Source organism: Argentina silus (assembly GCF_951799395.1).
Source record: "Argentina silus genome assembly, chromosome: 1".
NCBI lineage: Eukaryota > Metazoa > Chordata > Actinopteri > Argentiniformes > Argentinidae > Argentina > Argentina silus.
In genome coordinates this window covers 15714011-15785016 of record NC_139655.1, presented here as the reverse complement: position 1 = coordinate 15785016, position 71006 = coordinate 15714011, and the positions used below count along the sequence as shown (strand labels likewise).

At 40.9% G+C, this 71006-nt stretch overlaps 6 protein-coding genes across 8 annotated transcripts; 5 read left to right on the top strand and 1 right to left on the bottom strand.

The window, feature by feature from the left end:
* Positions 1-19411: 19411 nt before the first annotated feature.
* rgs18 (regulator of G protein signaling 18) lies at positions 19412-23624 on the top strand. Its single transcript, XM_083667943.1, has 5 exons — positions 19412-19645; positions 20810-20899; positions 21240-21301; positions 22218-22384; positions 23037-23624. The coding sequence occupies exons 1-5, from the start codon at positions 19524-19526 to the stop codon at positions 23292-23294; spliced, it is 699 nt and encodes a 232-aa protein (XP_083524069.1). The 5' UTR covers positions 19412-19523; the 3' UTR covers positions 23295-23624.
* A 3126-nt stretch (positions 23625-26750) lies between these two features.
* On the top strand, positions 26751-28171 carry rgs1 (regulator of G protein signaling 1). 2 transcript variants are annotated; one of them, XM_083676108.1, is made up of 4 exons: positions 26751-26806; positions 27102-27181; positions 27373-27539; positions 27862-28171. In XM_083676108.1, exons 1-4 carry the CDS (start codon positions 26796-26798, stop codon positions 28036-28038), a joined length of 435 nt encoding a protein of 144 aa, XP_083532234.1. In that variant the 5' UTR covers positions 26751-26795; the 3' UTR covers positions 28039-28171. The 2 variants fall into 2 exon arrangements, with proteins under 2 accessions (XP_083532234.1, XP_083532233.1); XM_083676107.1 differs by lacking the exon at positions 26751-26806 and adding an exon at positions 26807-26873.
* A 3393-nt stretch (positions 28172-31564) lies between these two features.
* On the top strand, positions 31565-34966 carry rgs13a (regulator of G protein signaling 13a). The gene is made up of 5 exons (XM_083677118.1): positions 31565-31757; positions 31860-31919; positions 32043-32104; positions 32236-32402; positions 33633-34966. The coding sequence occupies exons 1-5, from the start codon at positions 31675-31677 to the stop codon at positions 33819-33821; spliced, it is 561 nt and encodes a 186-aa protein (XP_083533244.1). The 5' UTR covers positions 31565-31674; the 3' UTR covers positions 33822-34966.
* A 2271-nt stretch (positions 34967-37237) lies between these two features.
* Positions 37238-44588, top strand: ro60 (Ro60, Y RNA binding protein). Its single transcript, XM_083665405.1, has 9 exons — positions 37238-37348; positions 38093-38707; positions 38979-39199; positions 39473-39619; positions 39742-39879; positions 39981-40097; positions 40795-40911; positions 41839-41985; positions 42427-44588. The coding sequence occupies exons 2-9, from the start codon at positions 38113-38115 to the stop codon at positions 42577-42579; spliced, it is 1635 nt and encodes a 544-aa protein (XP_083521531.1). The 5' UTR covers positions 37238-37348; positions 38093-38112; the 3' UTR covers positions 42580-44588.
* A 1493-nt stretch (positions 44589-46081) lies between these two features.
* Positions 46082-66084, top strand: cdc73 (cell division cycle 73, Paf1/RNA polymerase II complex component, homolog). Of its 2 annotated transcripts, none has more exons than XM_083676571.1 (17): positions 46082-46480; positions 47262-47367; positions 47567-47636; positions 47769-47831; positions 48086-48138; positions 48287-48375; positions 48713-48926; positions 50375-50470; positions 50872-50950; positions 51475-51539; positions 60160-60217; positions 63056-63091; positions 63180-63267; positions 64343-64504; positions 64814-64914; positions 65152-65293; positions 65502-66084. In XM_083676571.1, the coding sequence occupies exons 1-17, from the start codon at positions 46350-46352 to the stop codon at positions 65536-65538; spliced, it is 1590 nt and encodes a 529-aa protein (XP_083532697.1). In that variant the 5' UTR covers positions 46082-46349; the 3' UTR covers positions 65539-66084. The 2 variants fall into 2 exon arrangements, with proteins under 2 accessions (XP_083532697.1, XP_083532696.1); XM_083676570.1 differs by having other exon boundaries at positions 46084-46480; positions 50375-50473.
* On the bottom strand, positions 51651-55846 carry LOC310809377 (beta-1,3-galactosyltransferase 2-like). Its single transcript, XM_083676595.1, has 2 exons — positions 55740-55846; positions 51651-53831 (listed from the first exon to the last, which is right to left on the bottom strand). The coding sequence occupies exon 2, from the start codon at positions 53564-53566 to the stop codon at positions 52289-52291; it is 1278 nt and encodes a 425-aa protein (XP_083532721.1). The 5' UTR covers positions 53567-53831; positions 55740-55846; the 3' UTR covers positions 51651-52288.
* Positions 66085-71006: the final 4922 nt, after the last annotated feature.

The window sequence follows — 71006 nt, the reverse complement described above, 5'->3', positions numbered from 1 at the left end:
TCACTGTAATTTCCATCACACTGTATAACATGGATTTAGATCAGATAAATTGTGACGATTAAGGGGTGATTATCAAAGCATTACTTCACACTTCAACCACCTAAAGAACACCAATAAACAACATTTGTTTCACACTGAAAGTCGACACGTTGAAAACAGTTATGTTCCTCCACCACAGTGAAGTGTTGATTTATTCCCCCATAAAGTTTGGGGTGACTGTCTAGTGCCCCGGCTTATGGGTCTGTTAAAACTACCATCTGTCAGAGTGAGGACTCACCCCTTGGCATGGTGAGATCTGGCTCAGCCTGGCAGGCAGACCTCACAGGGGTCACTGTGTGTGTGTGTGTGTGTGTGTGTGTGTGTGTGTGTGTGTGTGTGTGTGTGTGTGTGTGTGTGTGTGTGTCTGGGGTCACTGAGATGTCTACCTTGTCTCTGCTGCCTGGCACAGCTGTCAACTTACTGATACTGTGGTAGCATTCCTTGATAAAGCCTTATACAATGCTGTCATAACATTGTTTAGACAGTCATTATGGCAGCTGATGTCAGCTATGGTTGGTCACAGATATAAGCTAAAGCCAAATATCACCAGCCACCTACAATGAGAGACACAGGAGACACAGGCTGTTGTTGAGAGATAATTGGCCAGTTTGCCAGCATGCAACTGCTGCATGTTGTTATTTACATTGTTTGTGTCTAAGGATGGTCTGTCTGGGACAATTTGACAATGGAAAAGCTACATGTCACTAAAAAGTGTCTCTCCAGGGAAAATTATTTCCACCCTCGACCCCCCACCAAAAAAGTGATTGGAGTGAATAAAATCCAAATAATAGACAAGGGTTCTATTCAAAAGTGTGGCATGTGTAGGAGCTGCAAACACATACCCTAACAAACTGACAAGTGGTATTTATCATTGAAGTGTGTGCGTGTGCGTATGCGTGTGCGTGTGCGTGTGCGTGTGCGTGTGTGTGTGTGTCTGATTTCCCACCTCCTGTCAGTCATAGTGTGTAGGATGCTCACCTTGGGTCTGTCTGTGGATTCCTCTGCCTGAGAGTATACAGTATGTCCATGTAAGCTGTCCTCTCTCCTAACACAGGTCACACCAAGGTCACCCCTGCCTGTCATACTCATCTCAGGACCCACCAGCACCAGATGGTCCCCTGACTCACCTCAAATGTATTTCTCATCCCTCTCCAGTACATTTTGTACACCACTTATTATGTTCCCTCATGCTTTGCTTTGAGAGTGTGCACACTGTGCTAAATGGAAAGTCTACTTTCAGTGTGTTCTCCTCCTGAGCAACATTTATTTTTAAGCATTTGATGTCATTTCACTGCAAACCAAAATCCTGTACCCCAGTATGGTGCATACAGTCCTGTAGCATTTGCCCCCAGCACAGCTCTTACTTAAACAGATACAGAAAAGTGTACAATATAGAAAAGCCTACAGGATGTTCAAACAGTGCTTTTAACAACTCCCTACAGTATATAATCAATGGAATTACAATACTTCATATATTAATAATTTAAATCTTTGACATCTAAATGTACCTGCTCATGTAACTGATGTACCATATCAACTGAATGGCAGACATGCAATATACTGTACAACATCAAACCTGCTCGAAGAAACAGAGGCTAACCATTATAAAACAATCATGATTTATACCCAGTCGAAGTGCTGTGTCTCTAAATCAGGTTTTATGCTGTCACTTTTTCACAGTCCCTTTCTTTCCTTTAGGAGGTATTGTGGGGCGCCCAAGCTGAGCTCTGTGATAATGACTGCATTGGTGAGTCTTAAAGCTGCGCAGCAGGAAACCACAGGCTTCTGTCCGCTGATAGGGATTCTGAATTCATCTATTTAAGTACTAAACAATGTATCGGTAATGAGCGGAGATATAGGGAGAGAAGAAAAACAGTTAGAAGATGATAGTAAGACGTCACAACAATCACTTGAGATGATGCAATCAGTCTGTCTGAGTTGCTAATGGCATGTGTTATTTGTCACAGTTATTTGTCACAGGCTTCTATACTGTGCAGAGATCATACTAGATGTCGTGTGCTACAGGCAAGGAAACCCTACTGTATGTTCAAGTAGTGACACAGTGATAGACAGGTTCTGCGAGTACCCCACATTTATTTAAGACACTGCCCCTTTAAGACAAACTCAGTTACAGTAGTTGTGGGCTATATGTTATGTCTACACTGGTCTTGACAAGCAGTTTCAATGGCAAGAACTGCTGTGTGAGAAATTAATATGTATTGTTAAATGCTTTCGTCCCCTATCCCTGAAGTGTGACGGCGTCATAGAATAAATATCTGCCTTATTTTGACAGGATGTTCCTTTTCAAGTTGGCAGTGATGTCGTCTTCTTCACTGGGGGATTGTGGGGGACGGTGGAGGAGGATGTGGTAATATGGCTATGTATCCTTGTCTTCCACCATCTGGAGAGATGCCACATCACACTGTCAAACTGAGTCTGAGTACAAAGACAAGAGTAAGAGTTGCAGCCAAATAACCCTGTTCTGGTTTCTAGAGTGGTGGCGGACATGATGTCAGCACAGCTGTTAGGCCTTTATGTAGAGGAGGATCCTTAGCCCAAGCTGCCAGTCCAATTGTCCCCTATGCGCTTCTGCGTTCACCTTTGCTACCCTGCGTGTGTCCTGGGTGCAATATAGTGGAGCAAGCTTACAACATGTAAAACATTAAAGAGCTTCCGCCTCGGGAACCACTGCAGTGCAAATATCTGAAATGTTCATAGTTATCTTTTTGTTTCATGTTTATTTGACACCTGCTCCCTGTGACAGAAACATTGTTGAGAGAGCTGAAGGTAAAGAATAGCTGCTGAGTGTACGTGTATGAAAGTCTACAGGAGCCAGGATAGTGTTAATGAAGACCAGAGAGAGGCCAAGAGAAACTGAATTGTGAAAAGCAGTCAGTCAATATGAAGAGGAGCTATCAAAAGAAAATGAGGGGTTATCTAACAATTCACTGGTGGTTAATTGGACTCAAGGACAAGGGTTTGTAGGATTTTCTTATCAGGTAAGGACAGTATCATGTACTCTGCCTACTCTACACTTGATTTTAGGTGGCCATGCGTGCAGAGCTAATTACTGGAAGTGCCTTCTTTCATTATCTTGCAGTATAACGACGTCTATGCTAAATGACTCATCCTTTATTTAACACTGAATGTGTTTATGCTAGTGAAATAAAATATTGATGTCTGTTTCAAGTCCACAAGGTATGAAATCCAGATATCTATTTACCTTGCGGGGGAAAACATCATTAAGAATACTCAAGATTAATCAAGATGGCGCCTCATACGGCTGCCACGGTGTGTTGGTACGCACTTCTTTGTTTGTTTTTAGTCTTTAATTCCGTTAATTGTGATTCCACTAAATTTATTTTCAGAGGGACGAGATGCTTAACATCAGGGACTCACCATCATCTGATTTATGTCTCAACTTTGTCGCCTCATCTGTGGATTTACTGGACATTCTGGTCAAAGGTGCTCTGGCCCTTGGCCAAGCAGTGCGACGAAGGTGGCGGGGCTTTGGTGCGCTTCAGGGAGAGAGGATTACGCTCGCCTCTACCGGGAATACTCCTTTCAAATGTCTGCGCACTGTGCAACAAAATGGACAAATTGCGTCTTCTTATCAGGACAAATAGAGACTTTTCCCTCTCTTCTGTTTTGTGTTTCACGGAATCGTGGCTGATGGAATCGTGCCCGGCTTTCAGCTGTTACGGGCAGATCGCGACCCGATTTCCACTCGCAAGGCGAAAGCACGTGGGATCTGTTTCTATACTGGACACCACTCAGACACCACCAGCTGGACCTCAGGTGGGCGGAGAACATCACCTCCACCATCAAGAAGGCCCAGCAGAGGATGTTCTTCCTGCGGCAGCTGAAGAAATTCAACATGCCGCAGAAAGTGATGGTTGAGTTCTACACGGCCATCATTGAGTCCATCCTCCGCTCATCAATCACCGTTTGGTTCGCTGCCTCCACTGCCAAGGACAAAGGCAGATTGCAGCAGATCATTCGGTCAGCCGAGAAGGTCATCGGCTGCAACCTGCCATCTCTCCTGGACCTGTTCCACTCCAGGACCAGTAAGAGAGCAGGAAAGATCATCACTGATCCTTCCCATCCTGGTCACAACCTCTTCCAGAGACTTCCATCCAGCAAAAGGTTCCGGTCAATCAAGACTAAAACCTTGCGCCACCTGAACAGTTTCCTACCCATGGCAGTGGGGCTCACAACCAAGCCCCCTGCCTCTCACTGACCCCCCGGCCCACCCTGTCACACAAACAATGTACTGACAGTGTAATTTATAATTATTTAAAATTATTCTAATTTATAGTGTACATGCCCCACAACCATTTCACAGCCTCTAGCCTCATTGCCATTTAGTCTCACACTGTTAGCAATGATGGTGCGGTGGACCCAATTGCGGAGAAATACTCAGACAAATAGCGTAAAGTCAGAAACAAAGAATGTTTTAATAAGATGAGTGGGGTACGGTATACAAACAAACACTGGGGCAAAAGGGTAAAATAAAAGTGGAGAAAACCAAGCTCCGTTAACAGAGGTACTCACTTAACAAGTGGCATAAAGTTGAACTCAAGTAATCATAATCACGATCTAGGGCAACAGGATAAACAATTGGATACACAAAACCGACTGGCAGACAGGGTACTCACAAACGGACAGGGAGAATCTCAGACAAAGACATGGGGAACACACGGGCTACATACAACAAACACAAGACAGAATACACAGGTGAAATGGATCCTGGTGATTGGGAGAGAACTGGCCCCGGAGTGCCAGAGGAGGGCACCAGAGTCACCAGACAGCAAGCTCAGGCGTGACACACACTATTGCTATTTTGTTAATACTTAGCTATTTTGTAAATTTCTTGTCAATATTTGCTATTTGTTTTTTATGTCCATGCTCCAACCTCACCAAGTCAATTTCCTGTATGTGCAAATATACTTGGCCAAATAAAAGAATTCTGATTCTGATCTGATTCTGTTATGATGTCTACAGGCAAACAAAGTCTACAGGCAAACACAATTATTTCCCAAGGTAGCATGTTCGAGCATGTGCAGTCCCTTTGAATAGCTCATAAAGCCCAACATAAAACATCAAATTGCTAATAAATGGAATGGGTTTTATTTTACACACAACACACCTGCCACATGCATAAACAATAAACTGGTACTGCTATGACATTATATAAACATTTAGCCAAAAAAGCCTTAGATATCTCTGCAGTAGAAATCATTAGGTATCCTCTCTCATCACAAATTCCTTTCAGATCCATTTGAAAGAGAACAATTCTGAATGGGAACATTGAAAATGCTCTGTCTTTCCATTGTAGCATTATACAAAGTGTACACACAACCACATATCCAGAAATACATGTTCCTTTATTTCATGTTGCTATTTTGTCGTTTTTCATTTGAGGCACATCGAAAAAGCACTTCGAAAGAATTGGATAATAAGACATGTGTTTCTCTATGTTAATTTAGAGTTTCATACAGCTCTTTTTTGACTTGTGCTGTATGCAGTATATGAAAACACATCTGAAAATCAATGTCACCGAGCCATGATGACACATCACCCCTCTAGAGACTCTACACCCTGATCAAAATGCAAAACGTGTTCAAAAGCATCCCCAAACAGATGGGATATTTGTTCTTATAAACCCACAAGGAACCGCCACTGAAAACGAGGAGGGAAAATAATGGCATGTCATCTGATAATGGCCGTGTTCTTGACGAATTGGGCCTTCTAATGGATTTATAATTAATGCCTGTGTAGTTGCCTGATGTCACTGATGGCTGCAGAGGGAAAATGTTCTGGAACTCCAAAGTCATTTCAGATCAATGTGGATCAGTGGAGGCCACTCCAACCCATTGATAAGAGGTGCATTTATATTCCATCAGGGATGCACTGTGGCAGGCTCTGGCCCCCAGAGTCTCTCTCTCTCTCTCTCTTTCTCCCTCAGACTGTCCGAGCTTATCACGAAGAGCACAAGGCCATTGATGTCCATATGATGGCATTGACTCCAGCCTGCTGTTATGACAAAGACACTTAACTTGTCCAACCCGATTGGCTGAATACTGTATGTTCTCCACCAATCAAATGAAAAATCAGTTGATGTAGGTCCTACATAATTGAACATGTGTTCTCCGTTCAAGGCTGCCATATTCCTTGCTTTCCTTCGCCACCTTGAAAAGGTGAGAGAATAAAAAGACAGGTTTTTAATGAGGGGAGATAAAAGACACAAGGAAATGAAAGAAAAGCTTTCCGTGGATGTCTGGTGGTCGTTCTGTCAGTGTACGCGACTAGACTCAAGATGGCTTAGCCTTTGATATTCTTGTGACTTTTTTTTTCTATACAGAACATCTAACCCAAGGTGATTTAATCTATTGGAAGTGACAGGTGACTAGAAATAGCACTTTGGAATTGCATGGCATTGTCTATAGGGTATACATCCATTCTTGCACAACAACATACTGTACCGTACCGTACCTGCCAGGATGCCTTCTCGATGTAATACTGTTGCTTCTTGAAAGTCATTTCATTTAAAGACAATCCATCTCATTTTGATAGACTGTCATTGGGAAGTCCTGCAGAGATACGTAAAAGTCATTCATTAACCGAGACCTCCTCCTCCTTACAGGATTGGTGGATCTTTTGCATGATGATGATAATTATTTTTGATTGATACTCTAAATTAGCATTAATGGCTTGCTATAGTGTCACATTTACTTGTGTTACATGGTATAAGGTTTAATCAAACCTTCATCTGCTAGATGTGTTTAAGTGAAGTGTACTCTCCCTCTCTCTTTTGCTTTGAACAGATAATAGTTTTTTGATGACTATATTGTTTATGATTTTTATGTATTTCTTTATAGTTATACTGTAGACACAAAAGGTGAATCTAATCTTCTTTTTGCCTTGTCAATGAGAAAGCTTAAAACTAGGCTACATTTGTGCAAGATCTCATTAAAATAAGAAAGTTGGGATTGTAGAAAAAAGAAAAGCACTATGATAAGAAACCTGAGCAAAAGAAAATCATATAAGCATCATTTAACACATGCAAGTTGGGTTTTTGTCTCCTCCTATGGTTCTTTATTGTTCATCTTGCTACTGAATCCTCGCTGCGGTTATCAAGTCTATCACATTTCTCCAGATAAGCTTATCATTGGAGCATTTGAAGATATGCTGTCCTTTGATGCAAAACGGCCAGCTCACCCTATTCCTGATTGAGGGAGCCTCTTAGAGATGCTGCAAATTGATTCCTCTTCTCCAACGTCTACTGGCATTTCAGAGTAATGGCATATAGGAATTAGGGCAGCCACTTTGTGAACACTACTTACCTTGAAGATGGGTTCATAGTCCTTGTTTCATGTTGAAACAATAAGAATGTAAGTTGAGACCCCATCTGTCTTCTCTATTTCTCCCTTCAAATCTGAGGGAATACTTCATGCCCACGACATGACACATTTCACCCAATGAGATGGAATGTTGCATCACTCTCTCACACAAAACACATCATCACTTGAATGTTTTAGAACACTTCACTGCCACAGAGCATGACAAATGGTACTGCCCAGCAATAAGGAATAGTTTTCTTCGTATTTAGAGGGACATCAAGTGCCTAATTTGATTAAGTTCTGCTGGTTACAATAATTGGTTCAAGGAAATACATTATTGATTGAACCATGTATACAGAGTAAACAGCTAGGGTTACATCACAGGATATGTTGCACATAAATGTGGTTCATTCTGTACCTCCACTGTAGAAAGATAAGATGGGGAGTAAATGTACAGTAAACCATCCTCAGCTTGAGGTACTATTTATATTTGCACAAGCAGCAGATGATCTGTCATTTACACTTCGCAATTTTGTACACAACCTTATCACTCTCTGGTGATGGCTGTAAAGTTTAAATAATAATTGAGCATAGCGTTAGTTCAGGCAGGGTACTCTAAGTCAACGTTGTAGCTGTCCGTCAGGTGACAGGACAACTGGTTCACACATGCAAAAACATCCATCACATGTTTAAAGGGACAAAGGCTTAAAAGCAGCCACGTTTACGCTTGTGTATAGCATTCAACAGTTGTGAATATTGCATTGGCTATGAGAGTACGTTGTATGGTCGTCCCACCCACCACCCCCAGCCTCCACCCCCAGCCTCCATCCCCAGCCTCCACCTGCTCGCTTGCTCTGTATGTAGCCTTCCTACAGGGGGGTTTATTAGCTCTGTATGTAGCCTTCCTACAGGGGGGTTTATTAGCTCTGTATGTAGCCCTCCTACAGGGGGTTTATTAGCTCTGTATGTAGCCCTCCTACAGGGGGGTTTATTAGCTCTGTATGTAGCCCTCCTACAGGGGGTTTATTAGCTCTGTATAGCTCCCTGCCATGTTGTATACTTGTATATTGTGGTCGTGGACCTGGATATCATTGCAGTCAATCAGACACTTACTTTCAGACAGTAAAATACCTGAATCACTCATATAGTACAATGTAGCACTTGGCACATCTGAGAGGAGAGAGCTAACCTTATAGTCTAGACAAGTGGTAAGTGCAATAAAGGATGCTTGGCTGTGTGAAACTGATTTATATGCTTTTGCCAAAAACTATTTGACACAATTTGACATTTTAGTTTGACAAATTGACATTGAGTGCCCCCACAAATCAAGTATTTGAATGGAAAAAGATGAAAACTCGAAGCTGAATGAAGAACCTGTTAATTACATCCTGTAATGGAAATGTGGGAGTGGTAGTGTGTTTCGTATCACACCGAGACTTACTCCCAAGGCCATTAGGAAAGAGCTACCTTGACAGACTCATCCATGGCTTACTTGAATGCCAAAACAGTCTATGGCCTTTTGAAGTGCTGAAGTAAGACTGTCCCTTTTCTAATTTCCCATCATTTGTGTAGGCAATTTCCCCTTTGAAAGACTTTCACAGAGAGCAGTTATGTTTCAAACAAAAAACACTGATCGGAAATGTACATTCCATTAGGTTTTTTGTTGCTAGAGTGTCAGTGGCAGTTAGATTTCAGCACTATTACAGCACTATAACTGAACATTTCATTGCCTGAAGTACAGTTCGCATGTTTTTCTTCCATATTCATTATCCTTGTGGTATTGTTGGTAAACCACCCAGATGTTTTTTTTTTCTACCTTGAATTAAAACAGAGACGACTATGTCCTAGAGACAAACAAGGCTGACTGCTGGCAGAGAATGAAAGGTATGATTTAATCTTGGCCCGTGATACAATCTAAGTGGGTTAATTAGTGCAAAACACCACCCCTAGTACCGGAGGAAAGAGTCTAGGTTGATACAGTACATCTCAAAAGTGCAGTTTGGAGTTGCATGGTTTAGGGGATGGCTTGCAGAAATGCTTTAAAGTTCCAGATTTCAAGCCTGGGATTACTGTATCAGCAAAAAAAGAGAGTTCACCACTTTCATTCTTATTCTCCCCCTTGATTTAAAGCCACTCATAACGAGACAAACCAAAGGACAAAATTCATCAAATATGTTTTGATATGTGGCATACACACACACACACACACACACACACACACAAAGACAAAAAAAAGATTGTGCTAATTTTTATGTAAATGAATTGGTCTCTTCAAGTGTCATCTCATTGAAACTTGCCGATGTAAACATATCACAGCTGACAATATCAATGCATGGTCAGTGACAGCCTAATTAGTCCCCTACAGTCCCCTAATTAGATTTGTGTATATGATTAATTGATTGTTAATAAGATGCTGACATACACACAATGACTTCATAATTGTCTACTTAGTACAGTGTCTACTTAGTATCTCTGAAATATAGGTCATTGCAGCTCACTGTAAACCACACACAAGTATGTGTATCTTTGGTGGGTAATAAAATGTGTGCTAACATCTTATTGGCTTTCCAGACTAGGGCTCGGATTACAGGAGAGATGGGCACTCCAATAACAAATTAGAACTCCCAAGACGGTTTTTATTCCATGGACAATGCTCACTATCACTATACTAGCAAAGTTGATGTTGATTTAAAGTTAGCATTAATTTAAGGTATAACTGTACATACTTTACTAACCCTACTAACCCTAACCCTACCGATCGTTTGTAGAATTTTATAGTTTTTACCAAATACAGAGTAAAGATAGCAACACAAGAGAGCTGTCAAACCCAGTTCCGCGTTTGGGATGTTTCAAAATAGTAGTTATTTTTCTCTTCAAAATAAGAGTATTGCCCTATAAACGGTTTAAATACTAGTTATGATGAATTGTAACCAGATAACCTGCTATAACAGACAGAGTGACCTGTATATTGTGTCCCAGTAGCAGCCATTAAATCCAAACCTACAGACCTCGACCATCATTGCTTCAGACTATGCTAAGCACAGTGTTTGAGAAGTGTGTTCTTCTTATTTTGCCCTTAATTAAACATAGTAGACAAAGCATGACTGTTTGCATACGCCATTGCATACGTTATTTGGCCAACATGGCTTTTTTCTTACGGTAAGCAGGAACAAAGGAATGATATTTTGTCAGCCAGTCGTGCAATCTGACCGATGGATGTATTTTGTGGTGACCTGGTTTCTTTGCATGCTAATCATGTTTCTAAGCGTGTGCTCCCAGGCAGAGGGATTTCAAAGATAACAGTCTGCTTATAGCACACAGATAATCACTGCAGTGTGTATCAAAGGCCACCCTGCAAACAGTTCACTCTAATTAGGCTTCAGCATTTACACACACTGAAGCAGGGGATCTCTTACGAACTTATGGGAAAGAAAGAAAGAAAGAAAGAAAGAAAGAAAGAAATAGAGAGAGAGTGAGAGAGAGTGTGCACGAGAAATAGATAGATAGATAGATAGAGAGAGAGTGAGAGAGAGAGAGAGAGAGAGAGAGCGAGCTGGAGAATACATCTTTGTGTACTATATGCCTCATATTAGAAAGTCACAATTTACCAGGATTCCACAGCCAGTTTTGCATAATGAGGTTCAATAGTAACTTTATAGACTACACTGAGTATTATAATTGGCACTTTTCCACTCACTATGAACTTACAACTTTTGAACATACATCTTTGAGAAGGGATGAGAAGTTTTTAAAAAAGCTTGTTCACTATTTAAATCATAGATGCAGTTTCTGTACTGTACTGGAGGTTCAATATGACTCACTTGGGGTCCTACACAGCACTGTACACAGCATCTAAAGCACCACCATGAACGCCCATGCCTTGATATAATTTCTCTGTATTGCCTCATTGGGGAACAATTATCTTCCGGAAACTAAGAAGTATGTCATAATAATAATGTAACTCTAGTCTCCTGTGTTTTAGCTACCACTGTTCATGTTCAATCGAGTCACTTCAATCATCACATCTAAATCATGAAAGGACACTACAGTAACATGGAAATGAAAGATGGTTTTAATGTTTCCCAAAACAAGTTTGTTTACACAAAGATATCTGGGTCTTTTGAAATGATGCCTCTCATTGACAGTGATACTGTATATTTCAAAAGCACAGAATAACCATTGAAATAGGATAAAAAAGGGAGAGGTAGTAATAAATGGAGCTGTTTACACACATTTCATAGCTTTTAGTCATGAACAGCCTTTTCTCCTCCAGTCCCTGAGGTGGAAAGATCTCAGACATGGGAATCACTCAGATGAAACTCATCTGCACATCATCTGCGATCTGCGGGGGTTGGCTCAACCGTCATCCACGACTATAACTCATCCATCCTCCCCAGATGTCTGGAGCAAGGCAGAGCGCTGTCACTATTCTAGCCTGACATTTACTTCTTCTCTACGGAGATGTGAAATATTGACAAAATACACTTCACTGATATGACCCCCCCCCCCCTCTCTCTCTCTCACACACACACAAACACCAGCTCATGTGGGACAGAAAAAAAGTTGTCTTAATCAATAGCACAGATATTGTTATGACAGCTAACAATAATAGCAAAACAACAACAATCATTTCAACAAAACATAAGTACAGTGTAAGCATAACACCAGCCTACTGTAGTTCTAATCTCTACTGCAGTTCTAATCTCTACTGTAGTTCTAATCTCTATTTTTCATCAATTGGTGAAGCAGGAGAAATGTGAAGGATAGCCACTTGGGGTACTGCAATGAATGGTTAAACTGATGTGAGTGTCCTGACTAAAACGCAATTACTAAGCCCTATTCCCACAGACATAACAGTAAAATGCCCTTTTTTTTTTTGTCTGACCCCCATTTACACGGGCCTTGATTTACCATGATTTACGGGGGTCACCCTGTTTACACACATCAGTGCAATGCAGGTAAAGTGGGAGGAGAGAGTTGGGGAAGGGGGAGGTAGGGCAAAGGACAGAGTGAAATTCAATGCAAATTCAATGCATTTCACCTCTGCCTCATTTACACAGACCCCTGATCAGCTTTTTACCAGGACCATGGCCATATAGATAGATATTCTTTATTCACAACAACAGCACGACTATTCTGAAAACCTTATATTTATGAGTTGATCCAGTCAAAAGCACAATTTATCAGAGAGTTTTATTCGATTTCAGGGAGGCAGGGAGAAGAGAGAAATCTCTCTCAAGGAGCCAATGTTTATTGATCAAGAGGACTTGGCATGTAAATCCTGATTTGTATTTGTATGTGTGTGCTGGCCAGCGGAGGGCATTGAGAGAGTGGAATCCATCACTATTGGCATGTGAACCTGATTACTAGACAGTCTCTGAAACTCTTGTAGCCCAATGATAAAGAACTCTGTCCTGGACTCTTTACAGCCACATCACTCAGCATGTCTGCATGATGGGATGGTGCATTGTAACAAAACACCCTGCTCTCCAGGCCTGCTTCTGGCGCCGTCACCTCAACTTAGGCTGTCCCTTGTTGAGCCACACTGTAGCCTGTGTCCCTGAGCTAGAAAGGACTCCCTTGAAAACCCTTTTATCCCTGATTGAAATTAGGGGATTAAAGCCACAATGTGTTTTCAAAAAGTAAAGTTTTCTCAAAGGTACGTAAGGGTTGGGGATGTTGAGGTGAAGGAATTGAACTGTTTGTAATCAGCAGGTTGTAGATTAAGTTTAGATATCAAATAACAGCTGGGAAAGAAGGTTGTGTGGAGTGGTTAGCCGACTATAATATACATTATGTACAGTGCATTCGGAAAGTATTCAGACCCTTTAACTTTTTCCATATTTTGTTATGCTACAGCCTTATTCTAAAATGGATTCAATTCATTTTTTTCCTCACCAATCTACACACAATACCCCCATAATGACAAAGCGAAAACAGGTTTTTAGAAATGTTTGCTAATTTATTAAAAATAAAAAACTGAAATATCACATTTACATAAGTATTCAGTATGCACTGTATATTGTATGTATAAAAGTGAATGGCCCTCATAAATCGAGGAGACGTACATATATACGCAGACATTTTGATGGTGTAGTGGCATGCTAGTGGTGTTAATTTGGAAGAAAATCTTTTGATTTCACAAAATAAGATACAACTGCAACATAGCAGTGGTGCAGCATTTTGTAATGGCATTCCCATCCTGATTGAAAAGCAGTATTCAATAAAGGCAATTAAACCTAATAATAGGGAATAAGATGTGTGGTCCATTTCTGCCTTTATTTAACACATCTCACTGCCCGACCCAGTTAATATAGGTTTGCAATGCTGCCAGATCCTGGTGCACTAAGGGTGTGTGTATATGATAATCACACGTCATTTTCAATAGTCACATGTCATTTGCAAGTCCACTAATCCTCTACCACTCTGAGCAATGTCATCTCTACTATTATGATTACGGCTATCATCACTAAACCCACAGCACATTGGGCTGTATACAGACTTCAAAGAGTCCCCTACTGAATAAATATTCTTTATTTTTGTCTCATTCCCCGACTTGCATATGAGAAATGCAATTCCTTCTTCTAGCATTGTGACTGCCAATGCCCCTGGTCTGAGCATTGATTACTTTTTCTTATGATGACTTATGGATAGATGATTCACTTACTTAAACAAATGTATTTGTTGTAAGTCGCTTTGGATAAAGGCGTCTGCTAAATGCCGTAAATGTAAAAAGATTTTAAGAAATCTGGATCCCCCAGAAGTGGTGATAAAGTTGATATTTAATCAAATGTATATGTTTTGTTTGTCATGCATCCTGATGCATGCTTGAGCCTCCTTGATGTGTTGATTGGACACATTTTCACTTGAGGGTAGAAGGGCAGGTTCCTGACACCAGTAGAGTACAGTAGGTGGCAGCATCGGGTCTGTGTGCTCCTATCACTTGTGTGCAGGGGGGCAACTCCAAGACAAAGGCCAGTAGTAGAGTCTGTGAGGCTTTTTCTGCTGACCATTTAAACTGGGCATAGGATGCCATGACTTGGTTGACTGAATTTGGTGCCCTGAAATGTCCTCATAAGGAACACAGTACAGTAGCTTATGGTAAATTCAATAATAGACAGGACTTGATAAATATACTGTGTAAGTCCTGGCAAACCTTTAATCATATCACTTTTCACCAGGGTTGGCATCAATTCGATTTCACTTCCGTCAATTCAGGTAGTGATTTGAAAAACTTTTTAATGTAATGCTTCTCATTTTTATTGAATTAAAAATAAATTCCCCTGCAATCATTGAATTGTAATTTGAATTTTCTTACTGTAATTTAAATTCAACCGACCCAAACCTTTTTTTTGGCTTTTCACAGCCATTTCTCATAATACCAAACTTACGTCATGTACATCCCCCATTTGCACCTCAGACTCCTAAGTAAGCACACACTCGCTGCTGTGCTTGCTTCGAGACATACAGTATGTGAAATGCCCTCGAGCTGTGGTTAGCTCTCTGCGTTCAGAGCTGTTACTCGCTTAGTTGCTCAGAGGAAATGATGTCACTGGAGATCAGCCATGTTGCTATCCAGGTGTCGTCTGCCTCTCAGACTCAGACAGCTGAAAGCTGAGCTCTCTTCCAGGAAACTTCAGGTTTCTGGTAACATCGAATGAGGGGGATCCCTGGCCTGAGAGACTATGTATACAATACGCTGAGCCAGCCTCCCTCATGTCAATTCCAATGTATTCTGTGTATGATCAGAAATTGAGTAAAAGTGCCTACGGTAAACACACAATATGTTTTCCTCTTTATAAGAACACATTATCTACACTGCAGCAGTGTAGATAATGTGCAGCATAACACAGTTATGAAGATATTATAGAAACGGATTAGCCCAATAAATATATCTTAATTTTCTTTGTGATATTTGTCGATTAATTCAAGAATTATAATCCAGTTTTAGGGAGTTCTCACTTTGGAATGATAAATAGCACAGCAGATATGGAAAGAGGATGATGAAAAGGAATAGGGAGAGTGTGTGCCAGCGGGGGGTCTTCGTCACTGTGCCCCCTTTGTGAACATAAAGGTCTTGTGGGTCTTGTGTTTTTGACAGGGGGCTCCTGTCATGGCCTAGCACCCTCACTACCCTCTTATAATCATCCTCTCAGCATGTCAACCCTGACATGAGTCAGAAGAAGCCAAAGAAGAAAGGGATTCTAATCAGCCATGTTGTGCCCTGACATCGCAAAACACAGGAACAAAGAACTTCCTCTAAATCATAACCTTTAATATAGAATGGGTATTGCATGGGTACTGTGGTAGTAGAGACTGCAAATCATTACATGTCCAAAGTAAAGCTGTTCTCAAAGTCTGCAGCATATCCCACTGAAGTTAGACCCCTTCTAACATTCACTTTGGGGATCTAGTGGTAGCATTGTGAGTGTACAGTCTTCGTTATAAGTCTATGTTGACTGCAGCATTATCTGATTCCAGTCCTGACCTATGTATACAGATCACAAACAGCAGATAGGAAGTAGCCCCCTTCCCCCACTTAATGTCAGCACTTTTCAGTTTCAAGTTCCCTTTTTTCTCACTCTTCCTCACTGTTGAGCAATATATTCATACCGTACAATATCATTTTTGGAGATATAGTTTAGTTATAGAGCCTGTAAAACAGGACACCAACTGTCATTTATTGTGTTCACAGCAGTCCAGTGCTATGGTGGTTTCTGACTAAATGTTTTATGATCTTATTAAATAATCCCTTCCAAATAATAATGATTCATTGCAAATGTCAAAATCCATATCTTAATTTATAATGCCAATAGCAAAGGCATTATGATACAAATTACTATATACTGTAGTTGTGATCTCTCCCTGTTTGCATTGCTGTCTTTTTACTGCATAGATGTTGCGTCTCAGTTGTATTTCACCCACAGTTTTAAGTATAGTGCACTAATTTCCCCTTAACTCTCAGTTGAATCTCCCATCCCCCTCTCCAATTACAGTACTGAATGTACAAGTCAATATTCTAAAGCATGTGGCTTTGAGGTCCTATTGCAGCCCATCATTGGATCTAATCGGGGTCCTCCCTTGGGCTCCCAACAATAGGAATTCACATGCATCACAGTTGTGATAGAGGTGTGAACACTTTTTGTATAGTTTTTCATTAATGTGTGGCCCTCCTGACATGTTCCCTTATAGATATGGCCTCCAGGCAAAATGATTTTCAGTCCATTGTTTAAAGCATCTTACTGGCCTTGAAGACAGCAACACTGGCCTGGCTCTCCAACAGCACTGAAGCTAATGATGTGTGGCTACATTGCTTTGGGAATGAATTACAGGACTTGGTGGTGGAATAATTAAACCGTAATGGTTCTCTGAATATTATTTCAAATGAATTAATGAAACATATCTAGTCATTTGTGACCAGCTAGAGGCATCATTTTGGTTCTGCAGACGTATTGATCTTCCACTTACTCTGATTGGAATGTTAAATGAGTGAACCACACCTTGACTAAAAGACTAATTTGACAGTCTTCAATCGTAATTGGTTGTAATGATTCACCTGGTTTGTTATTAACTCTCTACTAAAGTACAACGGCTCTTGTTGCCAGAGCAGACAAAGATACCCTCAGAGAGATACACTGTTCTATGTGGTTACCGTCATACCTCTAAATGCTAGAACTACAATACAGTCAGGAACACTCATGTCTTACTTGAACCATTTATTAAATACAAAATGGTAATTCAATTAGGCTTGGCCGTATTTGGATGGCTCCGCTCTGTTGAGAGCTCCAACAACACATACATGTATATTACATGGCAGGGAGCCCATACATTTATCACATACATGTATATTACATGGCAGGGAGCCCATACATCTATCACATACATGTATATTACATGGCAGGGAGCCCATACATCTATCACATACATGTATATTACATGGCAGGGAGCCCATACATCTATCACATACATGTATATTACATGGCAGGGAGCCCATACATTTATCACATACATGTATATTACATGGCAGGGAGCCCATACATCTATCACATACATGTATATTACATGGCAGGGAGCCCATACATCTATCACATACATGTATATTACATGGCAGGGAGCCCATACATCTACCAGCCCCCTGATAGATACAGACTGAGCAGAACTAAAGCAGGTGGAGCCTGGCAGTGGTGGTGAGAAAAAAACAGTACAACGCTCTCGTAACGACCAGCAGTACCAGCAAAAATATTGTAGGCTACAGAGAGGTGTGTAGACTGACCACTATATATAGGCCGCCAAAACCTGATTTTGTCGGGTGAATTGGTGTGGACAGACAGCCAGCACTGATTTATAGAACTAAGCTTGCTCCATGAATATAGTATATACTCTTTTCTATGAATTCAGTTAACCTAGTATCAATGAGAATTAGAAGAGCATTAAAGGTGCATTAGAATACCATAGTATACATACTGTATCCATCTTTAACAGTATTATAACAGTACTTTAGATTTGATCTGCACCACCCTAGTGCCACCCTCAATGTCCGTTTTTTCCTGCAGAAATAACTTTCTGTGTTTAACCTAGCTGGTTTTCGTTATCACTCAGGAGATGTACAGTAGCTACAGTAGCTTTAAATAGCTGTAGGCTACTTTAATTGATAACAGAAAATGGGGGACATTTATACACTTCCATAAAATAGTGGATAAGACATGTTTGTGTAAGGCTATACGCTCAATGTATAGTTTTACCCAGGCTGGAATAAGAGATCAGTGAAATATTGGCACAGTCCCCTATTTGCCATGGTTCAGGTTAAAGATATACATTGCCTTCAGAAAATATTCAGACACTTCACTTTTTCCACATTTTGTTATGTTATAGACTCAATTTAAAATGAATTAAATTAAAAGAATCTTAAGCTATACAGTGTGTAATTGATTCCTATGCAAATCAGAGACCCTATAAAAACAAAGATGTTAATTCCAAAATTACATGAACTATTATCCTTACATTAAGATGGACTCAATTCAACTTATTGAGTGATTTGTTGATGACAGTTTTGCGTTTTAGCTAATTTTAAGTGTCATACCAAAGGGTCTGAATACTTATGTACATGAGGTATCTCTGTACTTCAATTTTAATAATTTGACAGAAATTTCAAAAAAACTGTTTTCGCTTTTTCATTCTGGGGTATTATGTGTGGATTGATGGCAATTTTTTTTAATTGAATCCATTTTAAATTGAGTCTGTAACATAACAAAATGTGGAAAGTGAAGGGGTCTGAATACTTTCCAAAGGCACTGTACCTCTCTGTTCACTGTTGCTACTTCTCTTCTGTGTGATTTCGTTGTTATTCCTCCCTCTCTCCTTTAAACAAAGACATCAGTCTCTGTCTACCTCAGAATGCACCTATACCCTGTTGCTCTGCCACTGTGTCACAGTGAGTTTGTCCATCTCCATTAAGACACTGATACTCTGGAAAGAGAAGGGCCTAGCCTCTATGCATATGCATTCTACTACTCATTACATCTCATTCCCTCTATCTCTGTCGTGTCTGGCTGCTGATGGTGCAGGTGGAATCACATAATTTTTCTGCCTCAGAGAGTGGCAGAGCCATGCAGGTTGAGAGGACCTCTAGCTGATTTGCTGCAATGTCGTTACGCTTAATATTATTCAAACACTGGGGGTGTTGTGATGTTTCACCTGTGCTGTGTCAAAGACTTCGGCTTCATTCAGGGAGAATGGTAATTGTGAGTGGAATTTAGTGGTAATTTTGAGTGTTCATTTTGTGGCAATGTTATGATGTAACACTCTTTATTTATTACCTTTCATTGTAGAATATACGGCTACAGGTTCAGACTTCAATATACTTTAAAGACGTCTGAGAAAGGGAAGATATTGACAAGCTACTGTATGTTAGTAGCTAACAGTTTTTAGCAGGATGTTGAACATGGGGGATTTTCTGATGTGAAGTGATGATGCAGTAAACACAGAGTGGTTTCCCTCAGGTCAGGAAATAGAGTGGCAGGTAGGGGAAATAGCGTAAACAGAAAAGACTATAAAAGAGAAGTGGTTCAGTTGACGGGTTAAAAAAGTGTTGAGACCTACTTATGGTCTGGTTTCACATATGCTTAAATTAGAGGGAAGAGCATGGAGACATTTCTATTTCTATTTCCTCAATTCAACTTTTTGGCCCCAAAGGAGGAAGCATATTTCAAAATGCTCTGTCCAGAGGACTTGCAGACACCGAGAATGAAAGATAGTAACTCCAGGTAGGCATACAAACTTGAATCTGTTTCTAATGCAGTTTTAATTTGGAAGCAGTAATAGATTTTATTTGTATTTTAACAATTCTATTGCGCGCCTCAGTATTTCTTTTGTTACATTTGGCAAAAAACACACTTCCTTTATTTCTGTAGCACAATGAAGCATGGTAGACAGAGAGGCCACCAGCACAAATAATTCTCTGACTGTTTGTTTTTTTGGATATTGTAACTTAAGTAACTGGTGTTACAACACCAAGTGTTGCTATCAACACCTTAATGGGAGTGGTATGCCATGGCACCATGACCATGTTTTATCTAGAATGTGAACATGAGGGCGTAAGGAGTCTTGTCATTAGCATTAGTTATGTATAGCAGGAGAACTAATATTTCAATCTTTTCTTCATTTCTCTGCTGTGACAGTATTTTACACCATGTGTACTGCCTTGGTTCATGTATCTGTGTGTTTGAAAGTTTGACATGACACGTGTAGACACACATTTGGCTTTAAGTGTCATGATGTTGTTGGAGTGTGAGGAGGTAATTGAGGTGCAAGTGAAATGGAGTCTTCAATGATCAAATATATTTTGACATAGAAAAACATTTAACAATTAATCAATCAATGTATGGTACTGTACACAGAAACCTGAATTATTTAGCCTAGGCAGGAGGTAGGGGAAATAAGGTAGTGAATGATGCCCTTGTACCAAAGTCTCATTTCACACAAGTGTGAATTCCTGTCAATGCAAATTCACTCTTAAATGTGTTGCAGTTACTGTGGCTAGCTCAGTTTCACAGCAGAAGTACATTTCCCCCTAGTTTCCTTTCATGTTATGTTTCAGAGCCTGCGTTGTCGTTTGTAGTCTCAGGCTGATGGTTAGCTAGCAAACGGACACCATGTTGATTTGCTAGCATTCACAAACAAGGGTGATAAGGTTGGATGGGAAGAATAATTTATTTTTGAGTTGTCATGTTGTTGACTCCTTGTTAAAGGTTTTTGTTTACCCTATTGTTGGAATCTTGAATACCATTCCAAATGAATGGTATGAATCTACTGCAGTAGAATCGCCTAGAAACACCAATCCCTACTGTATGTATAAAAGGCCTACTGTATGTATAAAAGGCCTACTGTTTGTATGTGATATCTGATGTGTTTGTTCCATCTGCTTGTAGACTGAAAGACAAGGACAGAAAGAGCCGGTTAAGCCTCCTGCTGACCAAGTCAGGCTCACATGAAAACGTCAGTCCAGAAAAGACAAACAAGTAAGGCTTCCAGCAAGTTGTATATGGGCAATGAGAGAAGATTGCTTTGCAGTAAAAAATAACTGATAAAATGTTTAAAATGCTTCTACATATCCTTAGTTCTCCGCGTCTTTTTAGAGTGCACTGTCTATCTTATAATATATTCATGGGTGCATTAGTGCCTTTCTCTTTCAATCATATTATCAAATAACTACAGTATACAACAAGGTGAGTCTTAACACTACCTAGTGCCCACCATCAGATACAGTAGCCTATGCATTCAAAGAGCCTCTGCAGAAATAAACAAATAAATAGGCAACATCATTAGCAAAGAACTCAAATATATCTCTGACTCTTGCAGCATCTCACCAGAGGCAGCTTTGAAATGGAGCCACTCCTTTGAAGAACTGCTCGGGCATTCAGGTGAGATTAAAGCCTGCAACCTCTCATTTAGTCACAGATTTAAGTCTAAACTGTTCAAACCAACTTTTATCGAAAGCTACAGTGTCTATGGGGAAATGAAAGGTTAGAAGAAAGAATAGTGGAGTTTCACTACTGTACATGTTTTTAGGTTAAAGGGGCAATCTTGGATTCAAACAACAACAAAGCACCCCCCGCCACTTTTTTCTCGGTAAACAGCTGAGGGATGGGGCTGGAAAATTTCTCAAATTCATAAAGGGAGCTATGGATGCAAGGACTGACTGTTCATGATCAAAATTATAATTTTAACCATGTTTTGAAGCTTTACAGTACATTGTTTACAAACAATGGAGTAAAACAAGCTTACTGTATATTTGGGGTTCTGATGGGGTAAGACAGTTGAACTAAGCTGATGAGGAATTAGTAAGTGATATTCTTCAAGAATCAATGGCTATATATAATTAATTTAAAAGTCCAAATATGTATGATGGCTAGATTGCCCCTTTAAAGGACTTGTACTGTAGGTCCTTTCGAGGCATCAAAGTAGAGGATTAAATTGAGTTGAACAGTTTAGATGTAATTGATATTAATTCATTGTCATATATCACACGTCTTGAGAATATTGTACCCCAAAACTGAAAAACTCAATTTTGGAAATAGGTGTAAACAAAATGTACTGTACACTCATCAGAGCTAGTGAAATAGCTCTCCTGTTCTGTAAATAGTTCTGTAGTTCTCCATGACTTCAAATATTTATATTCATCATATACAGACACAATGCAGATCCATTTGTTGTTTGTTACTTAAGTAAAAGTGCATGCTGTTTCGATCAAGGCGCTATATCTCTAAGCACTATGATTTACTTGAACAATTAAACACAATTAATCAGTAATGGACTGTCCGTCCCTCCCTGATGTAGACGGAGTGGAGACGTTCTCCAAGTTCCTGAGGACTGAGTTCAGTGAGGAGAACATTGATTTCTGGCTGGCCTGTGAGGACTACAAGACCATTGACTCAGAGACAAAGCTTCTCTCCAAAGCCAAGCAGATGTATGCTGTCTTTATTGAAGCAGAGGCCCCAAAAGAGGTACAGTATGCAGCAAGAAATAGACCCAATGTAGACACTTCTCTAAAGCTTGGTTAGTCAATGTCATTGAACCTGTGAAAATATTTAACTATCATCCTCCAAAAGATAATAACTTAATCCTCTTATGATCTTGATGTATGAGTTCAAAAGGAGACAACTCATCATTATCAACCACTATACGTTGACCTTTATGAACTATGCATAGGAACTATGTTGTGGTTAGACTGAGCTGGAGAGGTATGAAATGACACGAGCCATGGCTGCATGAGAAACCTGTGGTTTACACTCAGGTCTGCCTTTAAGTGAGGAGGACATGACCATTGAAGAACCGTGTGATCTAGATGTGTTATACTCTTACTGTAGGCTGCATTAGATGTAGGAAGACATGACCGTTAGAAAAACATGTGGTTTTCTTCTCTAGGTGCATCTATAGCAGCTGAGCCTGTAGAATAGTCACCCACACACTTTCAGTTTGACAAATCTGTATATGCGAAAAGGGTCTTAGGGGTCTTAGTTAAAGAATAATCCAGAGAAACATGCCCATGCAGTTGATGTTTTGTAAGTTCAAGTACAGCTGATTGTGAGGTAACAGTGTTTTGGGTGTACACCCACTTTATGTACTCATAATTGTGCACTGTGATTTATCAATTAGGTCAATATTGATTACTCCACCAAAGTGGCCATCCAAAAGAACATCTCCCAGCCAACAAAGACCTGCTTTGATGTAGCACAGAGCAAAGTGTACAGCCTGATGAAAAAAGACTGCTACCCCAGGTTCCTCTCTTCTGACATCTACCTGCGGCTCACCAAGAGGAAAGTTCCTGGAGCTACTATGTACAGGAGAAGGTCGCGATCCTGTGTTTTCAACGATCGGGAGCAGGCCCCCTCCGACTCTTCTGCCTGGTTGTAGCATCATAGCTAAGAGTACCCAGCCCCCATCCCCCAACCCCCAACCCCCAACCTCTAATTTTCCTTGCAGTGTAATGCCTGTACTGTAGCTATGGTAACTGCACATTGCTGTACGTTTTTAATGAGAGACTTTCTGAATTAAAATGTTCCTTAACTAGATACAGAACATGCACATAATGTATTTGATTACTAATATGATATATACATATATATTCATCTCAATTAGTGTTAAATGTCTGCTACAGCTCATTAATTCAGTAATTTATGTGTGATGGTAATCTTCTGTGCTGGCTTATACTTGTAAATTGTACATATTATCATGTTGTGTATTGTGAGGAATAGTAAACAATATATTATATCTTACAAGCCTTTCAATGATTTAAATGCTCAAGCTTCAGCTCCCTCCCTCCTTCCTCGTGCACTTGGTGCCCCCTCTAAAATTTGGGGTGCATGATGCCCCTGGAAATGGCCCTAAAGTTTTCAATGTATAACACCAAGGGGAGTTACATTCCTATTTAGAAACCCTACTGAATCACTGAAAAATGTATAGATCTTACCAACCACGTATCGACTCCAAGAAATAATTATTCATGTCATTGGTATGCATACGGTATATCTTACAAAGACAAACATGTAATAATTCCATCCTGCCATGCAGTGATCCCACTGAGTTTATGCTTCCCTCTCAAATGTGTGTGTGTAGAGGAAGTAAATATTCTCATAATTCACACACACACTCCCTAGGCTGATTTAGATCTCACACATGTCAGGGTCTCCAGTAGCCTTTGGAGAAATAAAGCCTATGTCAGCCTGAGTAACTGTTACATTCCCAGCAAACCTGCCTGGAATACCGGCTCATAGCCAACATAAATGATGTATGCAAGTAGAAGGCGTTGGAATGTATAATGCCTGACTTTTGCTCATTTAAATTGTCTGAGGAAAAAAAACAAGGACAGAATAAGAAAGGTATGAGTCCACTGGGGTGCCAAAGTCATCATAGGCAGTGATTACGATTCTTCTCACTAAGAGTTAAACGACTGCCTGTGCCAGAATTGGCTCCCTTGGCATCAGTGGTTCAGTGGGTAGGTCTGTGTTGAAAACCTTCAGCATGACCAGAGGCACCAAACAAGGACTTGTATTGTCTGAATTCCTGGAGAGTTCAGAGCATGCCATGAAAAAGTAAGTACTCAACTGTATGTTGCTTGAGGACATACGGTTGTGGAAACAGAAAAAAACATATTTTAATAAACAAACAGCTTTGGCAAAACAAAAAATGATGAAGAATTTGCCATTGACATTATCATTAACATTGATCTAAAGAAGAAAAAAAAGTGTTTTAGCTTGAGTTTCCTCACCCCCTCTTCACTGACTTCCATACCATTGAGATTATAGGGATTTGTATGATTTACAGTGGAAGCAGGAGTGGAAGAGGATGGTTGGTTTGTTTGAAGACTAAAAGATACTGCAGGTTAGGAGATGGGGAGGACTGACAGCACCTCACTGTGGCTGAAAAGATGAGGGAAGTCCATCTGAGAAACCATGGTATCACAGTGTAGTGATGATGTTATGGGGTGAAAAGAAGAAGACACTAGAATACGTTAGTGTACTAAGGAATTTACATGCAACGTCAACATGCCAAAATGAAGGCAGAATCTACTGTATCAGCCATTTAGTCAAAGAGAGCATAGATTCTACTGACAACACATAGTCATAACAATTGTACCAGCAACATCATCTCAGAGAGAGAGACAGACAGAGAGAGAGACAGACAGACATAGACAAACAGAAAGAGGGTAGAGAGAGAGGGTAAGGAAGAGAGTGACAAGAGACAGAGAAACAGAGAGCGAGAGCTGGAGAGAAAGAGAAAGAGAGAAAGAGAAAGAGAGAAAGAGAAAGAGAGAGAGAGAGAGAGAGAGTCTGCAATCTAGCAATGACAACAGTGTGCAGACATGTCAGACAGGTCAGGCTCCTCTTTTGACAAACAAATTCCCAGTCTTGCTTGGTCCACAGTGATGCAAATGGGGAGGACCACAGTGTTTTGCATCACCTGATGAGATTTACATTCCTGGTTTGTTTGGGAGGCACATTATGTCCTGCCTTGTAATTGAGGTCAGGATACTGTAGGTGAATGAGCCAAGCAGGACTGCCCCCATATTCTGTAAAATGACCCACCATAACACATGTTCACTGACTACTTTAATGACTGCACTGTGGCTGCCAGCCATTGCATTCAGTCCGAGTCTGATTGCTCAAACATTACAGTTTGTCACTATTCCTAGTTTACAGTGTCAATACCCCTTACTACATTGTCAATACCCTCCATATCCCACAATGCATCACTTGGCTGACCATATGTGGGCTTTACAATAACTTGGCCTTGAATTCGTCATCTCTATGACTCACTGAATATTCTATAGACTGCACAATGGGCAGGCTTTGACACCTACTGTAGGGGGCAATATTAGCAATAATGGCCTTTTTATTACTTCATCATTCACATGGGGCAGTATTATGGTCACACATATTAACATAATTCAAACTTCCCTGAAGACCACACAAATCATCCAAATCACAAGTCAGAACACAGTCAAGAAAATCTTAACACACTCAGTGCTTTGCAGTTATTTGACAGTGGGCAACCAGTACAACCAAATGTTTGATGTGCGCAGCGCTCACAATTGTTTTTGTGTCAATTTGATAAATGAGGGCAGATATTTCACAATGGATATGCAAATCCACCTTAATGCCAGGATGCAGGGCGTTTTCCTCCATGCTCTATTTGTTATCTGTCAGGCTCTCATCCAGTGGTTTCATCATCTCTTTATCATCTGTTTACCTCGTTTTCCATTCTGCAGCTCAGGAGACTTTCAAAGCCTGCCTTAATAAGATGCTTTAGCTGACTATTTTGTTACCATATTATTGCAGGTAAGAGGTGGGTGATTATCTTACTGACAAACAACAACTGAAATCCAGTTAGATGTAGTAACCTGACCCTCTCTACCCATAACTACTGTACAAAGGTGTTATCAGTTGATAGATGCCCAGAGATCAAGCCATGGAATATCATTAATGGCTACAAATAATAATACTTATGTTAATAATAATGTGTGAGACAGAAGAATGGTTTTCCCATGGTTTTCCCATCTATTTACACCGCCGTGCGACCATGCTTTTTGTTTTGTTCGTTTTAGGATGTTATAATCTGTCTATCATCCTCATACCTACAGTATGTACAATATTGTGGTTTACAGGATAATATAGACAACCAAGGGACACTCCTTGAATCACAGGTGGGTACTCTCTCAGAGGTCAGAGAGGCATGGAGGAACACCTTCTCCCAAACATTATTTTGCATACTGATTTTCATGTGTTCCATTCATGGAGGCCACCTCATTTCGATCGTTCCAGACACTTCACTCCCTCACCTCAAAACAATCACAATCTCAGCTTTACACTGGCAGGAACTACTGTATCTCTCTCACTCCACACAGAGGACGCAGCCATGGCAATAAAGTGAGTTACTTCATATTTGATACATAGGCAGCAACTGTACAGCAAGAATGAAGAAAATACATGTGAGGTGAGGCTGTGGTATTGAATAAGATAATTTCCAGTTTGAACACTCTTTGGGTGACCCATTAAATACTCTAAAAGACAAAAATGAGTTGATATGCAACTATATATCCACATGTGATAAAGTATATATGTTTTTCATAAGACATATGAGGTGAGTGGTAGCTTTGATATTGTTATGAAAATCACTGATAAAGGCACTAGTGATAGATCTTGATGCTCTTTTCAAGGGTAGATTGTGTTGCTTTCCCAAGGATCCATTTGAAGAGGCAGAGACTTGGGGAGAGTCTGTGGACAAACTCCTGGGTTGTAAATGTGAGGACAAAGTTACATCCTTTTACTATAACTGCCTGTCTGGGACATCACCAGAAGTGCTAAGCAGATTACTGTATGTCATCCTCACTGAAAGCTCATTGATTTTGGAAAACCACAAATAGCTTATTCTCAGTTTGTTGGTGTTCCATGTGGAATTGTTATTCGTTTTTCTCCCCTTCTTTCATCTCCAGCCGGACAGATGGCCTTTCGTGCGTTCCTAAAATCGGAGTACAGTGAGGAGAATATCCTGTTTTGGCTGGCCTGTGAGGAGTACAAGAAGATCAAGTCTGTGCCAGAGATGATCTCTTCCGCTAACAGGATCTACTCAGAGTTTGTCCAAACGGAGGCACCCAGACAGGTAGAGATCAATCACAAATGGCTACATAAAATCAGAAATGGCTACATAAAATCAGAAATGGCTACATAAAATCGCTAATGGCTATATAAGTGATGGGACTAAAAATACAACACAATTTAGTTTAATTGTATTTATTTTTTTAAGAACTAAGAAGGTTAGTAAAGGTTGGTAAAAGACCTGGTTGGATTGTGCTGTGCTTTCATAATATAACAAATGTACCACGTTTCATCAACATGATCTGTGTCAAGTCAGAATATGCAGTTGACGCAAAATGTAGAAATGATGAGTGAACAACCATATGCAATCATGTTTTTGTTCACAGATCAACATTGATTGTGGGACCAGAGAAAACATAACCAAAAACATATCTCAGCCGAGCCTGACCTCGTTCGACACGGCACAGAAGTTGATCTACAGCCTGATGGCCAGGGATTGTTACCCACGATTCCTCAAATCAGATGTCTACCAGGCCCTGCTGAGGAGGGACAATGCAAGGTGACTCTTTTAAACAAACAACCCAAAAAAACAACAAGCTCTCTAGAACATGTAGCAAACTACGATCTTTAACTCTTATTCATTTTATTATGCATAGTAAGTTATTGTCATTCACATTTGACTTCAGAAAAAGAGAAATCTAATTATGCGATGTTAACAATTTATCTTTGAATAATTGCAGAGGTAGTTATTGCTTAGACTGGTAAACAAAGCTCAATTAAAGTTTAAGTAAAATTGATGGAAATGTTTGTTATACTTTCACTGTTTGACTATATTTGAGTTGCAAAGTAATTTTTATTGTTTGAAATGGCTAAATGTTGAATTTCAAAGACAAAATAAGGTCTTCATTTGTATATATAGTATTATAACTTTTTTTATATAATCAAATTATGTCTCAAATTAAAATCTAAATAATATGGAAGAATGCAATAAAGGAAATTGGTTGCCAAAAACCTGTCCGTAATTTGTGTGCTGCTGCAAAGACTTATGCAGTTTTGTCTTGACATACAGTAACCTAACCTTTTCATTTCCCATGACAACCAGGGATGCATTTGAAATGGATTGAGATAGAGAGGGTCTACTCTTGAATTGTGATGTCAATGTACATTTGGTTCAATTAAGCACTCACCCTGCTATCTTGGACTCCAGTCTGTTTTAGTGTCTACTTACTGTATTGTCTCATATTCCTGGAATAACTGGAATATCTGTTAAGGGAGTGAGTTGCATTTTCACCTGAAATGAGATTTTTTTTTTCACCTCATAGGGTCTTACATTCAGATACATTCAATAGCAACTACTGTATTAGCGCGATACTAAATTAACTGTCTAGCACACTGAAAGATATCTTCCCATTGCAGGTTTGTTAACATAAATGCCTGTCCAGAGAAACAGCTAATCTCCTTTTCATTGATTCAAGGATCATAATCCAATATGAATTATGAGTATTGTAGTTTGGGTGTGGTCATTTAGAATTTGATGCAAAACATCCCCTGACTTTGCAGGTGGACCATGTGTAGTCACTGCTCCGGGGTCAGTTTTTGAACACCAGATGGTGACAAAGCTCTTCAATTGACCTGGGATTAGGTTCTGTGTGTGTGGGTAGCTGATGTCAAGCTTAGTGGTGTAGTGACCGTGCACCAGCCTTTCAGGAGTGCACATATTGCATATAATATGTAGAAACAAGGAAAGTGTATGTTGATCATAATCATTTTATCCCATAAGCTATTGTGTGCATCTTTGGTGGGATTGCCATATATGCATAGGACCACAGCTTGTGATCAACTTGATGCACTGAAAAGGCTATGTATGACCAGTATGCAAGGGGCCAAAGGTGATTGCTGACCTGATAGATAACATTTTATTTTGTCTGCTTTACATAACCAAGGAGTAGGAGTTGGCTAAATAGTACAGTCTGGGACAACCAGGTACAGGTACTGTACATAGATTAAATTCTGCATGGTGAGATGTTATGAGTAGCACCAGGAGTTTGTCCCAGTCATAAAGAATACAGTATCATCATTCTCTTGCAGACTGTCTGTAGCCTCTCAATGCAGACAATATACAGTATCAGTATACCGATGATGTGTCAGAGAAGGGTACTGGCTGCATCATGTCAAATACATTGCGATCAAATGAGATCAAACAGATTAAATAGATTTAACCATGTTTTTGAAACTATACAATGACATTGTTTACAAACAATGGAGTAAAACAAGCTTATATTTTGGGTTAAGATGGGGTGAGACAGTTTAACTAAGCTTGTGAAGCCTTAACAACTAATATAAATCAAGAATCAAGGGTTATATCATTAGTTAAAAGTTCCAATCCCAGATTGCCCCTTTAAACCACTGCACTCAGAACAGTTGGTGTTGACTAAAAACAGATCAATTCTAAGACTGCATAAAGCAGGTCGGCACTAAAAATGAGAGTAGTATTTTCAAGATTTCAAGATCATTCAGAAAGAGGGATAAACAAACGCTTCAGCCGTCATTTGTCAGGAGGTAGCGGGGACAGAGAAAGTGGAAGTAGATGTGGCTGACGTGACTTTACCAACTGAAAGTTGGACATTTTGTTCTACTCATTTTTTATGTTGTTGAATGTTCATGTTATTTTCAGATGTGTTTTAGGTGCATGGCAGGGGTGGAGTTGTGCAGACACCGCAACTTCCTCTGGTTTTGCTCAAATGCACTCTGGTGAGGGAATGTTCAGACAGACTTAAAAAAGTACACGTACTTACACTGCAGGTTGGGAAGTACAGAGACTAAAGTATACTGTAGCTCAGAGGTAACCTACTGTATGTATATAGTTTAGTAACCTTTATAATTTCAGAAGAGAGGACAAAAAGAGAATATGAAAAGCTATTTCCTTGTATCTAATGAATGCCACATTAGTTCTAATGTGTGCTGTGTGTTTTTAGTTTGCTCTGTGCAACAGTTCAGCAGAAGTCCACAAAGCTATTCTGATTGGTTCCTCACAATGACGCCAAGTGATGGAGACAGCACACTGAGTTTTGGTTTCAGCTGATAAAGATCTGCTATTAAAAAACAAAAAATGTGTCACTGACAGCAAGATGTCTATTCATCGATAGGGGTTAACGACAAAATGTTGCATCATAGACATTCTGAAATGCTTGGTCTAACTCTGAAAGAATCAGTACATTACTTGGTTCTACAGTATGTTACTCAAAATAACTGACTGAAAGTAATGTCATGCCTCGTCTTATGTAATGCGGTGAAGTGAACCAAAGGAGAAGTGAGACTGGAGGTGGACAATGGGATTTAGTCTGATTAATACGGTAAACTCTCATGTGTACTTTCCTCTGTTTTGCATATAGATCTCCAACTATGTCAAATCTCTTCTGCCATTACCCCCCAATTCAATAATTGATTAATGGGGAGAGGATCCATCTGCCTCTCCAACTCATCTCAGTGAATGACATGTTTCTGCTGATCTCATGGTCCATGCACCGTCAGCTCCACAATGCCACCACTTGTGTCTAATGACAGCTGAAAATAAATCAAGAAAATAATTGTTGGCTACGTATCTGTGAAGATCATGTTTATTTTGAATTGGAAAATACTGATATGTTGAATATCTGTTAATCAGCATTTGACTGTCATTTCAGTGAGTGAAGATATCATGAGGCTATTCTATTTCAAATTTAAAGGTATAATGTTGGTATAAACAATATGAATTGAAGTTCTACCATCAGTGGATTAAAAATACAGTATGATCCTATGACAACCTGACAAATGTTAATGAAAACTAAGACAAAGGCCTCCTTCTTTCACTAAACAAAGCCACAAAGTAAATGTAAGCATTTGCTTATCATTAGTTGGATTTCCCATCGGCATATTTGCATCCCTTGGCCTTAATCTAAACATGGGCAGGTTTCTGAACGCACAAACAGACAACCTCATTGTGCTGATTTGAACCAGCTAGCGTCATTCCCCGACTTCCTCTATTTCTGTGGTGACAATGAAGCTATGACGATACACACAAACCTCACTGCACTGAGGCTATTGCGTGTATAAAGGTGGGTCCTGAGGGGGACCGTTAAACACACGCACAGTAACAGTCAGCCTTAGAACTTCAACACTGAGTACACACACTCAGAACCCCAGGATTCTGTTCCTCCAATATGCCTAGCTTAGTAACTTCACCAACAAGGGAACTGCAGCCGTTCAACATGGACACCGAGGACAAGAGGAGAAAGCAGGCCAAGTGAGTTCCTCTAATGTTGATACCTTTTACAGTTGCCTTTGAGTGAGATACGTTTATGTATGTTGGGGTATGTGTAATTCACGCATTTACATTGTGTTTCAGGAAATGTAACTTGAAGTCTCGGCTGTACTGCAAATCTAGCCAGACCCCAAACACAGAAGGGTGAGTAAAGCCAGATCAGTCTATTCCCCATGTCCTTTTTTCCTGCCAGGACACAACCATGGACCACATTTGCATCCAGTTTGTTTGTTGTTGCCTAAATCTATCTGACCTTCTCTTTTACAGACTCCAGGCTGAGGAGATCATCCTGTGGTCCCAGTCTTTGGAGAGCCTTTTTGCATCAAAATGTAAGACTTCCATTCGAAGGCTTCCCAGAAACCTTTATTTTTGTATGAAAACATGTAAATATGCTAACTTTTACCTTGTTTAGACATAATAAATAGGCCTGCAGTTAACTTTTTTTGCGGTCTTTTTTTAGATGGCATGGCAACGTTTCAGGCTTTCCTGAAGTCTGAGTTCAGCGATGAGAATATTGAATTCTGGTTGGTATGTGAAGACTACAAGAAGATCAGGTCCTCCTTCAGAATGTCCTCCAGGGCCAAGAAGATCTACAAAAGATACATTCAAGCCGAAGCACCAAAAGAGGTACAGTGCCTTCAGAAAGTATTCAGACCCCTTCACTTTTCCCACAATTTGTTGTGTTATAGACTCAATTTAAAATTGATTAAATTAAAAGAATTTGCCATCAATCCACACACAATACCCCAAAATGACAAAGCGAAAACACGTTTTTTGAAATTTCAGTAAATTTATTCAAATTGAAATACAGAAATACCTCATGTACATAAGTATTCAGACCCTTTGCTATGACACTTAGCTAAAATGCAAAAATGTCAACAAATCACTCATTAAGTTGAATTGAGTCCATCTTAATGCAAAGATAATAGTTCATGTCATTTTGGAATTAATATCATTTTTTTTATAGGGTCTCGATTTGCATAGGAATCAATTACACACTGTGTAGATTAGGATGTCACTACCAACTCAGCAAATTTCATAATTTTCTCTTGATCCTGACAAACTCCCCAGCGGCAGGGGCCAGTGACAAACATACCCATAACTTAATGCAGCTACCACTGTTCTTCACACAAGAGCTGGATTGGAAACTGCATTGCATGTGTTGGATTTGCACCAAACTTAATGCGTTGTAGTAAAACCAAATAAACACATTATCACTTGAATTCATTGTTGCAAACACAATTATGGATATGAGATTATTTTCCATTAAGGGATTCTTTTTGGCCACTTGGTTATAGACCAATTTTGTAGAGTGACTGAGATGATGTTGTCCCATCGACTGTGCTTTTTCCTCTCCACTATTCATCTTTGTAGAGTCTCCCCAGAAGTCTCCCCAGGCCTCAGGGTCGCATTCCTGAGCAGTTTTGTTCCTTTCCATTTGCTCAGTTTGTAATGACAACCTGATCCACACAGTGCGTAATTGATTCCTATGCAAATCAAAGACCCTATAAAAACAAAGATATTAATTCCAAAATTACATGAACTATTATCCTTGCATTAAGATGGACTCAAATTATTGAGTGATTTGTTGATTACATTTTAGCTCATTTTAAAAGTGTCATAGCAAAGGGTCTGAATACTTATGTACATGAGGTATTTCTGTATTTCAAATTTACTGACATTTCTAAAAACCTGTTTTCGCTTTGTCATTCTGGGATATTGTGTGTTGATTGATAGCAAATTCTTTTAATTTAATCCATTTTAAATTGAGTCCATAACACAACAAAATATGTTCTTTGAATTTGTAAATAATAAAATACATCTGTCACAGCTACTTTTACCTCTGTTTTTCTGTAGATCAATATTGATCACAAGACCAGGGATCTCATCAGGTGGAACGTGAAGACGGCTACGCCGGTTTGTTTCGATGAGGCCCAGAGGATCGTTTATGGGCTGATGGAGAAGGACTCTTACCCCAGGTTCCTGAGGTCCAACATCTACAGGGCTCTGCTGGACTCAACATCAGACTACGTCAACAACATGTGAGACCAAAACCAGAAGCTATGCTTGTAGAGATTGCATTGAGGCTTTGGATTCCGGCACTGGACTGTAGTTTGATACAGCCATGGAGCACCTATAAACTGTCTCAGAGGGACATGTAGCTGAACGTGCATTCCACTTATTGGTTAACATAGAGATTGTAGAAATGATTCTCTTTGTGGAAAGGTAGGGAGGAGCATACAGTACAGAAGCCACTGTACTGGCAGCAGTTTCCACTGACAGAGGCTGTGTTTGTTTTGTAAATGCTTTCATTTGAAAGGGGAACATACACTCACCGGCCACTTTATTAGGTACACCTGTTCAACTGCTCGTTAACGCAAATATCTAATGGTGTGGGGGATATTTTCTTGGCACACTTTGGGCCCCTTAGTACCAATTGAGCATCGTTTAAATGCCACAGCCTACCTGAGTATTGTTGCTGACCATGTCCATCCCTTTATGACCACAGTGTACCCATCTTCTGATGGCTACTTCCAGCAGGATAATACACCATGTCACAAAGCTCACATCATCTCAAACTGGTTTCTTGAACATGACAATGAGTTCACTGTACTCCAATGGCCTCCACAGTCACCAGATCTCAATCCAATAGAGCACCTTTGGGATGTGGTGGAACGGGAGGTTCGCATCATGGATGTGCAGCCGACAAATCTGCAGCAATGATGCTATCATGTCAATATGGACCAAAATCTCTGAGGAATATTTCCAGCACCTTGTTGAATTTATGCCACAAAGGGGGGGGGGGGGGGTTACCATACAGTACTTTGTTATTGTTAGGAACTTTCTGTGTCAATGTCACAGGGAAGTTTGCAAGTTTGAAATGTAGCATCTATAGTCATTGCTGCAACTGCATGAGCAAATGTCTGCAGTTTCAGGTTATCAACAGGGCATCACTGTAAAGTTACTTGATAATGCTTTTGATTGAACTAAATTGACCCTATTGAATACGAGCACAGTGAGATATCACATCTTGATAATCAGTTACCACTTATTCATTTACACACAGTTTGTATCAGTAACCAGAATCTCCTCAGCTTACTAAGTCATGTGACAGTCAAGAGCCAGAGGCCAGAGGCCAGAGGTCAGAGGCCAGAGACGGTGATGTAACAAATAAAATGATAAGAGCGAAACAGGAGTTTGTCATGTGGGAGTTTGTCATGTAGTATTCTGACAGTGTGAGACATCTAATCTACAAATCATTGACAAAAAATTAACATTGAAAATCCTGATTACTAGCCCAACAAAAAATTATGTGTTCAATTTATTCAAGAATGGGCCACAACAGCTGGATCACGTTCATTGATATACACAATTAACTGCATTTGTGTTAGTAGCACTGAAATGTAATTATATTAAATATTATACATATTAAATCATATTTACTGTACAGTATACAGTACAACTGTGTCAGTTGTGTTGGTTCAGGTTAGGATAGAAACTCAGACATAATCAAGTATCCGTCAAGTCATGAGACGAAAGTCTTTCTCCCCTTACCACATACAATACGGCTTTATGGACAAGTACTGTGTGTTTATGGGTTGACTGGTCAGACATATGTACAGTAGGAAAAGGAACCATATTCAGTATGTCAAACCAGAGAAAGGTGAAAATGCTTGTTCCATTGAAGAAAAGCATTGTGGGAAGTTCCACCAGACACTTTATCTGTTTCAATCAGCAGGTTCTCACTTCCTCTGTGACAACTGGGTCACCATAAGGACAGGGAAACGTTTTGCCATAATCATGGTCTATTGCAACCCAGTCCCACAATATACTGTACCTTTAGATTTAACAGCACCAATCAGCACCAATGAAACTATAATGTATCCATTTTTTGGCAAATACTGTACACAGCCTGGTGCTAAAGTTTTACATATATTACATATTACATATTATCTATGTGCAGAAAACGACCCAGGCCATCCAAACACCCTAGCAACACAGTGTCCTTTGTACTGCATTATGAATTTACTACATGCAAATGCAAATTTTTTACACTCCCAGGGTTTTGAATATCACCAGTGACTGTAAACAACCATTATAGAAAACGAGGACAGGATGAAAAATGTACAGGATGGCAATTTCATGATATAAAAAAGTACCAAATGTTTCTGAGTACCCCCTGCAGTACTCCAAAGTACCCCCATTTGAGAACCACTGAGATAAACGTTACAACTGGGCCTCATGCTGTCTTACATAGATCCATAGTACATTTCACAACTTACAATATTTCAACATTTCTCAACTGACTAGATTTGAATTGTTGACTAGACTAGAATTGTTGGCCTACACAAGTCACAATGCCACCAGCTAGGGAAACATCACTCTATGGTCAGTAAGAGGATCATTGATCTTATACACGTGTGCATGTGAAGCAAAACAGTTGCACTGATAGAAATGATCAAGTGTAAAGCATTTCCAACATTCACATCAAAGAGAGTAAGTAGTTTCATCCTCTTTGTTTACATTGATGGGACTGTTTGGCTTAGTTCCTCTTTACAATGTCTGTGATCCATAAATTGGCCAACAGTGTCCTCTGGTGGTGGTGGTGGTGGTACGATGAAATGAGGAATTCATAATGAGACTCATCCCAGAGATTTTAGAATACTTTCTAATTATATGTTCTATGTTTATCCTATCCGATACCGTTGATAATAAGACATATGCTATGCTGCAGACAGTTGATGGTTTACTTTACTTTTATAAACATTTATAAGTAATAATAAGTATTCTTGCGCAGAGGAGGAAAGTAACGAATTACAACAACTCTCATTACTGTAAATAGTAGAGTAGATTTGTCAAGGACTTGTACTTATTTGACTATTTTTGACAGTCTGTAAATAACTTTTATTGGAGTATGTTTTGAATAAAGTATTCTACGTCTCTACTTTTTTTAAATCATCCATTACAGAGTACAATGATATGCCATAGCAGAATCATATAATAACAAAAGTTTTTTGCACCAAAAAGTGGGTCTTAGCTACTTTTCTTTATGTAGTTTATTCATCTCTTTTTGGCTAAACAAAATAGCTCGCCCAGTAGATGGCAAGATAGAGGCCTAAAGCACAACAAATCCAGATTATGTGATCTTGATCTTGTGTGGATCAGAATGATGCTATCCAATCATTTTCTGAAATACTGACTCAAAATCAGCCAGATGGATCTGATCGGATAGCAAAAAAAAGGGGATTACAAAATCCAGATCATTCTGATCCAGATACAAAGTTTGGAAATACTGGGGGAAATACTAATGAAATACTAAAACACATTTAGCGCTGTGAACTCTCCAGTCCAAACTTTTGTTGATGGCATTGCCACGAATTAAAAGTGTTCCTCCACATTGTCCTCGAGAGATGATGATGAGAAACGGGACGACAGCTGCTTGCATCCCCTCCCAGCAACCACTTCGGCTTCATCTAGTTACCAGCTACGACTGTCGGATTCCAGGGACGCCCTAACAGTACGATCTGCAACTGCATATTTCCTTCGATACGATATATAAGTCACACATCGTGGTAAGTTGAATGTGAGATTCTTATTTTCATGATAGAGAAGTACAATTGTATAATTTGTATGCCAGCTAGTTCATTGGACAAGCAGTGGCAAGCAAGCTAGTTAACTTTAGCAGCCAGCACAACAACACAACAGTCAGCAGCATCAGTTATGCATCATGATGAGCGAGGTCTGGCCAGATGAGCTAACTGCAGGCTAATAATATGTATCGGGAGTGACTTAGATACGTTTGATCTATTATTAGTAATTAATTCACTTCAGGCTTGCCACTTATTGTGATGTCTAGATTTTGGCATATCTATAAATTCATCATGGAATGCAGCCAGTTTGAGATGGCAGCTAACTACATCTACAGTGTTAATAACTTGCTAGCCAACCCGAGCTGACACCACAAAACTGAATAGCATTGTTGTCATTATCTCCCAGTCATCTACCTCATGACTGTCATGGCTAATCGGCTTGAAGCTATTTCTGTCATGGTAGCAAAGTCATTGGCTACCATGATAGTTTGCCATACATCTGCCAGTTATAGCTCTTAGCTCGGCTAGCTAGCTAATTAGATTAAAGCGATGTCTATCGCGTATTATTCAGTTGTCTTCCTTGTTTACTGTCTGAGCCCTTACATTAGCCAAATTAGAATCATGCAATTGATTTGCAATGTAATTTATATTAGCAGACTTAGCAAGTGTGAATGATATTTTAATATGACAAAATGATTGGCCTTTCTTTCCATCTGTCTGTTGCAGTCTTACACAGAACTATTGCAATGGAGCTCTTGGGATGCAAAGTGACAAATAACCCTCCCTCAAGTGCCCACAGCGACCCTGCCCAAAACTCTGTCGACGGGTACCCTTGGGAGGTGACAGACATGGCCAGACTCCGCCGTTTCCTCTGCTATGGCTCTGAGAGTGGCATATACAGCACCAAGGAGCACTGTCTGGGTATGGAGAGTGTACTGGCTCTGCTCTCCCTGGTTCAGGAAGGCAGGGGCTGTGAGGTGGTGGAAGAGATCAAGAGGTTTACTCAGGAGGGGAGAGCGGTCAGGTGCAACCCTTCCCTCTTCGCCTTGGCTGTGTGCTCCCAGCACTCGAACCTGAAGACCAAGCAGGCTGCTTTCCGAGCCCTAAGGGAAGTGTGCCGGGTCCCCATGCACCTCTTCTCCTTCATCCAGTTCAAGAAGGAGCTGAAAGACTGCATGAAGTGCGGGATTTGGGGACGGGCCCTGCGGAAAGCTGTGTCTGACTGGTACAATGAACAGGATGCCATGAGCCTGGCTCTGGCAGTGACAAAGTATAAACGGAGAGGGGGCTGGTCTCACCAGGATCTACTCAGACTCTCACACATGAAGCCTGCAAATGAAGGTGAGCTTACACCGACACTGTTGACTGTACATGCCAAATATGTGTAGAGAGATGGGACATAAATAAAGTCCAGGTTGTTTCATGGTGCAGTCAGTCTATTTATGCGTGTATAAGTCATGGATAGCCTCATATGGATAAAAACACCAAAACGTCAGATTTGTTTTTAAATCTAAATCAAGACTTCTAATAAGTACTGTAATTTCAAGATCAAGAGAGGTGATCAATACATGCATTTGTTTTATTTATGCTGACTAATTTGCTTTTTATTCAGCAATTACTTTGATCAGTAAATACGTAACGAAAGGGTGGAAGGAAGTCCAGGTGGCCTACACCGATAAGGAGAACTCGGAGGAGGTCGCCAAAGTCCTGTTGTATCTGGAGGTGGTGGAGAAGGTCAAACACAGCGCTGATGAGACGGAGGTCATCCATCTGATAGAGGAACACAGACTGGAGAGAGAACAGCTGCTGACCAATTATCTAAAGTCCAAAGAGGTTTGCAGTACACTAACCCACTGCTATGTATAAGCACCACTTGATGTAATGCTTAGTTGACTGAGGTGATTAAAAATTATCAAAGTTTGTCATGTTTTTTAGAGCTCCAATGTTGTGGTGATTCCATATCCCAAGCTAATCTGTTGTAGATTAATATATATACAGTGTGCCACAATCCCGAATGAATTATCTAGTTTCATAATCTCAATGGATCCATATTGTGTTTGTAGATTTTCTTCAAGTCTGATTTAATCTTATCTAATCCCACTGGAGGTGTGGAGAGCTTTGTTGAAGGAAATGCCCATGGCATCAGTGCTGAGATCCCTGGGTAAGATGACAGCTGACAAAGTTCTAGAACCAGGCAGCCCGGATGTGGCAGCGGTTTGTGAGAGGATCCAGAGTGAGTCAGCTCTGAAGAAGGTGAGGCCTATCTGCTGTCCCTCACTCTCAAACAAATGGGATTTATTTACTCTGTCTGCTGTCTACATTTCAACCTGCAAAGATATCTTAATGATTTGTTGTTGCTGTGTTTCTCCCTCCAGGCAAAAGTTCATCCCTTCAGTATCCTGATGGCCTCGGAAAACTACAAAAGAGGCCAAGGGAATCGAGGGACAGTGCAGTGGGAGCCAGACAGTGACATCCTTAAAGCACTGGACTCTGCCTTTTACAAATGCTTCATGGTAGGTTGATCCTCCCATCTGCTGGTGCTCATATTGCAGCTTAGCTAGCTTTCACTCTATTCGTGTCGTGTTCCCAAATGCAAATGTGTTTGTTCCCTCAGAATGTGGAGCCCGTGGGGAAGCGGTTCGCTGTGGCCGTGGACGTCAGCACGTCTCTGAGCAGCACTGTTCCGGGAACCTCCGCCAGTACAGCTGTCACAGCAGCAGCCATAACTATGGTAAGGCAACACTGCCTCCCCTAAGCTGCATTCATAAGCATGGGAAGCCTATACTGGTTATAGCAGTTGTGCTTTATAAGCTGCATTTCTCAGCATAGTTAGAGGTGTAGAGGCTACCCATCTCTGGAGGATGTCAGGGTCAAGGAAAGGGTCTGTTGACACATTCTATGGATCCCTGCCACATTTGTTCCCAGGTGCCATAGTCTCAAGAGTGCACAGGCATTCCAGGAATGCTCTGTTAAGAGACAAGCCATAACAATTATCATTCCAGGGCCCGGCAGCATCATGGAACTCTATACGGTGGTGAAGTGGAACGTCACTGGATATGCACAGCACTGTAACACTGACATGATAATGCAGATATTTGGCTGTCAAACTTGATCCCACTGTAATAGCCATGTTACATGTACCAGTACATGTCACAAATATCAAATAAAATATATTTTATTTAATAAAATAGCAATATTTACTAGTCTCCTATGGAGCTTCCAATACAAACTTGCTATATTTGTCTCCAGACAGCTTCGTTGTCATGGTATTCTTTGATTATGATGCAATCACTTTACCAGCGATTAATTGGGCATTATGGGTTTTTTTCTCCCATTAACAATACGTTTTGTTCCCATACAATCACAGTGAATAGTTGTCTACAGTCATTGGGGACTGGTTATGTCATGCACGTTTGTATCGATCACAGGTTGTTGCACGGACAGAGGCAGATACACAGGTTCTGGCCTACTCTGAGGGGGCTGTGATTCCTTGCACCATTTCAGCAGACATGTCTCTCGCTCAAGCTACGGCTGAGCTGGTCAAGGTATGGATATATTACCTTCATCACAAAGTATTAGGCTACCTCCTAGAAAATCTGAATTTTATTGATACGCTTTTGTGACAAGACAAATATTGAAACCCATTTTGGGTGAATGAACTCAATTATAGTCCAAATATTCTAGTCACATCCCTACGGAAGCCCTGCAACGTAAAGCAAAAAAAACAAACGGAAAAGGTGTAGCTCCACTAAGTTTGTTGTTTGGACCAATTAGTATTTTGTTTAGACAAGATAGCCAAGTCATTAGGCACAGTTTGACAGGTGAAGAAACAATTCACAAAATACGTTGATCTCACTCTCACTTCCCAGGATTGCAGGTGTTTTCGTTTGGATAATTCAAGAGGAGAGTTTGGAGTTGGATGAGGTGAATGTTTGGGGAGGATTTCAAGACATCCAAAGTATGATTCTGATTCTGCTTATATTCGGGGAAGAAACTGAAATAATTTAAAAGTAGAATCTACTAAAATTCTGTTACTTTGGCTTAATACACTCATTCCTTTTTGCAGATCTGGCAATCTTATTTGGTGGGTGGTGCAAACTGGAAGACAGATATGACATGTTATGATATGACATGTTACTGCCAACCCATTATAAAAAGTAAAACGACTTAAGCCGCCATTGCACGTTTTAACAATCGCAACAGAACCATAACGTTCTCTGCATCAATGAATGAGACACAATTAATTACTATCTCATTGGAACAGTTAACAATTTCATTACCACGACTTAGATATCTCATTATAATGATATAGCATGTCAAAACTTAGTGGAGCTACACTTTTCCTTTTTCTTTTTTTGCTTTACGCTTCCGGGCTTCCATACATTCCCGATGTTTGAAACCAGTTATCTGTTTATGTGATATGACACTGTCTGCACTATCATCACCCACTCAATGTCAACCATCTGTTCCAGATCCCCAGTGGGAGCACAGATTGTGCTCTGCCAATTCTGTGGGCCTCAGAGCAGGGGAAGGCTGTGGATGTTTTCATCATCTTCACCAACAACGAGGCCTGGTATTGTCATGCCAATCCTGCAGAGACTCTGAGGATGTACAGACATGTGAGTCCATGCATGCACATGCTAGAGAGAAGGGTGTTGTGGTGGCATACCACTGTCCTCTACACTGCTCTGTCAATAACTAGCATTTGCTGAGCTGACAGCAAAATTCCCTTAACCCTCAGATATTTGGTCACACTAATCATCACATTGCCCAGATACCATGTGAATACATTGAATTGCAAATGTTTTCTGTAATTATTTAATTATTCTTATGTAATTATTCTAACTAATTTGAAAAAATATTTTTATATATCATAACATGAATTGTTTTATGTATCTTGTCAGCCATTTACAGTACAGCTGAGTATTTGCATTATTGGTACCAAAGCAGTTCTATAGCAAAGCAGTGACTATAGAGCAGCCTTGCCACTTTTTCAACACCTGCAAAAAGTACTATAAGTACTCGCAGGAGTCATTTGTCCATGTGTTTTGTTTCTGCAGAAAATGGGAATCTTTTCTAAATTGATGGTGTGTGGGTTGACCTCAAGTGGGCTCTCAGTCGCTGACCCTGAGGACAGGGGCATGTTGGACATCTGTGGCTTCGACCTCGGAGCTGTGGACGTCATTCGTAACCTAGCCCTGGATCTGATCTGATAACAGTTTCGGTACAGTGAAAAAAGGGGAAAGATTGACTGAATGGAAGAAACACTGAAAAAAAGGACTTTGCTCGGATAGCACTTGAGTGCCTAAGAGAGCACAAATTCAAAAGATATTGACATTTACAATACAGATTTTTTTGTTTATGTTGATTGATTCAAATTATGATGTGTCCAGCAGGCTGGACCAAATTGTAGAAAAATGTGTAGTTATTACCTGAAATGTTGGAAAGGACAGCTGACAGCTGACATCTTATACAGTATGCTGTTGCATATCACACAAGACAAGATTTGTATTTACACAGTACCCCTAAGGTATACAGTTGCTTTTTCAAGAAAATTCTTAAATGATTTGAGAAGACTGTTTGCTGCTGGCAAGATGGGATTGAAATGTTTCATTTTAGACAAGGAGTGAAGGTGCAGGAGACCTGTACATTGTAATATGTGAAGTGCCTATGTAGGCATAATGTATGTATGAGGAAGTCACTCAATGCTATTGTGTATCTCTGATATGTTTTAGCAAGATTGATTGGCCTTTATTGACCATTGAAGTATGTCTCTCTGTTGTATGTAGCATTGTTCTAAATGAGTATGGATAAACAGGAGGGGAATCGGTGAAATGAAGTAAAGCACTAAGGGTCCATAGAGAGACAAGACATGAAGTCAGTTTTAATTGGATGTTCTGTGAAAATCCTCATCTGATTTTATCAGATGTTCTGTGAGACGTAAAGCAAATGAGCATAAAGAATTCCAATAATTAGGCGCTTTGACTACATTTCTGTCAGCCTGACCACTATACTAGACTAACCAACTTAATTTGTTATATTTATGTAATAATGTTCAAAATGTATGTATTTCTGAGGTCTACATCATGATATAATACCCTTGGTGCACTTACACATTTGACAAGTGAAGGCTAAACTGTATTTAGTTTTCTTTTGGGAACATTTGATGCCAATTTGGGACCTTTATTTTTGTCTTGTAGCAGTTTATTGTAAGTCAGAAAGGTGGATTAATTCCCTGGTATCTAGTGATTTCTATGCATTAACAATGGTGTTTTCCATTGCTGTAGTGTGTTGTTAAATAGTCTAAACAAGGTAATGTTACAGTCTATGAAGACTGAAGCTGCTAGGAGCACATTATATGTATTTCTGTAAGAGTTTTAAAAAACACTAATGTAAGAACTTCTGACATGCAAAAACATTTGTTCTATTATTGTTCCTATAGAAAATAACTGTTTCCAATGTAATAGATGCAACTGAATGTACATTTTGCAATACCTGTGTAACACTTCATAGGTTTGAACTGCAATGTTTTTTTATTTCTTCAGACATTGAATGACTAAATGTAATGATGATATGAAAATGCTTTACTTTTAGGGGTCATTTCAATTGGGGAATGACAGCTGAAGTTATAGTAGTGCAAGGGAAATTCAGTGGCCAATACATACAATAACTCTTCCCTTAGGTTATCTGCCATTGTCTTTGAATCAACCCCTATTTAAAAAGAACACAGAGACCATCTAACTGTGATTTCTGGAGACCCTTTTTTTACTTGCTTGTTATTTTCATCATGTCCAATATAAAGGCACTGAGTCAATGGTATACTAGTTCTTATTCCCATAACCCTATTTTATGGTGATATTCATGTGAAAGTAGATATGTTCACAGAACATGCTTTTAATTTGAGATATCTCAAATGAATTGTATATTTTGACATAGGTTTATTGACTAGACCCAGTTGTTTTGCATACTTGTATACTATGCTCACTGTGTAAAGAAAACACCGGTGGAAACATGGTGGAGTTAAATTGCAGTACATGAGTAGGCTACATTGTCTGGAGTGTTTCTGATTGAATGGGCACACTCCCTATAGGGATCCAGTACAATTTAGTGTTCTGAAAGCTCAATTAGTTAGAAATGCAGGCCTTATGTGAAGTAATATCATACAATATCATACAAATTAATTTAAGGTTATTTCAATGTGTAGTCTGTTGTTGAATCCAAAATTGCATGTGATGTACATCAGCAATATTGTGTGAATGTAATCACAAATAAAGCATTTTGTGTGAATCTCTTGATTTTGTGTCTCTATTTTCTGTCCAAAATGAGTAGGCTATTATTCTCACTGTTGGGCATGATAGTGCATGGTATCATTTACATTACATTTACATTTATGGCGTTTAGCAGATGCCTTTATCCAAAGCGACTTACAACAAATATATTTGTTGAAGTAAGTGAATCATCTATCCATCAGTCATCATAAGATAAAGTAATCAATGCTCAGACCAGGGGCCATAGGGAGTCAAAATGCTAGAAGAAGGAATTATGTATTTATTTATTTATTTTATTAACAGGAGAGAAACTTGTAGTGGGGGTGAAGAGGTCTTTAGGAGGGACCGTTAAGATGTAGCCTGAAGAGATGGGTCTTCAATCTACGGCGGAAGATTGGTAGTACACTTCAGAATACATTCTGTACATACATTCTGCTGCTGTCGTCAGCAGTTACACCATCAATTAAGACAACTTAGCCAGTTCTAGTGGTAGCTATACATGCCCAATGTTTCACAGATGAGGTGGTATGCTGTAAATCTTTGGCAGATAATTTTTTCTCCATACTTTCCACTTGCAATCACTCTGGTACATGATCATATTTGTCTTATCTGTTCACAAGACTTTTTTCCAGACCCCTGCAGGCTTTTTAGGTACCTTTTAGCAAACTAATCCTCTGACCATCCTTTTCAAGGACAACCCCGGGCTGGGTCATGATCCCGTGAGGCCCCTGGGCACATGACTTTTGGAGACCCCCCCGCTTTCCTATATTGGTGTCTTTCTTGCCTTCCTCCTCACAAAATCATCACAAAAACTTTTTAGATTTTCAAAATCTAGCTGTCTGACAAGGTCTGACTCTATTGACATGAGTGACAATGAGCTGAGACAATGACAATGAGCATGTGTTTGGCACATGCTACTCCACAGCTACATTTTTTTTTTTTTTTTTTTTTAATGATGTTCCAACCTGTTGATTTTGGCAAGCCTAAGGTTTTTTTATTTTCATTGACACCTCTTTCGTCCTCATATTGACAGACTCCAAAGGCAAACACAAAGCCCAGAATCAATCCTAGACATTGACAGCTATCTTATGTCTGCATAAATGATGTGACGGAACACAGCTGACATACCAGAAAGACCTGTCAAGCCAATTGTCCCATTACTTTTGGTGCTGTCATGTTGTCATTTCTAAATGGTGAAACCAATATGTACACAAATCCAAACATATAGAGTATAGAGCCAAAAGAAGAAAAATTGCTTCACTGTCCCATTACTTACACAGGGCACTGTAGACCAGTAGATGTAGTGACTTGGCCAAAACCTACAAGTCTACAGGTCAAAGTCATGACCTTCCTTCACTTCTCATGAACCCTGACAGTCTACTTGAAAACAGAAAAACACTTTCTTCTGCGCAGGTTTAGTTTACAGTGAGAGTTGAAGTAACTCTTTGGTAAAGTGGATATGGATCGAACCTTGTTTTTTCCTCTATGCCTGCTAGAATCATTTAACTCTAAATTAAGGGATAATTGCTCTTTGTATGAATATCAATCAAATACATATATATTATTCACATGCCGCGCTCTAAAGGTTATCTATTGCACAATGAATGTTAAATAAACAAAGATAGTAATGCATTGAGATCAGGCAGTGTGTCAGACCACATGCTGTTGATAACTGGGAGGGACCTTGCAATCACACTCCATGAAGACAAGTGAAGATGGCGGACGTGTTGAGTGTTCTTCGCCAGTACAACATCCAGAAAAAAGTAATCGTCGCCAAAGGAGACGAAGTTATATTTGGAGAGTTCTCTTGGCCAAAAAATGTCAAAACCAACTATGTCATTTGGGGGTAGGTTATGACAATTTTCCTTTAAAAGGCTGGATACATAGCACTTCAATCGGCCTGGGTGCAATCGCTAACCTGGCTAAGCTAGCTAACGTTAGCTTGTTAGCCACAGACTGTTGTTGCAAAAACTTTTTTGCCCTGCTTGTAAAGTGCTGCTGTAAAATAATTCTTACGCAACGAGCTAGCTAACTATTAACCGAGTTAGTTACCTCAACTAGGTAGCTACTTTATTCTCTATGATCATATGCAACCAATACTGGCGGTGTTATTGCGGAGGAAGTATGGTTTGTAGCTAGCCTGTGTTAGCGTAGCTATCAGGCCAGCCAGCTGTCTGCATTTGACAAGCCCATCATCAGGGTAGCAAATGCACTACGATGTGTAGCCATGTATGTGAATTAAATGCATTACAAATGCACGTCACCATACCTTCACCTGAATGCAATGACAGGTATGGTCACGTGCACTAGGGTGTTATGCTTGATGTCAAGGAGGTAACAAGCTAGAGTCAGATCAGACTAACAAGCTAGAATCAGAATGTTTTCTGTTTGTTCAAATACAAAACTTTGGTTTGGATAGCTAACCCCGTGCACGTTAACCCAGAGAGCAGGTAATAAGAATAGACTTGTTGTCAGATCAAGAGCTGGGTGGTGTGTAATCATGAAACATCACTCAACTAACATTAATGCTATGGCAGTCATGTGTTATGATTAGGCGATGTGGCTCTTTATCTATATCGCTCCACATGTATAATGCCTCAATATTCAATTGTTATTTTCATTTGCAGAACTGGGAAAGAGGGTCAACCCAAAGAGTACTATACTCTGGACTCTATCCTGTTCCTGCTCAACAATGTGCATCTCCCTCATCCATCCTACGTGCGAAGGGCTGCAGTAAGTCACTCGTATTGAATGGCTCACAACCGTGATGACTGTCACTTTCACTACATGTCTTCACTCCACACATGCTGTGCTGTGAAAGCCACAGTTGTACCCTCTCCTTACTAACTGTGGTGTGATGGGTATTATATTCATAGGCTTCGTAGAGACTGTTGAAAATGTTATTAAAATGTGGTTTTATGGTCACCTATAGACAGAGAACATTCCGGTGGTCAGAAGACCTGATCGAAAGGGCTTGCTGTCTTATCTCAATGGGGAAAGTTGTAAGTATGAATTAGAATAAATCGTTCTGATTTGATTTCCAGCTGACCTTAAATGAGCTACCACAGTTGTTTGTGTGTGTGTGTGTGTGTGGACTCAGAGATTGTTGTAATCAAGGCTATTTCTCTTCACAGCTACTTCGACCAGTATCGACAGAAGTGCCCCCATAGAGATTGGATTGCAAAGGCCGACACAAGGTGCTATGCTTGAAACTATATTTGTCATAGCAAAAAAAATTAAATCTGATGCTATATCTGCAGTCCATGACAGGCAGTATTTAACAGTATCTCTAACTCTCGTCCTGTTATTTATTACACATGAAATAGATTTGATGATGGACTGCAACAGAGAAGTAGGGGTCATTTGAGATGATGTGCAAGTAAGCATTGAAAAACAGAAATGGCTGTACAGTCATGCACAGTTGCATAATTGCTATTACTGTCTTCCTTAGTCAAAAGAGCCGCAGACGAGGTATCATCTGAAGCCAAGAAACCAAGGATAGAGGTAAAGACCACCTCTGACCGATATTACACTCCGCAGCTCAGAGTAATCTATAGTAACCATGCTTTTGTACGCTTTTTTCTAAAGCCTTGGTGAGCCTTAGTAAACTGAAAATGACAGTATGCCACCAAGTTATTCTCTTGTTCTGCAGGATGAGGAACGAGTGCGTCTGGACAAGGAGCGTTTGGCTGCTCGTCTGGAGGGCCACAAAGAGGGCATTGTGCAAACTGACCAGATCAGGTATGAGGCATCCACCTGTAACACTCTCGTATAACCAGATACCACTCAGTCCTCCTGTCATGTCTGTGGCTTCCATGCCTTTCCTCAGGCATCCAACTCTTAATTAATTGATTTGATTGTATACCCATATTCAGATAAACAATATGTATGGTATAGGTTTACATTTGTTGATATATATTCTGATCTCAAAAGTATACAGGAGAGAAGGGGAAACTAACAGACTTTAGCTTGGACCTTAATTATTTTGATGAAGAGGGTACATATTTGTGTTTGGAGAGTGTTGCCAAGTTCCATCAAAAATCCACTCAAAGCCTTGCTGTTATTCTGCTGTACCCAGATCACTGTCAGAGGCCATGTCTGTGGAGAAGATCGCTGCCATCAAGGCCAAGATCATGGCCAAGAAGCGTTCGACCATCAAAACAGATCTGGACGAAGACATCACCTTGAAGCAGAGGAGCTTTGTAGATGCTGAAGTAGACGTCACCAGGGACATCGTCAGCAGAGAGAGGGTTTGGAGGACCAGGACCACCATCCTCCAGAGCACTGGAAAGGTCAGAGATCAACCCCCAGGCTGATTTTGAATGAATGACTGCAACTAGGGAGCAACTAGGGCATGTTGTCAATTGTAAAGAGACGTAGAGAACACAGGCAATATGCACACACATTGGGAAATCTCCTCCACCACCATCTTTATACGTTGAGTGATGGAGGATACAGTGTTCTTTAATGCCACTAGATGGCAGCATCACCTCAAGGGAAATATATTGATTGTGGAGAAGTATGCCTTAATATTTGTTTAGTAATATTTACTTTAATTTTTATTTTATTTCTTTACAAGGGTTGTTGACTAGTTTCTTGGGGCATTTTCCTATCTTCATAAAATAAAATTTACCATAGTTAAATTAATAAAAATAACATTTACCATTTTGGCATTAAAAGGATCAATAGATGTTATACAAGTGCATAGCAACAAGAAATTCACCTTTCATTTTAAACTTTTCACTGCCTTGCCTTTTCTTAAGAGTACAACTGAACATAAAAGTAATTGATTTAGGGGTGTTCAACACCAGTCCTGGAGGCTATTGTTCCATCACAGCACTAAGACACCTGATGCAGCCTATTGCAGTAGGCCTCTGTAATTTCCCCATAGAAAAATCAATTTCTATGTTTACATCCCATAAAACCTTATTACCCCTTTTAAGACAAGGGTTTTTCAAAAGCTGGTGATGTATAGCTATCATTCTCTTGTAGACTACAGTAGCTCACATGAAATGCTTCTATTTAGTTTCAAGTTAAAAAGTAAACTCAGCAATTGAGCTGATCACTTCAAGTTCTATTTGACCAAGACAACTCGTGGTTGACTGCCCTCTGATTTGGAGTTGTGCCATGCGACATGTGGGGAGCATGTCTTCTGAATGTGCTTGAAAGAACAGGCAAGCAAATTGTTCATGGCGTGTAGCGAAACTTCTGCGAGTTGACGAGTCCTATATGCGGTGACTGTAGCACGAGTAGCAGTTGTTGAACTAAATTACAGCGCCAAAGCATGGAAATCTTATGAAATTGAATGCCAAAGAAGTGCTGAAAAATGTGATGCATTTTTTGCCCCTGTAACTGTGATTTCGGGGGCATTATTTAACATGTTTAAGGCTTTTTTGCCCTTTGCCCCCATGTATTTACGAGATTGCAGTCTGGTGACGTCGAAGTCTAGTAGTATTAGGTATTTGTTTAAGTCTTGAATATAGTTTTTTGGGGGGGATTTTTTCTTTTAATTTCAGGAGATGGTGAGGCAGAAAAGACACGCCAGTTTTATGATTAAGCAGTTTTTGCCTATGACTCTAGTTGTAGTAATAAACAACCATACCAGTTTTATGACTTGTCTTTGTGAAAAATTGCTGAATTCATATTTTATAGGTCAAAGGCGTTTGTTGTGAAGGGATGTTTTTACCTATTTAAAAGTACCCTATTGTTGTATTGATGATTGAATCTTGTGCTCTTGCAGAATTTCTCCAAAAACATCTTTGCTATCCTGCAATCGGTGAAGGCCAGGGAGGAGGGACGGGCCCCTGAGCAGAGACCAACACAGAACACCACTCAGGTGGTAAGGAGAGCATCCACTGTACACACACACACACACACACACACAGAAGCATGCATTATACAAAGCAGCTATCTGGTTTAGCACTTTTGGATTGTTAATGTAATAGTGCATCCCTGAGAATGAAATCCATAATCGACCCAAGTTAACCTCGCTGAGGAATTCCATAAAATCTATTAATACCTCTCCTCACTGTTTTCATCTCAAAGAAATGGAGCTTGAAATTAACTTGTTATTTTTTTTCGAGAAAAAGAAATATAGTCTGTTAAGTCTGAATTCTTAGCTCTGGTGTGATCGACTCAAACTGGATTAACAGAATAAATTATTTTTCTATTGTGTGAGTGAGAACTCTATTTTTTTTCTGTATGAATTAAGTGCAACCTTTTGTCTTTTATTTCAAGGACCCGTCCATAAGGAACAAACAGCCTGTCCCGGCTGCATACAATCGATACGATCAGGAGAGATTCAAAGGAAAAGAGGGTGAGTTGGAACAGTTTGTGTTGTCATTGTGGAGCTTTATTTGTATGTGACTGTGACCTTAAATGTGAGCTCATGTGCTCTATTTATAATGTACAGTGGTTCTGGAGAGTTCCTGTCTTGAATATGAGTGAATATGTCTGTATTGATGTGTACTTATGCAGTGTATATTTTCAGAGAGTGTGCATCTTATTATAATCGATTAATCACTGGGTGATAACAGGAAATGCAAGCATTGTATTCGACATCTGTGGTTTCACATCTTTTATTTATACCAGAGCCTGTATTTTGTTGACTGACCACCTAATGTCAAAACAAATAGCCACAGTTACACTTTGGCCCTGCCCTTAGGCTTGTTTAATTTCAAGTCTGCTGATGCTGACAATATATGTAATAATGAGACGTTACATTGATTATTTTTTACATAGTAACATATCAAAGCACATAAACATTCCATTATCGCATTTTGAAACATAACTCTGACAAGTAAAATGCATCACTGATTGAGTAACCTATTGTGTCCTCAGAAACGGAGGGTTTCAAGATTGATACCATGGGTACCTACCATGGCATGACACTGAAGTCGGTGACGGTAAGACCAGTGCTCTTCCCTTTTTTTATGCTGGAGTCTGATATGACCAAGAACTCAGATATTGTGTTTACTCTCACCCTGAGACGGTCTTTCCTTTTGTCCTCACTCTGACATTGGTGACGATTATATAATGCACCAGAACACATTTCCCCATGATAGCCAATAATCGTATGTTTTAAGGTGGCTGTATATGGGTATTTTAAGATGTTACTATTCTATGCTTGATCTGTAATAATGGACCTATTTGTTTTTTGTGGTGTGTGATGTGGAGTGTGTGGTCACATGTTTTGTCAACTTTATCATTCTGCAAATGATACATAGCGTATGATCAGTGTGACATGAATCCATTGTCTTTTTTTTTAAATTATTATATGTAATATTATTTATTGGCACCAGAATTGGCTGTACCTCCGTTTTTGAGCACCTGCTCACCAACATTTTAGTGATTTGAAGGCCCTCTGAATTCCAACACCATTAATACAAAACATGTTTTCCACTATTATAACTCCAAGTTTAACAAAATGCACCAATACAGTCTGTAAAGACTTAACCCTGCATGGTAAGACGCCCATTTCCAATGTTCACACATTAAATCACGTCGCCTTCTTTATACAGAAATATGAACTGGAGTTCCAGTAAAAAAAGAAAGAAAGAGGTAACCTTCAACCCTTGGCACGTCCTCTGTGCTTGACTGTCACCTCTGTCCTGCGAAGGCCATGATTACAGAGCACCATTAACCTTGTGCTCTGTCACCAAACAGGCTTCTCCCCGTGCAGTCTCCTCTGGCGTAATCTGCCCATCTTGTCCTTGGACTGGTTGATGCAGGCATTGTGCTTGTTGCTCTGCAGGTGGTGCCAGTACTTAAGCAGTTCATTGGGGTGAAACTGGTGGGATGTTATCAGGTGGCTGTACTTGCAGCTGGAGTAGGAGACCCGCCAGTGGTTGAACAGGAACTCGTTGGGGGGCGGCGTGGGCTCCACTCTTAGCTTGGCCAGGCAGATCCCCACATAGACGTCCTCTAGGTGCAGCCGCCGGATGCTCAGGGAGGCCCTGTAGATCTTCCCTGCCAGATCCCCCGAGAACACATACCCTGTTCCCGAGCAGAAGGTGGGGTACCTCTCGCTGGGGTACAGCTCAGGCGACATGTACCACTTGCTTTTCTTGTTCCGGTTGGGTGCGTAGCCTCTCATAAGGTACCCCGTGAAGTAGTCCTGTTTGGGCTGCGTTTCGGGCCGGAGCAGCTTGTGGACCAGGTACTCTGTGTTGACAAACATGTCACTGTCTGTCTTCATGACGTAGCTGGCACTGGGGCAGTGTGTGGCCACCCAGTGCATGCCCATCAAGGTCTTGATTGTCAGGTTGTTGTAGGTGTCCATGTAGTCCTGCTGGATGATGTCACGGTGCCGGAGGCTCTCGGCCTCCAGGCTGATCTGCTGCAGGCGGCCTACCTCTCCTTCCCTCACGCCCAGCAGGAAGAGCCTGATGAAGCCCAGGCCGGGTGCTACACTCTCATTCCCCCACGCCTGCCGGATCGCTTCTCTGGCATCCGCCTGCCTGGCCTCTGTGGCTATCAGCAGCACCAGGAACGGCTGCGGGCTGCCCTCTGGGCACTTGTCAGGCTCGTTGATTATGTAAGGGTAGGGCTCTGAGGTCAGCAACCCACTCAGTCCCCTTTCTTCGCTCTGGCTAGTGTTAGCCGCCAGCGAGTTCTCCAGTCCCGTCACCCCCTGTGGGGAGGAGGAGTCCACCTGAAGGGAGCTGAGGTTGCTGCCGGTCTTCGGCGGAGAGGGGGGGATCGGTGCTCCCCTCCACAGAGTCTGTGGGGAACTCTGGTTCCCCTTGGCTTTGGTGGAGTGTAGTCTTCCTCCTCCCTCAGTGTAGGCCATAGGGTGCTCCCTTCTCCACGTTGTGCCAGTGAGGTCTGGCAGCCAGTCCTGGTGTCCCAGGATGACCAGGACCCCTAGGAGCGAGAGAAGAGATAGGAGCCCGGCAATGTGTGTGCAGCAGTGGCGTCGCCTCCACTGCATGGTGGCTGCGTGGTGGTGCCTCGCTCAAGAAGTGGTCACACCCAGTCAGGTTCGAGGCGTGCAGCATGCGACCGAGGCTTGATCACATGTGACTGAGTGACGTGTTAGTTGGCTCCGCAGGGAGCTGCACCAGAGGCGGTGCATGTCTTCCCATGTAGTGTCACTTTGAATATCTCGTCAGCTGTCAGACCTGCCTGGGAAGTTTTATCCAGCATTCATGCTCAGGGACAACGTTTAATCCTCAGCAGAAGCAAACTGCTTTTATCTAGGAGAAAGGAAGAAAAAGTGATTGTTAACAAACACCATTTAAAAACTGTCAAGCACTGGGATTTGGGGTGTGTGAGTGAGTATTGGTGGTCCATGAGATTGCAGGCAGTTAAGGCCATACAACTTTCATTAATTGTTTAACAGATGCCAAGCTTCACCTTTTTTTAAAAGATTATAAATAATTGTTAATATGGTTAATGCATCGTTTTTTTAAATCTGAACGGCCCAAAGCATGGGAGAAGTAGGCAATTGCATATGGCCCCCAAATGAAGTTATTTATTTTGTTATTGTTTGAGTAATTATTTTCGCAGGAATGAGCCACAAATTTGGAGAGCTTATTGCTTCAGTGCAAGCTGTTGGTGTGCGAGTAGCAGCACATCAGCTAAAACTTGAAAGCCGACAGTGGAGCAGCTGAGAGAATAGGTTTTTATTTAAGGCAAGACCTGATTAAAAATAAATAAAAAATAAATAATGTATACTATATAGGCCTACCCCTGGATTTTGATAAGTGACATAAATAATGAATAGCATAACGAGGTAGGTACAACTGTTGCTCGCCTCACTTTTCTGAAAATCCATTAAACAATTAATGAAGTTTGTATGGGCTAATGATGAATTAACTAAAAAGTGTTCTCAGCCCCTTTTAAGCCTATGAGCCCTGTAGAGCGTGTCATTTAGAGATGTCCCACATAGATTGGATAATGGAACTCTTCTGCTCTTTCAGAAAGACATTAGTAGCTGTCACACACTATGCTAAACTGTCTGGGTGTGAAACTAATAGCATCTGTGCTCTGTCAGAAGAGAAGGGTTGAGTGGAACAGATCCATTCAACTCTTGTTTTAAACAACATTATTTATTTTCACCAGGTTTGTGCAATGTGGCCTGGAGATGGCTGTGTGTGTCAATCAGGGGAGGCTGGTGGAGGCAGAAATCGGAGGAGAGGGTCATTGTAATGCATGAAATGGAATGAGGGATTGTATCAAATGACACCATTCTTCGTTCCTGCCGTCTTCCGATTTCTACTTCTACCAGTCTCCCCTGATATCAATAGATCATCCCAGTTACTCTCCAGTCTGGTCAGGGGAGACTCCCCTTGTCAGTGAAAGCCTGCACAGACTCCCATCAACCAAGCAAGACCAGTCAACAGCTAAACAAAATAGAAGACTATCGAGATCCACATTACCTCTTCATACAACAGTAGCGTTATACATTTATAGTTTGTATAGAATGAACCATGTCTGTCCTGTGTTTTTAGGTAGATTGCACATTTATGCAGCTGCTAGAAAACAAGTATTTTTGAACTTGTTCTTTGCTAACCTTTGGCATTTTATGGTAGGACTAGGATGCATTTTCGCAAGATGGTTAGATACAGGATATGTACCTCTGTGTTTTCACATTTAGAATGTAGGCTAAACTGAAAGTTTTTCGGTTGACTTCCTGTTCCTTGCATTGTGCCTAACATCGAATTCACTCTCAGCTCTACTTGGGCGTAAAGGAAGTAAGGCAGATTTAGATCTGTGTAGAACTGCTGTTCTATATTCTGTTTTAGGGCCACTAGCCCCCTGGAGTGGTGTGTGTTCTCTCTCATTCTACTGGATTACACACTGCCCTCTTAGAGGACCCCCCCAGACAAAGGGCTGTTTGTGAGTGCACAGAGACGCTGCGAGGCCCGATGTTGAGCTCTTATAGAGCATCCATAGAACGCCCCTATGCACACGCACACACACACAGACAGACAGATATGCTTTCTGGTTCTTAACAAAAACATAAACTGAGTATTAGACAAAACAGCAGTTAACACACTAGTTTAGTGAAGATGGCAGCATTAATCAACACACTAATCTATTTTAGAGGTGTGTGTGTGGTCGTCTGAGCTGTGACGGAGTTGCCAGACTGAGAGACGTACCTGCTCCAGTGTGTGGTGGTTGGGGTAGAATGGCAGGCTTGCACCCTTCATTTCCCAGGGAACAACATCCTCACCGTCTTTCCCCAGTGCCACCACCACCAGCAGGAATGTGATTTATCTCCTCCGTATGTCCACCCACCTTGGCTGGAATCACGGCACTACCTCACGGTTTACAGTCCTACCTTCTCTCTCCTCCCACCGTGCTGTTGGCCCAATCACAGTGCCACTGTTTCTGTCCCCGCCTCAGGTTCGGACACCCTCGTTCTCTCTCTCTGCCATGTTTCTCTGTGCTGCTCTCTTGCTGGCTGGTAACATGCCTCAGAAGCTCACAGAGAGGGAGCCCATGATTGGTTTAGATGTTGTTGTGAAATTCATATTGGTACTCTGGCTTTCGATGCGTGCGTGCGTGCGTGCGTGTGTGTGTGTGTGTGTGTAAGGTAGCGTACCGGCGCTGCAGTCTCTCAATCTGCGGTGCATTGTCCCCCGAGGCTGTGTGCTCTGTGCTGGCTGTATGCTGCTGCTGCTGCTGCTGCTGCTGCTGCTGTCTTAAGGGTAGCTGAGGAAAGCTTGTGGTTTACCGGCACTGCTGCTGAGAGCTTTGAGTTGGTTTCCTCCATAAACGTTGCCAGGCAGGCAGGCAGGATGGATGGATACCTGCCTTACATCTCTGGCTCTTAGACACTCTCACCTCCGTGTCTCTCTCAGCCGCTGCCTCCCTCCTCTCTGTGCTTTCCCTCACACACTCGTTTGCTTGCCTGCGCGCTCTCTCTCTCTTTCCTCTCTCTTCCACACGCTCACTGACTCTCGTCAACCTCTCCTCCCTCCCTCCCTCTCTATCGCTGTCTTTCTCTCCGACATCCTTTCCTCTCCTCTCACCACATCTCTGGTTTGTTATCGCTCTGTCGCCTGTGTTCCGTAGCAGTAGGAAGAGCCTATCGGGTGGGGGGGGGCTGTTTTCTCTACGGTCTGATAGACAGCTTCAGGCTTGGTGACAGTACACTCCCCCACCACGTCATTTCTGCTGCCAACTGGAAAGGAGGGGGGGGGGGGGGGCTCCTGACCAATTTTGTATTCACTCCCACCCCTCAGAACAGATTTCTCTGATTCTTGCTTGTGGGGAAGGAAAAAAGGGAGGCAACTTCTGATCCTCCAGTGTACATTTGGAGGGACTCCAAACCTCTGTATTTATCCCTTTACCCCAGTGGAGGTGGCAGTTGGAACTGTAACGTGGGGGGGTTAATGGTGAAATGTAATATGCATGTCCACCAATAGGGATGTTAATGATTAACCATTCATCGGTTAATTGCCGACTTATACTTTAACCGGTTATGATTATCGGATTTGATAGATAAAAAAGGTTTTGATAAAAGATTTGACCTTCTATAAGTGCATTTCTTGCAATTCTAATTTCTATATAGTCTTTATCATCAGACTTTCGCAACAGTTTGCGTACTCCTTGCCTACCTCTTTTGACTTGCTGCTTGCTTGCACATCATCCTCTCTCCCCTCCTTTCTCTGTGATAATGCACATGTGACTTTCTCCCTTTCTCACTCCTCTTGCATTTAAATCCACCTTTGTCTTTTTGTATGAGAGAAATTTGGAGACATAATGCCTAAGAATACATAGAATAAGAATACATAGCTAGCGAGTTTGTTAGCTTTGCTGTGGGCTGTCACTGTGTAATAATAGACAAACTGCCACTAGCGCATGAAAGTTTGAGGAGCATCACAAGCTGCTGTATGTTGTACAATGTTTCAATGTTTGCAGAGCCACCTGGATTCATGCATTGTTGAAATGTTTGCCGATATGTTTCTCTCCCCTTGAAAGGAACGAACAGTTAGCCCAGGCGTGCAGCAAAAGTATGAGCCAATCATGTAGACAGTCTTTGAATTCAGCAAAATATTAAGAGAGAGACTGTATGCAGCAAGATTTCACCTTTAGACTAATTGGGGTAAACAGACAGTAGTCGTGTATCTTCCAGCAGCTACAACAGCCTCCACATTGTCCTGAAGCCAGCTGATTACCCACCCACCCACCTACCAGCCCATGCATTTGTATTTTTTGTGCAGCCTCTCTTTTACATTTCAGACATTGTTAACCGGTTAATAACTGGATTGGTTAGTCAAAAGTAAAATTAACCAAAATGTGCATCCCTATCACCAATTAGATGTTTTCATGCTAAAATGCATGCGTTAAGTTTTAGCTGATTTTTTATTTTTTTATTTTAGTATTTAATTTTAAGGGAGGGGGATTTTCAGTTGTCACTAGGGCGCATACTTAATTCTGTGAATGAATTGCATTTTAGATTATTTGCATAGAAAGATGACTCATCTTCTCCCTCACACACAAGCTCTGCATACCATAAGATGATTATGATAAATATGTCATAAAGCAAACATGCTCTGTTGGCTTTTTTGTTTTTATTTTGGTGTGTGTTTGGTATATTTGTGCTCATGCACATGTGAGTGTGTGCGCTGGCTTGTGTGCAATATTGCTTAATCTAAAACCAATGTACCCAGATGCTGTTGCAACAGTGTTAGGGGTGGGGTGGGGGTGTTGGTGTTGTCGTGGCGGTGGCATGCCCAGGCCATTGTTGAGCTCTAGATAAGCAGCTGCTCCTCCATAGAGACTACTCCAATAATGCTGCAGATTGTCTACTGTGGGGCCAGTGGATCAGGAACAGCAGAGGGGGAAAGGAAGGAAAGGGAGACGCCTAGATAGAAGAGACCTATGGGGAGTCCAAATAATGTGGAAAACCTTTAGTTGGCCTACTGTAGAGAGGTGGTGATTTGTTAAACACCTAATAAGATAAAGATAAACCAGAAGATGGATTTGAATTTCATTAAAACTGTGCCTTTGACTCCTGTATTGGTGGGTGATGTGCAGTGTCCTCTGATTAATTTTAATTGTTCTTGTTGGAGGATAGTTGAATGAATCTGCTGAAATATTCACACGCAGTTCATTATTTATTTATTTATTTTTTATTTATTTTTTTGCCTGTGCATACTAACTTTATCTGAGGACAAAGCAATGTGAAATACACTTTTGAGCACTCTGGAGTGATAGAATTGATATAATAAGAATCCAATTCTGCAATGATATTATGTGTAATCCGTGTAAATAGTCGGAATACTGGGTAATACTGAAGTAGCCCAGTTCATCAAGGTACACTTGTTGACATACACTCGCAGTTCATTATTTTGACCAAATACTGCCTGAATAATTTATTGCATGAGAGCTCTTGAGCACAGCAATAAAAAACCCAAAGACGATTGAGTGAGTGATTAGTAGTGACCTGCTAGAAGTGTAATGTTTACTATAGCAGTGTCATTATGGTTGGAGTTGCTCTTCTCCAGTCTTAAATCATTAGTTTGAGGTGTAGGTGCCAGTTGGTCTCAGTTGGTGACACACTTGGTTTGATTCCTCCGCTCTGACAGTATATTGAGACCACTGACAGCATCGACACTTAGATTTAGAGCCCGACCGATACTGGATTTATGGAGGGGAAAATTCACTGATAACCTATATATATTTACACAACTCCTTTTTAGCACAGTTTTCATAAGAAAACAATGGCAACAAGATGCTCTTTATGCTGCTTAGGTGTAAATCCATATCTCAATAATTACCTGACATTATCTCCATTGGTAACTAATGCAACATTTATTTATTATGTATTATTGTTATTTATTACAGTTATTTGTACTATGGCAAACAGTTTGACTGTGAAATAACTTGGCTAAATTTAGCCACTTCAGTTGGCACTCCAGTAACAGCGAACGCCAGTAAATGTTTATTAATTGAATAAAAATTATATGTTTTGCTCTGCAAAAACCCAATTACACACAATTACCCAATTGCACTTGTTTTCTATAATTTCGGAATGTGAGGCTGACGCACATCTTTGGTGCTTTATCTGTGCATTATCTGAGGAATATGCACCGATGCAGATATTTCTGTAATAGGCCAATATCGGTCGATAATATCTGTGCACTGATGATATCTGTCAGGCTCTATTTAGAATCCACCCTCCGTATGTGTATATGTTTCTGAAGCTCTTCTTTCAGGCAGGGGAGTAGGCAGTAGGACTGTCATTAGATGATGGATTACCACTAGACCTTAGGGGTGTGACCCTTAATACTCCCCCCTTCAGCCCAGACACGCATGCACTTATACTCACTTTCTCTCTCACACACACACACCTCCAGAAGGGAATCAATATCACCATGGAAGATAAGGGAGGAAGTGAAACGATCAGCAAAGCCAACACTGATCCTTGATATTGAAGAATATATTAATATGGATTCAGGGCAGCAGTCCTGAGGAACTTCTCATCCACCTGCCAAAATGTCCAACTAGATCTTCATTTTTCAAGCTGTAATTGATCAGTTTTGTTTCTGTTTTTTTTCTGTCTTCCAGGAGGGAGCCTCTGCCAGGAAGGCCCAAACCCCAGCCGTTCAGGCCGTTCCCAGACCAGGTCTGTATCACCACAGGGACCCATGCTGTGTCCCATTTCTCCACCCTTTGCCTGTACATTTGTGCTCTTCCCCCAGCATGGACGCAGCTATAGTGTGCATCATCAAACCTGGTCCTGGACAGCTACAGGTTGTGCAGGCTTTGGTTACAGCCCAACTCTAACACACTCTCAACACTGATTAAAATAATCATCAGTGTCTATTTGTTCAGATCAGGTGTGTTTTGCTTGACGGAAAGCCTGCACACACTCTCTAGGACTACGGTTGGTGACTCTGTGTGGCAGCTTTGTCATTAAGGTGTACTTGGACATGCCGTTTCTATTTGATCTCCTTTTAAATCTCCTCTTGAGACAACTGACATTGCTTCAAGGTTGTGACCCTCCTCCAAATGTCAGTGTTAGATGGTCCTGTCAACTGCATGAGTGGCATCCCACCAAGGCATCTGTCAGACAGTGTTTAGCAGCTGTATTCAAGCCTCAGTCACTGTTCTCACCCATGGAATATCTGGACAGTGTAGAGAGGACATGAGGTCTGGAGCTGGAGGTCATTCAGTCTTTTTGAATCCCAGTCTTTGTGTGGCGTGATCAATATAACGTTTGTTCCACTGTCAAACAAAGACATTGGTCCCAAACAGTAGGCTTTCTCTCTTGCTGTGTAGAGAAACGCCATGCGTGTGTCTGATTGTGTGAGTGATAGCCTGACAGGCAGGATGTGACACATTTTTACCACATCGCTGGTGTAGATTAATAGATCAGCTCGATTTGATAAAGTAGGACACATAAAAAGATGGTCTAAAGGAATGAAGGCTAAACCTCGGCCCCAAGAAACATTTGCTAAATGGGGAAAATGGCAGATAAAAAGATAAAGCCATGCTCAACTCTCAAAACTGTTTAGTACTGATGAATGTCTTTGGGTGCTGTAGCCCAGGGTCAATCCAATAAATAAATAATACTCTCAAATATAGACAAATAAACAAGCAAAAATATAATTTTAAAAATAGCAGATGCGCAATGTAACTTTTACACTGTCATTATTAGGTTGCTATTTTCTCACACAATGATGACTGGACAATCAAATTTCAAGAGATGACCACAACAAAGTCTGACATTTTTGTATATAGAGCTTATAGTCCATGTGCCTTTTTAGTATGCTGTAGGCCAGGGGTAGCCAACACGGTGCCCGCGGGCACCTGGTCGCCCACAGGGACCACGTGAGTCGCCCGTAGGACATGTTCTAAAAATAGCACCAGTCACCATGGAGCTCTTTCTAAATTAAATTTGTATTTAATTGTGTTGATGTTCTTTTTGAATCAATAACACTTGCATTGATGTAGATTTGATGGCAATGACAATATTGAATATACATTTTTAAAAACAAAAATGTTTTATGAACTCTGACCTCTGAACTCTGTCTGGAAAGTTCAATATCGCGCGCACTCTTTGCTGAGACAAGCTAGCGAGTGCAGCTACAATGTGGAGCTAGATGTGGGTTTTACCCCCAAAATGAAGAAAAACATGGCGGAAAAGCGAAAGAAAACTTATCATTTTCACAATGATTGGGAGGAAGAGTTATTTTTTACGATAGTGAAAGACAAGTGTGTATGTCTCATTTGCGGGGTGACTGTGGCGACGGCAAAGCGGCACAATGTGGAGAGACACTTCATTACCTGTCACAATGGCATCCATGCTAACTACCCACCTGGCAGTTTACCCCAGTTTACAGTACACTGGTGACAGGCATGCAATGCCAGGCTTCCCACTAATAGACAAAGAAAGAGATAACAGATGTTTTTTGTTTTTTTTAATCTCTCCTGTCACGTTATTAATAATCAAGCCACCACCCAGCATACATTTGTCTCTGACAGAATCAATGGTGTTTTGTGCTCTTCGTAAAAAAAATAATTTAAAAAGGTGAAAAGCAGATAAGAGCATTAAAAACGCAACAGCAGATCTATTTTAGTAAGCTTCACCAGACCTCTCGCTGTGCTGGTGAGGCTCCTCAGATCACGCAAATGTATTTGATTAGCCATTTGACATTGTCAAACTTGTTGTTTCACTCATAATCTACACGCATAAATACTGCAGACTGTTATGGTGCTTTTCCACTGTCACTTTTGGCACTGGTGATTGGCCCAAAGCCTCAGACTTTTGTTTCCATCTCAGAGAATGGCCCAAAAAAAGCCCATGGCCATTTTTGGGACTTGGCTAGGATTTTGGGGTAAGCAATGCAATGTGTACTGTGCCCTCCCATTGTTTGGCTATGCTAGTCTATGGGACTTCTACTTGTGTTACAAAAACATGAAAATGTGATATAAACCGTTATTTACTTTGGTTTGGAGTCACGTTTAGAAGCATTTATATGTACTATTAAGTTTGCTTGGCTGTGGGTAAACACCCGTTTCATTTAATGGGAAATGTGACTGGCTCAACTGGCTGGATAACTGAACTATCTGTGAGTTGGTGTATATTTCCTATATACTTATAACTATACCTATAACCATAAATGGCTCCCATTCAACCACACAGCTCCTTTGCTGGTATCAAAGTCATGTTACTAAGAAATTGGCTGGAGAAAAAAAGTAAAGAATTTTCACAGATTGTTTCGGTTTCATGTAGTCATGCTGGTTTGTGAAACTTGCTGGGAAACGTGTTTCTGACAGTCGATAGTTAGCGCCTCCCTGCTCTCCCCAAGTCCTCAGAATCACCCTGGGTGAAAAACACCAGTTCTTGGGCCCAAAAAAATGCGGCCTCTAGTGGAAAAGTGCCATTAGTACATGATATTAAGGTAGTTTATTTTATGTTTGCCCTTTTCTTGATGTTTTTTTCCCCTCTTCCGTTCAGTTTCCCAAGCCAGACCCCCACCAAATCAAAAGAAAGGTACGTATTGTTATGACTCCTTAAAGTGACCTCAGGTATATTTAGGTTGAATGGCTGTATGATTTACCTTTGTCCTGTTGGTTTGCAGGGTCTCGGACCCCAATCGTAATCATCCCAGCGGCCACCACTTCCCTCATCACCATGCTGAACGCCAAGGACCTGCTGCAGGACCTCAAGTAAGATATACGTGTGTGTGTGTGTGTGTGTGTGTATGTGAGTGAGAGAGACAAATCCTGCTGGTGTTTAGGTCTAACCAATAGTCTAGTGTGTTAAAATATCAGTATGTATATTATACTGCTTGTGAGGAGGATGTTTGGAAGGCAAGCCACAACCTGTCCACTGTTAATCATATTTTTCCAAGGTGGTCCAAATGCAGATGGGGGAAGGTAGATCAAATGCAGACACACACTGTTACTTGATTAATAATCATCACTGCATGAGTGCGGCTTCAGAATGAGAAACACTCGCTTTTTGTTCACCACCTCAACCTCAAAGGTGAATTACTTCTGTGTGCTCATTGAAGATGCACATGTACGCACTCACACACATACATACACAATACAGGCGCACACACACACCACATGCACAATGCACAGCCACACATCAGTGGAGTAATTGCTATTTTGCGGTTTAATTGGAACCATAAATCACTTGGAGTCATAGGAGAGCAGCAGCAGCTCTGGCTGGGAGGATGAGTAGCAGCATGCAGATATTACCAGTGCCCTAGGGGAAGGAACATAAGCCTGACTGCTGTATGGACACTCATCTCCTGCACATAGCTACCACCCAAGACTACTGCTTCTCACTGTTAACAGTAAATAACTAACTAGGGAAATAAGGAGCTTTATTGTCATTAGGTGCTGTGTGCTTTTGTGTTCTCTGTACGTATGCAAGGAAGGTCTGCTCATTTGTGTTCAGTGGCTACAGTGGCATGCAAGGGAGATGTTTTGAAAGCGGACAACAAATGTGATGAGGAACCAATCAAGACTTGTATAAAGGCTGTCGAGAGTACAGCCACCATTGTATTGCTGCATTAGCTGTATGAACAGTAATGCATACATATTGGGAGCCATGATTAACTCTGATTAACCTAAATCAGTCATCATGCAGTTTGTCCACCGGCTACTAATGAAATCTTTTTCAAAATACTGGGTGTCCCCCCTTACAGTAATGCGTCATTGAAGATTGTTTATGTTATGTATGAATCTTACGACAGCCATTGCTCTTTCTCTTCCCTCCCTCTCCTGTCAGGTTTGTGACACCGGAGGAGAAGAAGAAGCAGGGGATCCAGCGGGACAACGAGGTGCTGCTCCAGAGACGTAAGGACCAGGTCCAGCCTGGAGGAGCCACGCTCAGTGTCACCGTGCCCTACAGGGTCATCGACCAGCCCCTCAAACTGGCCCCGCAGGACTGGTGCGTCACCACAACCACACATGACCATACACCATTGTCTTCTTTTAATGTATTCTTCCCTGCAATGAAGAGTGTTCTGCAAATCCAATGTAGTATTATTATTAATGTTATTATTACATGGTGCAACATGACAATACATGGCATTATATGATAGTACATGACTATAGTATACATCATGGTACCTCATACATAGAAGCTACATGACGTATGACCGTACCGTACATGTTAGTGACATTATGCTGTATGTATTCTATAGTAAGTCTGTATTTGGACTGAATGGTAAGAGCTTGTGATCTGTGTTTTCTGCAGGGACCGTGTGGTGGCTGTGTTTGTGCAGGGTCCTGCCTGGCAGTTCAAGGGCTGGCCTTGGCTGTTGCCTGACGGTTCTCCTGTCGACATTTTCGCCAAAAGTGAGAATCCTCAGATTTCTCCTCCCTAGATGTACTCTCAATAGCCTTTATTCATTAGGATGGCACTCTTTCTAAACCCTGCATTGGCTCCCAACATATGATGCCACTGAAATTATCTAGACAGCTATATTATATTGTTAAATGAACATTTAGAAGTGCATGTGAATTTTAATAGTGTTATTCAAAACTGAGGAGACTGTCTGACCATGAATGTGACCTTGTGGTTGTGCCCTGCAGTCCGAGCCTTTCATCTGAAGTATGATGAGGTGAAGATGGACCCCAATGTGCAGAAGTGGGATGTGACCGTGCTGGAGCTGAGCCACCACAAGCGCCACCTTGACCGGCCCCACTTCCTGCGCTTCTGGGAGACCCTCGACAGGTGTGTGTGTGTGTGTTGCGACACGTGTTAATTATGTAACACCTATACAATGACCTTCTTATACCGGTGATGGACATTGGGCTAAGAGATCTGAATGGGATGATATTTCAGAAGACCTTTTCATTGATGTTGCATCGTTCAGGCATTAGTTTTGCCATGAGGTCATGGTCATGGTGATTAACCTCCCTTCTTCCTCTTCCTCCATCAGATACATGGTCAAACACAAGTCCCATCTGAGGTTCTGAGCCTGGACCACGGCCTCCTTTCCCATGATGTCAGATCGAGGCCTTTATGCTCCTCCCACCCCTCCCCCACCCCACCAAGACCACCACTCAAAGAGAAGGAAGGTCTGCAGCCAGTCTCTAGACCCCCCAGGCCCCACTACACCCCCCCCCTTCCCCTCTCCACCAGCACTTTGGGGTCCCAGAACACACCCCCATGTCCAGATCCAGCCGTTCAGAGGGCTCCCTGCCATGGAGGACAACTACAGTCGTGTCTGCCTGTATTGGGTTTCATAGATGCATGTAGCGGCTGTGTCACTCTGGACATGGGGAGGGGAGGTTGGGACTTTCAATGTTTTTTTCAAGTTGTCATGTAGTTACACAATATACCAAAACTATATTTTCTAACAGCAAAGCATCTTACTCTGGAGAGACACAGGGCTTGAGATCTTAAGTGACAGAGAGCGCAGAAGATGTGGGGTGGGGGGTTAATTCCATGTGTAACATGAGCTGGATGAAAACCCTTTGGGAAAACTGGTGGTACAAATAAAATAACTGCTGAAGTTATAATGGATGTGAGACCTCTTTGTCACTGTTTCATTTGTCTGTGTTTTGATTTGCTTTATATGAAAGGATATTTGTCTTTCGTTCTCTTGGTTCTTAGTTTACCAGAGCATAGCAGTAATCCAGCCTTATAGCCAAGCAGTCTTGTTTCATGTGATCCAAATGTAAATATGATGGAAATTGTAAGAGCCAAAAGCTTTTGAATCAAGTCTGAGGAGGATCAAAGAAAGCATACTTTCTTCGATTTTTGATGCATAAGAAAGCCCTTTTGATCATTCTGAGGGGGCTCAATGCATTCATTTTCCCGGACAGTCAATTCCAATCTAAACTTTTCTCCATGTTTTATTTTTTGTGACTGCACACCACTATGGTCATGTTATGACATTGTAAAGTTTTTGTTTGTTTGTTTGTTGGTGGTGTGCAAATGAACCGAATAGTGGGAAGCATTGCTTTATTTGAAGTGTTCACAGTGAAAATGGATAATAAAACCTGGTAGAGGAGAACAAGTGAGTTGCATATTTTTTTGTCTGTTTCCCCATAAGCCAGTTTTCTAGTTCCTGTTATGAATGGACATCATACGGATGACTCAACCAGTAGTCCCTTAGCTGTGACTCTACTCGCATCATCTTTATTTTTATTTTTTATAGAACTTCCTGAAATAGTACCTGGCCCACTTAATGCAACCTAACCAGCCAGTAGTATGCTGCTCTTTAGTGTTGAAGGGGAAACCAACAGCAGTCTTCACTCCATTAGTCTTCCTGTAAGCTCAGAGCAGAGACGGCCAGTCTCTCTCTCGGGTGTAATGGATGACCAGACGGTCTCTGGTTATTTTGTTAGTGTGGTACGTGATCTCACTGAAGGTGACCTGACCAAATCAAGATTGATTGACTCCAGAGGGATTGGCGTGGAAATTGGTTTTCTGGGCTCATCAGTGAGAGGTTACAATGTCTGTAGCAGCATATGCAGAGAAGTCCTACCAATAGCAGGTTAGAGTAATGACTGCCATCACACCTCACCCTTGTTATTAAATAGTAAATATGTTTAGAAGTGTACAGTAAACAAGGCATGCAAAATGCACCCAGCGCAATCCTTCTGGACAGTAGAGTTTGAGGGAACTGTTATCCACATTTTTCTTTTCAAGAGTTTGTCATTTCAGATGGTGCCACAGTTACCCGTCAACAGTGGAGGAGATTAAATAAAAACTGTCCTGACTTGTGAGTAAAACTTGATTAGGTGTCGAGGGAGGGGATTGGACCTGTTTCTGGCCAGCCCGACACCCCAGGTCTCAGAATGGTTCAAAGGATACATTCTTTCATTGTCTAGTTTTCAGATGAGACCTCTGTTGACTAGATGTATACAAATGTATTCAGACACTGTTCAATCCACAATCCAATAGTGAAACTTCCACTTAAAAAAGATAAAAACATGAAACGGGCCTGAGCCTGCTTTTGAAAAGAGGCCCCTAGTGTGTTTATAAAGCGTTTCATATAGTGTATTCATGCTCTTCACTTGTTCCCGAACACTGTTTCAATGGGCGAAAGTCTGATTTACAACCCAAATTAATGAAGCTGGTGGGGGAAAGGCAAACGAGAAGAGAAGGAACAGGAAATCCATGTGCAGTGACCCACAGAAGGTTACTGTAGAACCTTGTAATTGGTCTTCAGAGAATTGCCCATTTCTAGTGAGGATGAAGTGACACTTGTGTGCGTGTGTGCGTGCGTGCGTGTCTGTGCCATTGTTATCTTATTTCAATCAAGATTAATCCAGGCACATTGTTGTCAGCTATGTTCATGTGTAGACACACTTAGTGTCACCAGTTTGCTGTTCCCATTAGATTGACGTCACACTCAAGTGTTACATATTGCCTATTATCAAGGTTCAGCTTGTCACTTGTGATGGAGAATAAATACTAAGTGCCAACCCATTCACTACGCTTACAGTATATGGTCATGTGATAACATATCATTCCATATCATTGGTCTGCATCACAATCATCAGTACATTTCTGCACCTTTATTCTGTATTCTTCACCTTTATGTTAATAGCCGGTGGTGGATGTGATTGCACAGATTCATTTTAACCTGAGTGAAGCTTTCAGCGCTAGTGCTGTTTGTCATCCAGACAGTACCTCAACAGTTACTGCTGCTCTACAGTACATAGCCATATTTCATTATAGAAACAGAATTACTCACCTATTTTCATAGTACTGTATTTCTAGTTTTTAGTAAAATTGTCTTTATTGTTTTTTTTTCACAAACTTTTTTTTTTTTTTCTTTTTTTTACAATAAGGGTGAGGTTACTGGGTTTTCACAGTTCACAAATTCACATTTTCACAATTCACAAACACAAAAGTGTCGTGGTTCGTGTGTGACACTGTTGAAGTGTGAAATGTCGCCCAGACCCTGCTTGGTCTGCCTCGCCAGTACACAAACCTTTTTCTCTCCACCATTGATTAGATAAGTTTGACCTTTACCGATCTGACAGACCTTTAACGATTAGAAGGATGATGGGAGAGAGGAGTAGAACTGTTAGTATAATTGGGTTGCTGTTTCAGCATTCCAGTGTCCACGCAGATACTGAGAATGAGCTCAAATCACTTCGTAGTTTCACTCAGTCGTCATATCCTGGTCACAAATTAAGTCGCAGAAGACCGTTTTCAATTTTAAAGTAAGTCTCACAGCGTTGTGAAATGATATCTGTTCCTTCCCACTGGAGTTGGGCTGGAGCTTAGATCGATAGTAAACAATGTTAATCTGACCTCAATTAATACATAGTATAAATTGACTCTATATTTTCGTAACTAGCCGAATATAATGAGCCTGAGGTTCATAGTCGGGACACCCTTTAACGTTATGGCCTTAACGAGGGTACCTCACTAGAGTCTTTCACTGTCTTAGTTGGGAATTAATATTCAAATAACTAGTTTAAGTAAGAGTCATTTCCTGTCATGAGCTACATGTACTTCGGAAATGTCCCTCCTAATTAGATAATAAGATTATATTTGCAGAATTCGAAGTATTTGAAAGCCAACCGGTATACAAACCGAAACCTTGGTATACAACACAACTAAAGAACATAAATATAATATAATGGTCAATTATATTGCTTGCTTAGATTCTAGCAGATTATCCTAACACACAGATCTATCTGTAGCATTTTTGGACAAATGAGAAAAGCGTATCAAACTTGAGGAGATTTATTTTAGACAAGCAATAACATAATCTTACTTCAAGTCATACAATCAAAAGTGTAAATACACACAATATAAAACATACCATAGTAGGTTAATGTTCTAAGAAAATAATCAAATGAGAAAAGATTGTCTTATTAAGACGATGCGTGCTAACTCACTTAGTGTATTGACAGTAGTACTTAGGCAGAGGACTCAAATGCACGACTCGGAGATAAAATTTAAGTGAGGTTGGTGCATCGGTCATTAAAAACAATATATAAGCAAAACATTAACAAAACATTTACAAAATAGCAAAATATTAACAAAATAGCAAAAACAAATTTACAAAATAGAACAATAAAACAATCCATTATGTAGGCTGTGTGAGGCTAAAAGGCAATGAGGCTAGAGGCTGTGAAATGGGTATGGGGCATGTACACTATAAATTAGAATAATTTTAAATAAATATAAATTACACAGTGCAGTGTGTGTGACAGGGTGGGATGGGGGGGGAGTGGAAGTCCCAAAGTCAGTGAGAGGCAGGGAGCTTGTTTGTGAGCCCCACTGCCATGGGGAAGAAAATGTTCAGGAGGCGCAAGGTTTTGGTTTTGATAGACCAGAACCTTTTGCCGGATGGAAGTCTATGGAAGAGGTGGTGACCAGGATAGGATAGATCAGCGATGATCTTTCCTGCTCTCTGGAGTGGAACAGGTCCAGGAGAGACGGCAGGTTGCAGCCGATGACCTTCTCAGCTGACTGAATGGTCCGCTGCAGTCTGCCTTTGTCCTTGGCAGTGGAGGCAGCGAACCAGATGGTGATCGATGAGCTGAGGATGGACTCAATGATGGCCGTGTAGAACTCAACCATCACTTTCTGCGGCATGTTGAATTTCTTCAGCTGCCGCAGGAAGAACATCCTCTGCTGGGCCTTCTTGATGGTGGAGGTGATGTTCTCCGCCCACCTGAGGTCCTGTGAAATTATTGTCCCCAGGAATCTGAATGACTCCACAGTGTTAACTGGGGAGTCACACATGATGAGGGGGGTGGTTGGGACTGGGCTTCTCCTGAAGTCTACTACCATCTCTACAGTTTTTTGGGCGTTCAGCTCCAATTTGTTCTGGCTGCACCAGGAAGCCAGGCTGTCAACTTCCTTTCTGTAGGCGGACTCATCCCCATTGGAGATTAATCCAATGAGGGTTGTGTCATCTGCGAACTTCAGGAGTTTGACAGAAGGGTGCAGCTGTTGGTGTAGAGGGAGAAGAGTAACAAAGACAAACATAAACTAAGGAGCAAGGTGGGACCGGGTAAACTGACTCATAGGAGTAAGATTCTGAAAACAATTTATACCATTCCAAACCAAATGGAATTTCTACAGAAAACATCAAAGGGCCTTTTATCAAAACACTTGTAAAGTTGATCATGGCATTTCCTTTGGCTCACAAACACAGAGTCACATGTAAACACATTTTAGCCAACAGCTGTTCTAGCATACTCATCATATTTTCAGACCAGTTTAATAATCAGCCTGTCTTCAAATCCATCTACACCAGGTAAGAACACACTCTTATCCTCCACCACAGATGGGCTGAGTCAATCTCTGTGGTGTCACACTCTTGTCTATCTCGGTTAATAGGATGCAGTTGCACCAAATCTGTGCTTAGAGCTTCAGTAGAAGTCTTTGTTCTGGGCTATGATCACGTCCTCCCCCCAGGCAGACATGCAGGCAGGCAGGGTAGCAGATAAGCAGGCAGGCTGTT

Excerpts from the sequence above, each read along its gene's own strand:
- rgs18 (XM_083667943.1), top strand. The coding sequence starts at position 19,524 with ATGGAGACATTTCTATTTCTATTTCCTCAATTCAACTTTTTGGCCCCA. Across the intron at positions 21,302-22,217 it reads AGAACTGCTCGGGCATTCAG|ACGGAGTGGAGACGTTCTCC; the intron begins GTGAGATTAAAG and ends TCCCTGATGTAG. Across the intron at positions 22,385-23,036 it reads AAGCAGAGGCCCCAAAAGAG|GTCAATATTGATTACTCCAC; the intron begins GTACAGTATGCA and ends TTTATCAATTAG.
- rgs1 (XM_083676107.1), top strand. The coding sequence starts at position 26,854 with ATGAAGAAAATACATGTGAG. Across the intron at positions 26,874-27,101 it reads ATGAAGAAAATACATGTGAG|ATTGTGTTGCTTTCCCAAGG; the intron begins GTGAGGCTGTGG and ends TTTCAAGGGTAG. Across the intron at positions 27,540-27,861 it reads AAACGGAGGCACCCAGACAG|ATCAACATTGATTGTGGGAC; the intron begins GTAGAGATCAAT and ends TTTTGTTCACAG.
- rgs13a (XM_083677118.1), top strand. The coding sequence starts at position 31,675 with ATGCCTAGCTTAGTAACTTCACCAACAAGGGAACTGCAGCCGTTCAAC. Across the intron at positions 31,758-31,859 it reads AAGAGGAGAAAGCAGGCCAA|GAAATGTAACTTGAAGTCTC; the intron begins GTGAGTTCCTCT and ends ATTGTGTTTCAG. Across the intron at positions 32,105-32,235 it reads GAGCCTTTTTGCATCAAAAT|ATGGCATGGCAACGTTTCAG; the intron begins GTAAGACTTCCA and ends GTCTTTTTTTAG.
- ro60 (XM_083665405.1), top strand. The coding sequence starts at position 38,113 with ATGGAGCTCTTGGGATGCAAAGTGACAAATAACCCTCCCTCAAGTGCC. Across the intron at positions 39,200-39,472 it reads ATTATCTAAAGTCCAAAGAG|GTGTGGAGAGCTTTGTTGAA; the intron begins GTTTGCAGTACA and ends ATCCCACTGGAG. Across the intron at positions 40,912-41,838 it reads CTACGGCTGAGCTGGTCAAG|ATCCCCAGTGGGAGCACAGA; the intron begins GTATGGATATAT and ends CATCTGTTCCAG.
- cdc73 (XM_083676570.1), top strand. The coding sequence starts at position 46,350 with ATGGCGGACGTGTTGAGTGTTCTTCGCCAGTACAACATCCAGAAAAAA. Across the intron at positions 47,368-47,566 it reads CCTACGTGCGAAGGGCTGCA|ACAGAGAACATTCCGGTGGT; the intron begins GTAAGTCACTCG and ends GGTCACCTATAG. Across the intron at positions 47,832-48,085 it reads ATTGCAAAGGCCGACACAAG|TCAAAAGAGCCGCAGACGAG; the intron begins GTGCTATGCTTG and ends TGTCTTCCTTAG.
- LOC310809377 (XM_083676595.1), bottom strand. The coding sequence starts at position 53,566 with ATGCAGTGGAGGCGACGCCACTGCTGCACACACATTGCCGGGCTCCTA.